The sequence below is a fragment of the Limanda limanda genome, chromosome 23 (assembly GCF_963576545.1).
Source record: "Limanda limanda chromosome 23, fLimLim1.1, whole genome shotgun sequence".
In the NCBI taxonomy this organism is placed as follows: Eukaryota; Metazoa; Chordata; class Actinopteri; order Pleuronectiformes; family Pleuronectidae; genus Limanda; species Limanda limanda.
Window position 1 is genome coordinate 4,514,612 of NC_083658.1, and position 70,454 is coordinate 4,585,065.

At 43.6% G+C, this 70,454-nt stretch overlaps 6 protein-coding genes across 7 annotated transcripts; 3 read left to right on the plus strand and 3 right to left on the minus strand.

The window, feature by feature from the left end:
- Positions 1-1,100: 1,100 nt before the first annotated feature.
- On the minus strand, positions 1,101-3,747 carry LOC132996872 (stomatin-like). Its single transcript, XM_061067235.1, has 7 exons — positions 3,687-3,747; positions 3,310-3,413; positions 3,138-3,210; positions 2,954-3,036; positions 1,614-1,817; positions 1,403-1,537; positions 1,101-1,289 (listed from the first exon to the last, which is right to left on the minus strand). The coding sequence occupies exons 1-7, from the start codon at positions 3,745-3,747 to the stop codon at positions 1,101-1,103; spliced, it is 849 nt and encodes a 282-aa protein (XP_060923218.1).
- Positions 3,748-14,340: 10,593 nt separating this feature from the next.
- On the minus strand, positions 14,341-15,688 carry c1ql2 (complement component 1, q subcomponent-like 2). 2 transcript variants are annotated; one of them, XM_061067195.1, is made up of 3 exons: positions 15,542-15,688; positions 15,092-15,508; positions 14,341-14,520 (listed from the first exon to the last, which is right to left on the minus strand). In XM_061067195.1, the coding sequence occupies exons 1-3, from the start codon at positions 15,686-15,688 to the stop codon at positions 14,341-14,343; spliced, it is 744 nt and encodes a 247-aa protein (XP_060923178.1). The 2 variants fall into 2 exon arrangements, with proteins under 2 accessions (XP_060923178.1, XP_060923177.1); XM_061067194.1 differs by having other exon boundaries at positions 15,092-15,688.
- Positions 15,689-20,848: 5,160 nt separating this feature from the next.
- On the plus strand, positions 20,849-26,134 carry LOC132996499 (metalloreductase STEAP3-like). Its single transcript, XM_061066789.1, has 6 exons — positions 20,849-20,880; positions 21,610-21,852; positions 22,624-22,890; positions 22,986-23,513; positions 23,598-23,762; positions 24,836-26,134. Exons 2-6 carry the CDS (start codon positions 21,625-21,627, stop codon positions 25,118-25,120), a joined length of 1,473 nt encoding a protein of 490 aa, XP_060922772.1. The 5' UTR covers positions 20,849-20,880; positions 21,610-21,624; the 3' UTR covers positions 25,121-26,134.
- A 548-nt stretch (positions 26,135-26,682) lies between these two features.
- LOC132996982 (acyl-CoA-binding protein-like) lies at positions 26,683-27,930 on the plus strand. Its single transcript, XM_061067354.1, has 4 exons — positions 26,683-26,688; positions 26,927-27,044; positions 27,432-27,494; positions 27,594-27,930. Exons 1-4 carry the CDS (start codon positions 26,683-26,685, stop codon positions 27,665-27,667), a joined length of 261 nt encoding a protein of 86 aa, XP_060923337.1. The 3' UTR covers positions 27,668-27,930.
- Positions 27,931-29,218: 1,288 nt separating this feature from the next.
- Positions 29,219-33,337, minus strand: sctr (secretin receptor). The gene is made up of 13 exons (XM_061066790.1): positions 33,296-33,337; positions 33,112-33,217; positions 32,627-32,737; positions 32,264-32,370; positions 32,063-32,172; positions 31,517-31,649; positions 31,290-31,443; positions 31,141-31,201; positions 30,990-31,059; positions 30,581-30,672; positions 30,348-30,486; positions 29,488-29,529; positions 29,219-29,404 (listed from the first exon to the last, which is right to left on the minus strand). The coding sequence occupies exons 1-13, from the start codon at positions 33,335-33,337 to the stop codon at positions 29,219-29,221; spliced, it is 1,353 nt and encodes a 450-aa protein (XP_060922773.1).
- Positions 33,338-34,781: 1,444 nt separating this feature from the next.
- Positions 34,782-49,711, plus strand: cfap221 (cilia and flagella associated protein 221). Its single transcript, XM_061067355.1, is given in 25 exon segments — positions 34,782-34,908; positions 35,024-35,124; positions 35,597-35,683; positions 35,788-35,883; positions 36,021-36,121; positions 36,312-36,415; positions 36,947-37,106; positions 38,356-38,485; positions 38,865-38,982; positions 39,166-39,277; positions 39,513-39,600; positions 40,913-41,002; positions 41,302-41,397; positions 43,403-43,490; positions 43,742-43,830; positions 44,199-44,279; positions 44,795-44,917; positions 44,989-45,096; positions 45,177-45,262; positions 45,340-45,418; positions 45,548-45,639; positions 48,483-48,575; positions 48,707-48,817; positions 49,580-49,599; positions 49,602-49,711. Coding segments are annotated over 25 exon segments (2,490 nt in total).
- The last annotated feature ends 20,743 nt before the right edge of the window (positions 49,712-70,454 follow it).

Sequence of the window (70,454 nt, forward strand, 5' to 3'; positions counted from 1 at the left end):
CAATTTGAACAGCTCAGGATTTTACAAAAACTTTGAAATAACTATGATTTTATCATTTGCATTAGATTTACTACAAGTTCACTGTAATTTAAATCGTTTAATACGTTAAAATACAAACACCATTGTCTTCACTGTAAAAGAAAACATTGAAAAATGAGTGGCTCGGTATGTGGATTTTTCCACACAACAAATTATGCATTTTTAATCAGAATGCATCAGTTTACACAAAAATGAACATTAAGCTCAAATGCTTCTTTCATAACGAATAAAGCGAATTCAGATTTTGGCTGAAACTACTATATTATCTCTGGTTTTTCAGCACTATTTTTTAAACCATGCTTATGTCTTTCTTTGAATTTAATTTAAGATACAAATATTCTTTACATTGCCACACATAATGTTCATGCAGCTACGTGCTGGTGCTTTCCCCTAGTGGAGGAAGGCGGTGGTGTGATTTCAGCCTGAAGGCTTCTGCATTCTTTCATTCATGCTCATTCAGGTTGAAGAGCAAAATGAGCAGAAGTTGAACGCTCACCTCACAAAACTTTAATTAGATCAGGTGCTGTATTTGTATCAGAGGGGGTTTATTGGCATGAAACCCTGCCAGGGCCCTTGTGCTCAAGTCTCCACATCTGGAAAGTGCCAAGTTTAAAGTAACTGTATGGCTCTGGCGACATCTAGTGACTGAAATGTGTAAGTGGCGTCTGCAGCAGGTCCTGGAACATAGACAAATAATTCCCTGCATATGAAATAAATACTTTTCTATTCAACTGGTGAAAACAGCTAAATGCATTTAATCAAACACAACATTCGAGACAGTATTTATTATATAATTTAAGGAAATATAATATTCATTTCATTAAAAAAAAGACATGTAAACTATGCTGAGTACTCTGTTTTTAATCCAGATCACATTGGTAAGCAGGCTCGGCCTCGTCACAGCTTGACTATAAAAACCATAAATGTGTTTTTCATGATCAGTTACAAATGAGATTTTACCATTTGATAACAGCTTTAACTTGGCCGATGCTACTCGTAGCTGCAGAAAGTGACTCAACAATATAGATCGAGGAGCAGCAGATTGAATCATCTCGGAGAAATCACTTCCGCATGAAGGGTGACATCATATCGATGGGCAGAGGGAAGATGATGGTGGAGTTCTTCTCTGCTGCGATGTTGCTGAGCGTCTGCAGGTAGCGAAGCTGCAGCGCTGACGGAGACTCTGCGATCACCAGCGACGCCTCCTTCAGGGCACGAGAGGCATTCATCTCACCCTCTGCTGCTATCACCTGTAGGTAGAGCAAGGAGGAGACATTAGGACGAAAAGTTTCTTCACATAATTCCAATAAAGATGGCCCAGTGTTTTTTTGTGGCCTGCATGTATCATGGCACGTGTCCTGACCTTGGCTCTGGCCTCTCGTGTTGCCTCAGCCTCAGCAGCCATGGCTCTCTGCAGCTGAACTGGCAGCTTTACATCTTTGATCTCCACACGCTCCACCTTGATGCCCCAGGGGTCCGTGGCTTCATCCAGGCTGGACTGCAAAAAGAGACAGAGGTTATACCTGGAGCTGAGCTTGTCCTCCCTGTCTTGAAACAGGTCCGGTTGTCTGTACCTGCATGGCATGAGCGATGATCTCACGGTCAGACAAGACCTCTGACAGGTTCTTTGTCCCCAGAACATTTCTGAGGGTGGTCTGTGCCAGCAGACAGGTGGAAAGGTTAGCGTCCGACACGTTGACCACGGAGGCGATGGGGTCTTTGACCCGGAAGTACAAAACTCCATCCACGCTAACTGTAACTGAGTCCTTGGTCAAGATCTGGATTAGAAAATACAGGAGCGTTTCTGTGTGTGTTCACATCCTGAGGTTATACCTCCACCATGGAGGCTATGTTGCCATCTGCATTTGTTTGTTAGTTAGCTGTGTGAAGGTACATGTCGATTTTCATTTGGAGAAGATGAAGGAGATAAATCCATGATGCTTTTTATGATATCCGTTACAGTGTGATTTCTAGTATCAGAGAGCAAATTATAGTATAGTTCAGAGTTTAATAAGTGTGCTTCTTTTTTTTTAAATTTCCTAGATAAGTAACACATTGTCAATCATTTACCTTTTTGTGATTAATCATATATTACAATTTGTATTCAATCCCTAATGAACCAAGTGTCATTCCTAGTTTAACTTTATGTTTGAGCTTGTCTTTTGTTTTAATAATGACATTTGATGTCATTATTGAAGTGTTCTTATCCCAAGTGTGTGAAGGTTTTCAGCTCACCATCAGTTGGTAGTTTACCCCAACAATATGTGTTTGGATTTTAAAGATCCAACAAGAGGGACGATTTGGTGCTATACAAATCGAATTGAATTGAAATGAGTTGAATTGAACAGTAAAGATTCAATGTGAGTTTGGGTTTGAAGTAACTTAGTATGTTGATTCATATGTTGTGTTTCAGTGTAGTTCCCATCATTCTGGAGCTGAGAAGGAAAAAGAAGAACTCTTGGTGTTTTCATTACCATCGTCCTCTTTGATCAACTTTTTAGTTCATCTATTCAGATGCTTAGACTTGAGAAAATTCAGTTATAGTTCTATTACGTTCAAGAAATATGACCCGTTTGCATTCTTTAGACAACATCTTAAAAATAAGCAGAAGGACTTATTGTTTGCTGCAGAGCTTTCAAATGGGCTGAGAGAAGTTTGCCTGCGACAGCCCCCCTTTTAGAAAAGGACATGTTACTTCAGCGGCTTGTTTGTAGATGAGGGGGTTAAAATTAATTGCTTGATGTGTGAGACCTGTCAAGTTTGATTTACATTGCATTTTATCCGTTGTATTGCACAGCTTTTGTCATCTCTCCTCATAAATACGTCCCACGTTTTTTAAGTGGGACATCACACACACACACACACACACACACGCACACACACAGTTTTGTGTTGTGGTCTGCACCAGCCCTACCTCTTGTGGTGGGATGTCAAATGAAATTGTTCGTAGATCCACCCTCACGAAGGTATCAATGCACGGCAAAACAAGGAAGACACCTATGTAAAACATGAATTCATATTATTGATGTTTGCTGCATATCACTAATCATATCCCCTATTAACAGTTGGTTCTGTAGAAATCACAGCTGATTCTATACCTGGTCCTTTAGCCCTCCTGTCTATGATGCGGCCCAGCCTGAAGATGACGGCACGTTCATAGTCCGTAACGATCTGTGACACACCGACCACAACACAACACCAGCTCAGTTCACATTCAAACAGGGATTTGCGCTCTTCACCCGACTGTGGTCATTTACTGAGTTCACTCACCTCCAGATAAAACAGGAAGGTTAAGGGGAAGAGAAGAAGGGTGATCATGCCAGAGAGGATGACAATGAACCGATCAATGTATCCCAGGGAGCCTGTCCGCTCGTCTGGAGGAAGAGAGAGAAAAGAGAGGGTCAGGGATCAGAAACCAGTTTTGATGGACTGGATGTGTAATGTGATGCAACCGGGAGACACACGCCCGGTGACCTCTTAATGACTCAATGCCCATTTAACATGTTGCTCAGGGTTAAACAAACTGTTGACCTAAGCCTTTAAAAGCCTAATTTTTGATATTAATTCAATTTTTGACACAATTTTCACTGTTCAACAAAAAGTTCAATGTAAAATCACAGCTCAGGAGAAAAAGTGTTTTTTCTTACAGATCAAGTCTTCTTGGCTTCCTGTTCTCTTCTGGCTTTCCATCTGGTCCTCCATTTCCATGTGTTGTTGGGGAGCTGAGTGGAGAAGTGTGTGTGGAGAGGGTTTGTTGGAGTGTAGCTAAGTGTTACTAAGAGTTGTGTTTAAAACACACGTTTCAGGTGTTTAAATCGTATAAATCTATCACCTTTGCATCTAAGACATGCTCGGTGATAGGAATCTAACACCGCTGACATTAAAGCAAACTGACAACACAGACTTCTTTGATGACACTCATCTCAATATGAAGTTGATCTGATGAAAGCCCTGGGTCAAGTTCTTCAAACTAAAATGTGGAAAATGTGGGAAATGACCACTCAATCCAAAATGGGGGGCTTACTGTTGTGTTTTTCACAATGCACCTCCTTTGTGCGTCTGGTCATGATACACAGGTGTCCCGATTGTTGTGAAGATCGGTGAAAGCTAACTGAGGGGCTTCTCCTTAGATGGCGCTGTTGAGACATTTTGCCACGCCCATTTCAAATTACTCCAGAATTGAAAGACTTTTTAGGGTTTTGATTTTCCTGCAAACTTTGGTGAGAATTTGAGGATGTCTAGGCCTATGAAATAAATACTTTTCTATTCAACTGGTGAAAACAGCTAAATGCATTTAATCAAACACAACATTAGAGACAGTATTTATTATATAATTTAAGGAAATATAATACTCATTTCATTAAAAAAAAAAGACACTAAACAAAACTATGCTGAATACTCTGTATATAATGCTATCACCTGTAGGTAGAGCAAGGAGGAGACATTAGGACGAAAAGTTTCTTCATATAATTCCAATTAAGAGGGCCCATTGTTTTTAGTTGAGACATTTTGAAACACCCATTTCGAATTACTCCAGAATTCAAAGACTTTTTAGGGTTTTGAATTTCCTGCAAACTTTGGTGAGAATTTGAGGATGTCTAGGCCCTGAAAAAGCCCCAAAAGGAAAATAAAAATCCTCCGAAATACAATAGGGCCTCACTGTCTGTCAGTCCCTGTCAGTCTGTCTCGGGCCCTAAATAGGATTTGAGGTATTTGTACCATTTTTATGCCTTTGTAATTCAAAGGCAAGTATTGTACTATTTACTGCATTTATTTGACAGCTATAGATAAGCCAGTATATCATATAAATATATATAAGACAGTTAATCGTATTATGTTTTGTACAGTAAAATATATTTATAAATTAATGCAAATATTTTCATACCTGTATACGGTTTCCATGGTATCAGCTGTTTCCAACCAGTCTGCACATGCCTCCTTGCACAACCCTGCATGTCCAGTAGATGTCAGAGTACAACAGCAGTACAAACTTAAAGAGCTGCTCTGATCAGAATAAAACGAGGGTTACAAACAAAACAGACTCGTAATCAAAGATCACAGGCTTGTGAGCAATGGGAGTTGTTTTTAGAAAATGTTTCTTGTTTCTTAAAAGACGTCAAATACAATAAAACTTATTACAAAGACTTTAAATACTTATCTGAAGCCAAAACGTTTCAATCACGACCTGGTGGCTGGTTGCAGTAGTGATCATATATCCTACCTCCTCCATGTTAGCAGATGGGATATTGACCAAACTAAAAGTACATCAAATACATTGTTCTCAAAGGTGGTTTTTGTCATTTCAAGTATAGCTCTTATCACACTTAGTGCTAATTTTTCTGATAAGTTTGGTTTTAATTGATTGAGACGATATAAAAGCACGTTGTAATGACAGCTGAGACTGACTCACGATTGGTGGAACACGTGGATCAGCACGACCTTGACGCCGCCTGCTTCTTATCACCACGACTTCTGAGGTATAACAGTAAAACCAATTTGCGATAAACAGCAGCAAAAAGAACGAAACACAAAGACAGAAGAATACACTCCCGTGTTTTATGTGAATGATCATTTGCTTTTCTTGAGCTCCGTAATGGAATTTACCGTTTTCCACTTTTTCATTGTTTGACGTTTCAATAACTTGTTGCCACAAGTGTCAGATTTAAGTAGCTCTGCGGGGATGCGACACAAATCTTAAAGAGTTGTCACGGATTTACGATTTCAGTGCCATCACTGTCTCCACGCTCTCTCCTTCAAATATTAAAACGCCAGCGATGTACAGAGGACATGTTTGCATACTAAACGATGATTATCATTCACCGAGTTCTCTCTCTCTCTCTCTCTCTCTCTCTCTCTCTCTCCCCCTCTCTCTCCCTCTCTCTCCTTCTCCTTATTGCTCTCTGTCGGTCTCTCTTTCCGAGGTCCAGGTTCTCCCCAGTAATAATACATGAAGGGCTCCTCTCCCTCATCCATTAATCAGGAGGGGAGCTGAGGTAAAGGAGGGCTGATCTTTGGCCTTCACACACATGCACACACACTCACCTATCATCAATAATTGAAGGGATATTAATGCAGATAAATAATTAATCTTTGGAGGATCTCCAAAGAGTCCTAATGAGAAGTGGGGGACAAATTGCTCCTCAGCCTTATTACGTCTTGCTGAGAAGTTTGCGAAAGCTTAAGGTGATGATGAATGGGCCCCATCTTTAGTGACGGGCAAATTAAATCCATGCCGACACTGTTCGGCGCGTTGACAGAATTAGCCATCTCCAAGGGAATGTCTGCAGAGGGCTTTGGCTCAGGGTAGCCATGTTGGTTTAATCAGCAAACGTTCAGGGTTGAAGATTGTCATTGTGAGCAATTTAGCTCCGAGCAACGCAACTCGGCGGCGTCTGTAACACACGATGGCGTTTCACAGCAACGTGTCAGCGCTGCTTACATGGAGCCTGTTGCCAGAAATCTTTAGAACTAAGGAACACTTGCAGAATTTGCCCAATGTTAAATTTTAAAGGTACAGAAACTGTTTAACATGCTTTTATCTCATCACGCCTGGTTTACTGCACCAGTCCTCCACCAGCACACAGTACAGAACTAGTCAGTAGCTTCATTTAAAAGCTTCTTTTAAATCAAAGCTTTTGTCCAAAGGCATTCTCCGATTTGACCTAATTCTAGTTTTTATTATTGTAATTTAGGTGTTTTTATGTATTAGTTTATGTGCAGTCTCCCATAACTACATAATATTAGCAATTTTCCATATACACTTCTTCCTTGGGTCCAGATATCACTTAATCTGGTTTGCTCCTTCTACTTCCTCATCCTCTTCTTTTACTTCTACTTCTCTGATTCTTCGTCTTTTCTTTGTCCTCCTCATCCTCCTCTTCTTCGTGTTTCTTGTGCCCATCCTCTCTTTCTTCTCCTTCTCTGTCTTCTTCATGATTCCCATCGTCTATAACAGGCACCACAAGTGTTTTTGTTTCAGTCTTTAAACGGCAGTGCAAGTGACACATCAACCACATCCTGCTGTGTCTGCAGCACCACACGTGTGTGACTGACGGGGTCTCACATGTGTGTGTGTCTGTGTGTGTGTGTCTGTGTGTTTCCTAATCAGGCATGCTGCCTGGGGCCACTCTAACCTTTCAGTCGACTCTCTGAGGATCGTCTCTCTCATCTGGCATCCTCGGCCCGTCACTGTCATCAGCCGGAGGAGAGATGAAAGATATAGTCCTCATTGGCCTTGTTACAATAAGAGCCACCTGCTCCAATGACTTATTTCTTTAACCTTTACTCCCCCCATATTCACAAATGACAGATTTCATGACACGGGATTCCAAAGAACCTCCGAAGAGACACGGCGATAAATTAATGATACATCGGATAAATCGTTATCAGATTTGAAAGCTGACAGATGACGGGCAGCTTCTTTTTTTTTCACAGTTTGAGAAATCCAAGATAAATGACGGTCAAGCACATGTAGTGGACTGAATTTAAACATGCGACGAAGGCAGTGAGGGCTTCAAATTAGAGAGATGGTAACTGCTGGAAGTATTTCATTGGCTCTGAAACTCGTGTCTGTCATGACAAGCGGAGGGAGGAGGCAGGACATGAATAATGAGAATATGAGTGGGCGAGGGAACGTGGAGGAGGAAGCCGGGCGGGCGAGGTGGCTGATGGTTGACGGGATAAAGGATCAAGTGTGTGTGTGTGTGTGTGAGTGTGTGTGAATGTGTGTGTGGGTGAGATTGATCCCCACACAGCCTCCTTCAGCCTCTCATTATCCCCGGGAACAAGACAGGGATGCGTTTCTGACAGTTGTGCCATTTTCCCGCTCGTCCGCAAATCATCTGTACGGATGATGTGTGAGTTTCTTGTATCCAGGCATATCGAGGTTTTACATAAAGAGGGGCCTCACAAGGATACACACATAATGGCCTTTGATTTGTAAAGCTGGGATTTAGGGTTTGAAATGGAAATTACGGATTAGACCAAAGCTTCTTTTCCAAAGCATATTTGAATGCATAGTGTGATGTTCATATCCACAGTCACACGTTTGAAATAAAAGCTCAAATTTACTCGACATTACAGATTCAATCAAGGTTTAATGATATCACAAACTCCCCTATGTCTTTTTGCTTTTGGAATTTAGTTTATTGACAGATTCTAAGTTGTAGTGATTCATTTTTCTTTACGTCTTTAAGTGTCGGCAGCGTGGTTTGACCAGGAAGTTCAGTCGATGTGGAGGAAAAAAAGGAACTTCTCTTTTCACCCCCGTTCATTTGTGTGTGTGTGTTTCCTCCCTTTTCTGTTTCCTTAGAAATGAAAATAATTAGGATATCTTCCCACTTCAGCCACCTGGGACATCCTGCTATCTTCATAAAATACAAGCATTCAAAAATGTCCTGCCTTTCATCAGGATTAAACAGAATCATTTCCACTTTGTTTAAAGGATGCTCCTCTTTGTGTTATTTTGGCCCAGACGAGCATATTAGGGCTGCTGCTAATTATTGTTTTAATTATAAATTAAGCCGCTGTCGGTTTCCTCGATTAGCTGCTTAATTGTTTGAGCAGTAAAATGTCAAAGAGCAGAGGAAAATTCAATCAGTTTCCCAAAAGCCCAAAAAACTGAAAAGCGTAAAGATTCCCATTTTAAAAGCAGAAACCACTTACATATTTCCCTTTTATATTTATGACTTGAATGATACAATTGATTATTAGAACCATTGCCTTCCTATATTAGCTCTCACAGTGATATTATAATAATTTGACTGGTGCTTTTAAATCAGTGAGAAGCTGCGGCTACTTGCTGCCACTGCAGGATTTTCTGTTTCTCTGGAATCTGCATGAATTCAGTGTGTTTTCGGTTTTAATGACTCTGGGGACATTGATATGATCGCTCACACTCCTCCATGGAAATGAACGGTGCAGGTGAGAGTCACGAGGACAATAGGCCACTGACACTCCGGCACAATAAGCCAGTCTTAAAACTGAATAAACTGCCATTGAATTATTTACAGTCCAAACTTTTCAGCCCCTGACCCCCAAAATAACCTGAGCCAGTGACTTGAGACCCCCATTAGACCAAGTGATATTTGGTATTACGTCCACAAGGTTAAACATTTTTTTATCTTTAGCAACAATTATGGCTAAGTAATTGTATTTAAATTGTATTTGTCATCTCTCCACTCGTTCTCTGTGTTATGTGACCCCCCCCTCAGGGCGTCCTGACCCCTGTAGGAACCACTGATTAGTGTGTGTCGACAGAAGATGTGTTCATGAACCAGGAAACCTCACTTTCTTTGCTGAATGAGCTCAACAAATGGGTTGAAACCCTTTAAAAGCTGCATTTACCTCTTTCCATCCTTTACCTCCGTGGGGATAAACAAGTTCTGTCACCATGTTACTTCCTCTTTCCCCCTCTTTTCTCTGTTTTCCCTCGTTTGTCCGATTCAAACCACAGGGGAGAGAGTAGAGACTGACAGATGAAGTGAGTCAGCATTCACCTGAATCATTACTAAACATATAAATCATAATAATGACGCAAAATCTGTTTGAGTGTCTTGACTCTATCCCTTTTTTCTGTCTTCACCTGTAAAAATGTGGAGGACACGATTTCACATATATTATTTCTTTAAACCAGTGGATGTGGTTCCATCCATTTTGATTATCAGCCATAATGTTTTAACCATCCAAGGTAGACTTGCCACATGCGATGAGATTGTGAAACAGTGTGAGTATCATAAACAAGTTACTATACACTTCATGAAACAGTATATACACAAATACAAGATAGAAACAACAAGTTTATTCTCAAGAAGAAGCACTGGAAGTTGAAGTGAAGGGATCATTCGCAATGATTTATGGGATATGCAGTTCCTTCACTCTTAAAATAGTTATGAACACATTCTGGTACCTTTGCCTTTTTTTCCATTTTCCAATGTTTTATGGTCACGATTCATCTTGTATCTGCTCGGCCTGCTTCTAGACGTGGATCATTGTTACTCTCTATTAATGGGAGACATTGTAGTTGTTTGATTGGTACAAATGTCGCTCTGTTAAAACACAATGTTGCGGTTCCACAGGGATTTATGTGCCGGAGCTGCGTCTCTGCCGGGTGCAGCCACTTCCTGGAGTGTCCCTGACGTCCTCGCCGTGACAGCCTCACTCCATCGTCCTCAGCATGCGGCAGAGTGCATCTTTATGAGCCAAGTAAGTGAGAATCATAACACCCAATTCTTTCCCCTGAAAAGTCAGACTGATGTAAATCCAACAAGAAGAAAAATTACAATACAATAACCCCTCCTCCCTCCATTCTCAGCTCTCTCCTTCTCTGCGGGTCCCGCCACTCCTCCCGCTTTTAAATGTCCCTCATGCCACGGAGACATTTGCATCTCAGGCATGAACGTGGATCAATCATCGTGGGGAGGGAGTCGGCGGAGGGAGAGAATGAGGAGAGGTTTTAAAAATGTCCTGATGATTGGCTGCCTGTGCGCAGGAGCTTTGTCATCAGCAATTTTTCACGGTGATACGGTCATCACCCCGAGCCGCTCGCTGCCGGGGACACGCGTCCGGCAGCGGGACGGTCGGTCCAGCCGTCTCAGACTCTATTATAAGATCAGACTCACAGGATTTAATTAAAAAAAGTCTTAGTTAATGAAGGTGGCAGCTGCAAGTGGCAAAACACACACAGACACACACACACACACACACACAACTTGGCAGAGCTCAGCAGCACACTGCCTGGTGCAAAACTATCATTACTCCAACATGATGCCTGTTGCTCGGCTGCCTGTCAAGTTAAATTCCCCTGAACACAAAGAGTGTGTGTCTGTGTGTTGAGTGTGTGTTTGTGTTTGTGTTTATGTGTGTGTGTGTGTGAGGCCTTGTCCGACTTATCTCATCCATCAGAAAAATGTGCTCCTCCGTCTGTCAGTCAGCGATCCCTCACTGTCACCCCGACCAGGGGGATGGAGCAGCCTGATCATCTATTGTGTTGTTATTTGTATGTGACTGTGTGTGTGTGTGTGTGTCGCTCTGTGTGTGTGTGTGTATCTGTCTGGCAGCCAGTGACACATACCGCTGCTGATGTCTCAGTTGGTGTCAGCGGCTCCACTTTTCATCCTAAATGCGTCTGCAGCTCAGAGCCTTCTACAAGTTCGCCATTGCTCTGATCTTTAAACAGAGGCGCTGGTGACATCATCACTCCGTTCCAACATTTCCCTCCTGAACGATTATCACCTCCAGCGATGGACGTGAATCCAGCTCGGACATCGTGTCATTAAACAATCTGTACGTCCTGTGACCAATTAATCCTCGTTGGTGAAGTCTCAACTCTGCCTCTGGGGAATGTCTTCAAATTGTGACCAGTTGAAATCTCCCACTCCCTCACTAACGCCCTTCTTCCCTGTATCTAGTCCAGTTTCTATATATGTTCACAAGATTAACCTTTTTCCTCATAAAATTCTGGTGACAACTGTCCCCCATTTTTTGAATTTGTCCCCTTGAGCATCTGCAGAATAGCACAGTCCCTCCCGGGGAGGACAGTCGGCTGCAGGAAAAATCATCCAGCCCCCTAATAGAGGTTTATCTAACCAGACATGCTAATATTTGTTTTACATGATTTCCATTTAAATTGACAGCAGGGGTGTGTAAACAGCTGTTTTTGTGTGTTCCTGCGGGGATGGGCAGGAGAGAGGGAGAGAGAGAGAGAGAGAGAGGGAGGAAATCAAACACACACCAAACAGCCATCATCTTAATGAAGGCTTACAGCAATATTTGAGTCTGCTGCAGCCTCCGTGAATCTCAGGACAAGTTAATCAGAAGTGAAACAGGAGAGCCGGCAGCCACCGGCCTGCACCCGCTCGACTCTGAGAAGATCTGAGATGACGTGTCGGCGCCTGGAAGCTTGATGTTTACTGTCACCGCACTTAGTTTACAAGAAGCCATGTGGAGCCTCACCCGGGGCGCTGCAGCTGCTCAGAGACATCGCTGTTCCTCAAAAGAAAAACCCTGATTTCAGACACGTTTGTTGCTGGAGAAGCTGCTTTCAGACATGCACTGAACCCAACTTCCCCTTAAGTATAACAGAGGGGCTGTGTGTGTGTGCTGCTCGGGACAATTTCTTGAACTTTTCCTCCCGGGAAAATGTCTGGAAGTTGTCAGACTGGGCCCATGTGTGAGTACAGCGGGAGAAAGTCCGGAGAATTCACAGCGATTGAGTGGCCGTGTGGATGTCTCTAAAAACCAAGGTGTCGTACACATGTTGAGATTTTAGAGATTTTGACGATAAGTTCTGACACTAGTGATGATGTCCTGTAAACAAAAACACGTGATTTCCACAACAGAATCATGTCCTGCCCTTGTCTGAATATTCAGGACATTTCCCTGTTTAGATCTTTTTCACGTCTGAAACCACCTTAATGTTCCTTTTATACAAATTTGTCTTATTCAGTATTTCCATGTATTCACTATATTACTCTTAGCATCAGCATGTGCTGGATGTGAGGACTGCAGTGTAGATTTAAAAACAGCCACAGTGGTTTTCAGTCCAAAAACACAAGCCCCATCCGACTTAGTGCCGGGGAGCAGAACGGCGTCCACGGCTCACTGACTAAAAATGACTGCGAGCTACAGTCGCACAAAGGACATTCAGGGAGGCACCTGGAACAACTGGCTGTGGAGAGGCAGCTACAACACACTCAGACACACTACATGTGTGTATCTGTAAATCCGCCCTTTTGCCCTGATGAAGATTCAAACGTTAGAGATATCGACACAGTGCAAACTTCTTGTCAAACGATATTTATTGGCATATATGAGAGCAAAATAGAAACCATTCAGTATTATTTTCGTCACATCCATTTGTAAGTTTCCATTGCTGTTATTAGGGTTATTTGGTGAAACACTGACTACCACTGAACGCACCACAGCTCTGTGGATCAAAGGACGAGGTCAGAACCTTCCGTTAACGTGCATTTAAAATGTGACGCCTGTCGGCTCGGGCACAATCTCATCAGAACATCTCAGTTTGAAAACAGATCCTAATCCAGGGGGGGGATAAGAAAGCACTAATACTGAGGATGTGCTTACTTTTATGGGGGAAAAAATCATAAATACTATTGCAGACTGTGTGGGTCAGGAGGTAAAACGGATTCCACACTAATTGGAAGGTCGGTGGTTTGATCTCTGGCTCCTCCAGTCGGAGTGTGAACGTGTCCTTGGCCCAGATGCTGAACCCTAAACTGTGTCTGACCTGTAGTTTAAAGTGCTGTGAGTGGTTGATAAGAGTAGATATACACTATATATATAAGTACAGTCCATTTACCATTCATTTCTACATTGACTAGGCTTCTAAAACAAAGTGGCTGGGGCATATCGGTACTTTAGTTACGACAGTTGAGGCCAGATCTCATCAGAAAGTCGCCCAATGGAAGTAAACCAGTATTTCTGAAGGTTCAGGCTAAAACCACACGTTAACATTTCACTTTTAAAATGCATCCCTGTTTCCACGCAGGCTTGTTTACTTCCGCCAGAACCCCTGTGGAGATTCCACTCGTCTAACACTGAGGAGTTGGGAAAAGTTGAGGCGGAGGAGAAAACTCATCGTCTCCTTTTTCCACTGTTCTATTCCTCTCACACTAAGCCACATGGTTTTGTATGGATGTAGCCTTAGTGATGCAATGGGCTAGTTTTATAAATGGCGAGCTAACCACTATCATGCTAATCAGTCATGAGCATTTTGTTCTCACGTTTGTACATCACTCAGTTTAATACAGAGCTACCAAAAAGTTAGCTTAGCTCCTGATGACACATTAAGTTTATTCAAAAGACATTTTGGGCTCTGTCTATTTCCTGTAAACTCAGCACTGTTTTCAGGTGTCAAATTTGCACAGATTAGCTTCACTACTGTGCGTGAATCCAGTGCTTGTGCAGAATTTGTGCGATCAAAGCTTCTGTGTGTGACTTTGATTCAGTGCCACGATTTCCAAACATCATTGACGAACCTCTGAGCCCGGAAACAGCCGGTAGCTCTTCTCTTTAATTCAAAGGAACCTAAATGACAATTTGACTGATATCCCGTATTAAACTCAAGTTTTAGTTAAAAATAAAAAGATATCTCACTATATCAGTGGTTCTCAAACTGGTGGGTTTTTTTCTGGCATGCAGCTCACTTCAGAAGCCAGTTTGAGAACCACTAGCAGTAAACAGAACATATGTGGCACCTATATTCAAAAGAAGAGAAACATATTCAACCACATACTTCACTGGGAACAATGTTCAGTCCATAGAGCCACGGTGGATCTGCGTTTAGTCTGGGTACAGGATGAAGCCGGAGAAGGTGCTGTACTTGTTGTTGTTGCCCCCGTGGGCTTTGCCTCCGTCCAGCTTGACGTAGATCTCGTCCCCAGAGTCCAGGTGCAGCACGGCACTGTTGCTGGCGTAGTCGTAGTTCTGGTCTGCGTCCTGAGCGATGGCACTGGCCCGGACCTGGAAGAGAGAAAAGAGAGGAGACACGAGACTCCCTGGGATGAGTTTTTACAGAAATAGAAGCTGAGCTGGAAAGTTCACGGATGCCTCAGGGGCAAGGGGAGCAGCAGTGGTGCAAAAATAGGAAAGAGAATATTGGTTCTTAGGGAAATTACACAACAGGACCCTTGGATAGAATAAAACAATATATGAGCTTTGTCATTATCTGCATTTGAATGTAATCCCCTGCTGCGTGTCACCTATAATAACCAGTGGTGCTGACGGATGAGCCTCATGTCTGACTCCTGAAATGGGATTTACGCATGAGCATCACTGTCAAAGGAGCATTCAGGATTTGTTGGATCGAAGCAGAAATATCACTGATGCTATTGTGAATCATTATAGTTCTGAATAATGACAATATGCACTTATATAATTCGTGTTCAGGCGGGAAATAGATAAAACCCTGAAGTGAGGTCGTGCGCCTTTTGTGCGTAAAATGCGCAATTTGACATTTGTGACTGACGTGGTGTGGATGAGACAAGTGACGCTGCTCTGGAGTCGAGTTATGTATATGACTCGGGTTTATTACCTGTCCGTTTTTGCACAGGTCGGCCCACATGCTGGTCCCGTCCCCCCCGCGCATCAGCACATGGTAGGTGAAGAAATAGATCCCGGACACATGGCAGGTGAACTTCCCGGTGCTCGAGTCGTAGTGGTTCCCCAAGTTCGTAATCACGTCGTCAAACTTTAACACCTCATATCCTTCGTGCGGATTCTTCAGTCCCACGTAAAACGCGATCCTGTAGCTGGACGTGATGGTGGAGTTCTCGGATACTCCGGTTTCAGCCCCCGTGGATCCGGTTACCGCAGGGAAGCCGAGTTTACTGTCCCCGCGCTGTCCCGGTGCCCCCCTCGGACCCGGGGGTCCCGGTTCTCCCGGTGGGCCCCTGGGTCCCGGTCTCCCCGCTCGCCCTGGCTCCCCGCGACCCCCCTGCGCCATGGGGGGCTGCGGCGCAACGTCATTCAGGTTCTGGATCACCTCCATGGCCGTGGCGCCCCCGGGTTTGGGGGTGTAGGGGTCGCAGACCATCCGACAGGTGCCCATCATCTCGTAGTAATGGGCGGAGGTGTCGGGGGTCCGGAGGAGCAGCAAGGGGACGGCGACGGCCAGAGCCAGCAGAACCATCGCGACCACCGTCACCAGCAAGATCAGCGACCACTTCCTCCGCGCGGGCCGGGGACAGATGGAGGACAGGAGATCCGTGGAGCCGTTCTGGGGGGGAATGGTGGCGGAGGACAGGGGGTCTTTCAGGAGAGAAAAAACAGAGGATGAGGTTAATTAAGTGCGCATCCCTCCGTCCAGCTGCTCCAAGCCCCTGGGCAGCGGCTGTGACCGGGGAGGGGGGGCGCGTCTGGGCTGGATGGATCCGAGCGCACGGACAGATGCGTCCAGATGCCAAAGCTACAAGTGATGAGACCGGAACACACAGGGTCTGGCCTCCAAACTAAAACAAAGAGCAGAAGAGGAGTGGGCTCACAGAGACTGTGGTGTCACTGCTGCGTAGAGTTCAAGATGTCCTTCCACTGCTGTCCGGCTTTATACGTCTAATCCAGTGTGTTTCAGAGGGACAGGTTGTGTGTGTCTTCCTCCAGCACATTCACATGACTGCATTGAGATGGCTCAGCTCTTTCAGAGTAAGGTCGTACAAAGGAAAACCAGGTGACAGCTAGAAAATATGATGCTTTGTCGTATGACTCAACACAAAACACAAAACTCCTGCAGCTACAACATGAAAGTTGCATTGATGAGAACATCCTAAGGAAACATCTGTGGTATAATTAAATAATCAAAATATACATTTGAACACAGCTTAAGGTTTGGATATAAAAGAGGTGGTTTAGAACCATTAAGAAGATGGTGAATATCCCTCTTCTAAGGTAGGACCCCCACAGGCTGATCAGACCTATGGGGGTCCCTAACTTCTTGGGGTCCAGTTGTTTTCTTTACTCCTGATCCAGACCAGTTGACTCCAGTACTCTACAGCCCATAATGTTTCTTTTAAAGTCTGGTTCAGAGCTTGTCTGTTGATTCCTAGGTCTTTAAGTAACCAGCTGATTAATGTTCACATTAGAAAATAAGACAATGTTGCAAAGACATTTTTATTCATATAACTATTATCTATGTTTATTTAACTGCCTCAGACTATCAACTCAGACTTGCAGCAGCTTTAGGGACCAGGCTTTTATTTTGAAATGCCTAGCAGGAAGTGTGCATGTTGGTTTTCATTACCTTGATAAGAAAAGCTTGCGAAAGCCTGTGCGTAAAGTTGCGAGTCTGCGGATGTCACATGTGCCTGCATGTCCCTGCACAATCATGTTTATTCAACATGGCACCAAATGGTTTAATATGATTCAGCAAATAGCAAAAACCCAACACTTGGTATAAACCTGAACACCTCAGTCCCACAGCTGGAATATAAATCCATGCATATATACATACAAAGATAATCCCACTTGATTGCATATTTATTTCCATGACTCTCAGCGGTATAGAGACGTGTATATGTTCTTAGCGGCTGAATACATTAAGGGTCAGAATCCCCTCACATTATATTCATCCATTCCCCTTTTGGACGTTAACGGTTTCCAACACAGATCCATAAATTCCTCACTTTAGGATTTATGTCCAACTCTCACCCATTCCCCATTTTATAAATCAGTGTTAAAGACGGTTTTTCTTCACTTATCTGTTGGGGGCGTCCCACATGCATGGATTTGCATAAACGCTGGATTTTGATTTAGGAGCTTGTCAAAGACGAATGTCCTGATAAATCTCTGGAACTGCATCCAACGGGCTTCCGATTTTAAATCACCCGAAAAAAGACGTTAAAGACGTCAATTTCCTTTATTTTCCATCACGAGCGAATCCCAGTTAAAGTCAGATTTAGCCCGGTTTGAACTTGTGGGAGCAGCAGCTACAGGAAAGCATCTGACTCCACAGCACCATGCAGGGTCTTTTCAAAGTCAGAGCCCAAACGGCTGAGGGCAGGATCACTTTCCCTGACATCAAATGACCAATTGCTCTGGTCACTGCACACAAACATACACAGAGTAAGGGGAGGGGGTGGGGGGGGGAAAGCAGATAATATATACCGGAAATGGACCAGAGATGTCAGAGGGCTGTCGACACTTCCAGCTCTCTGCTGCAGGGACACATTTGATGTCTTGTTCCACGAGGTGGGGGAGCCGCCGGCCTTGAATTTAGATTCCTGCCAATTAAAATTCTTGCTGCATTCAAGCAATCATTACTCTATTGCATACAGATCTGTCTTAACTGCCTCTTTAGCCTCTGTTTCTCCCCAGTGAGGCCCCTTGTGCACTTGTAGCCGTGCGGCGTCTATCAGCACGTCAGCTGAATACGACTAATATTAATGCCTTCCATTGGTTATTGCCAAAGCTGTTGAGACACTCAATAAACACGGCCTCTGCTCATTGAAAAATAAAAGCAGCAATTGATTTTGTCCTCAAGCTCAAAAAAAAATTCCCCAAAGAGCCGAAAACACTTCAAAACTCTGCTTCTGGAGCTAAGCACCTGGAATTGGAGCCGAGGCAAACACATCTACAACAGCGGCTTTAGGGCTCAAGGCGCCGTGGAGAAATCTTCAGAGGCCGGAGACCAGGCTTAGCCGAAGCCTCGCGGGTACAAGCCCCCCCACCAACACCCCCCACTACCACCACCACCCCCTCCTCTCCAAGCAATTTCAACTTGTGCTCAGCTCAGCTTGAACGCCCCGGAACACGAGTGCGGCCGGGCTGCAGCTCGTGTCTGAAGGTGAGACCAGGAGGCAGGAGAGCCGGGTCAGAAGTGAAACCGAGGACAGGGGGACGTGGAGAGACGGAGAGGACGTCTTTATTTATCCCCGGCTTTTCGCGAAATGAACAATGCAGCGACGATCCTCTGCAAAACAAAACACCCAGAAATAAGTATGCAGAAAGGCAGAGAGAGCACATTCCACTGCCGACTCTCATGACTGCAGCGATGACCTTTACTCCGGATTAGTACAGTGAACTGCACCTCCGGGCTGTGATGAGCCATGCACGACACGCCGTGCACATGAGGCACCGGAGCGGCCCCGAGGCGCTGCTCTGTTTCCAGTAACGCTGTGACACACGGCCGTTTGGTGAGAGAAACAAATGAGTCCGTCATTAGCTGATATCAGACTTTTCTCCGAGTGCAATCAGATGAAACCTGAAGTGGCACTGAGAGATCAGAGCACTGACACTTCATAAAAACACATTGAAATAGATAAAACACAACAGAGGTGTTAAAGCTATAATCCTGAATATAATATATTATTGAAGATCAGCTTTAATCATTCAATTTTTATTTGAAAAAAATCCTAACTCTGTAAGGCGGTCTTTGGTACCTTGAAATAATAATATATGATAATAATAATAATAATAATGATGCATTTTATTTAATGGTGCCTCAAGTTCACCTTACAACAGCAATACGTCATACAATCATCATAAAACATACGATAAACAGCAAAAGTACAAATTAATAATTAACACCAACGCTGCAGAAGAGCAGATAACGACAAGTTTTTATTTTGTTTTATAATTTTCCATTCCCAGTTGCACAGTCTGCTGTTTGTTCACTGGTTTCAGATGAAATTCACTTTCTTTAACTATAAGAAATGATTAATATACATTATTAGACCCCCCCTCTGGGATTGTTTGGCCTTGGTGGGCTAATGTGCTGTATCGAGTGTCATACCACTCAATATCAGTGTTGATGATATTGATGTAAAAATGTCTGAGCAGCATTTTAATGTGGCAGCTGTCGAGAAGATTAACCTGTGACAATGCATCATTGTTGTTAGAGAGTGATCTTGTAGCTCGCTGTAAAAAATACAATATTTCGATTTCAAGTCAGTACAGTGGCGATCTGGGGGGGAGGAGCCACGGTGGCGAGGTCCCACTGAACAAACATCTGCCCAAGGTCACCAGAGAAAGGAGGAGAACAAGTCTGATTGGAACACAGCAGGAATCAAAGCCATATTAAATGATTTAAAATGTCCCGGCACAGTAACAGCTGTGAATCTGCGCCGGGACAACAAGACGTGAAGGAGAACCTGCAACCTCAGCTCCTGTCGCACCATGTGACCCTAATCCCGTGATGAAGGGCAACCGGAGACACCTCTGACCTCGGAAGTCTTCGTCCAATGTCCACATCCACGTCTTCATCGGTGCAGCGGTCTGACAGTGACGCCCTGTCACATGTGAGCACGGCGGTACCTGTCCCTCCCCCGGCTAACTCTTCATGACCTTGCCTTTTCTCGGCCGCCATGATATCTCACATCGGACCCTCTTGCACGCCGTGGATCCTGATTAAGTTCGCGCTGCCCTCATTAACTGGACTTGTTGCATTGTTGGATGAGTGATATGCTCAATTCCTTTGATTGGGGGGGGTAATCTAAAAGCAGCTGTGCACAAAAAAAAACAGTAATAAGCTGAGATCGCTGGTTTGACTCGTAAGATGAATGGGACTCATCAGAAATCCATACGTAGAAATGCAAAAACGCAAAATCAGATATGGATGTCAAGGACAAATGTTGCAGAGAGAGGGTGAAGCAGAGTGCATGTGTTTGTTGTGTGTGTGTGTATGTGTGTTTTTTGTGTGTGTGAGATTGTGTGTATATGTGTTTTGCGTGTGGTGACACTGATGCAGCGCCGCGAGCCGGGGGAGGTTCAACCTTTAGCGAGTGGCAAAGGCAGACATGATGAAGTCATGTTGACAGCGTGGAACCTGCAGTCAGTGATCTTTTGAACGCAGTTTCACTTTTGTGTTTTTATCCGGATCCCGGGGGCCGGTTCATCAGATACATCGCTTCTGCATTTATATGTGAACATAATTAAATCAACGATTAAAACGCCATCTTAGCTTAGCGTGTGTTAGCATGGGAACAAACATGAATTAGGATTAAATACAAATAGGAAATTTAGACCTGAGAGACTTAAAGTTATGTGATCACCTCATTTCTTTTCAGCAAATCCTTCGGTGTAATATAAAATAATTAGTGGTATGCCCCAGGGCTCAGTTCTTGGTCCACTTTTGTCCTAATGGATGTAAACACAGTTAAACCAGTCCCGAGTTGAACCAGTTCACCAAACCAGTTTAAACAAAACACACAAGACATGTTTAGTTAATTCAGAATCTATTTATTTAAATGAAAATGATCTATTAGAGATGATTTAAAGGAGCTGAACCTCCTCCTCTCTTTATCTCTCACCCACACGTGTAGGCGTTTCCGGGGCGGGGCTTTGGCCGTTGCGTCATCTGATCAGGAAGCAGCGCAGAGGGAGAAACCCGCGGTGAGTAAACGAGCGTAAACAACTTTGGCTCGACTCTTTTAGTTCTTACCCGAGCTAAACTATAACTTCCAAGGGTTTTGTTCCGTGATAAAGCTGCTGTGGGTTCGCTGGTGTCGCGCTGCGGGTGACCGGGGAACTTTACCCGGGTTAAGGACAGCTTTACCCGGGTTAAGGACAAGGACAACACGCCACTTGTACCATGCGACGCCAAACTCCTTCTGGATTTTATGCTTTTTAACCTTTGATCACGTGTCACTCGGTTTTAATAAATTGTAAAAAAATTCCTGAAACGGTTTCTGGATCCGGGGGGTGTTGCGGTAAATTCGGCAAGTGAACGATTAGTAAACCAGCATATTCATAAAAATCCCATTAGACTATTTCCAGTGCTGATGTTAGATCCGCTAATGTGGGGATTAAAGGTTATATAGAGGATCATGACTTCAGAATTAAATGTACATGTTAAATATGTTTTATTATTTCATTATTAATGCAGAGTTATGGATCTAGAACATTTGAGACATTATGATAATCCTAGTTGTGGGTTATAATAAGAATCAGACACAAGCCAATTAAAATAAAAAACAAAACTTAACGTAAAATGTTAAGTTTCTGTCAGCAAATGACAAATAAACATCAATAACACCTTTTTTCTTTTTATTCCTCTGTTCTGTGTCTTGCTTGTAAACATGAATGTGAATAACCTGACCCCCCCCCCCCCTCTCTCTGCAGCCCTGTCAGTGCATCATGCCTGATGACATGGCGAGGCCGTTGGTGCGAGGCGGCGGTGAAGGCGGAGCCTCCAGACACCTCGAAGCCCTCATGTCCGAACCCGGCGCCCCGGTGATCGGCATCTTGGGCACGGGCGACTTCTCCCGCTCGCTGGCCAGGAGGCTGGTGGCGTCCGGCTACCACGTGGTGGTGGGGAGCCGGACCCCCAAACGCTCCCTGGCTCGGTTCCCAGAGGACGCCGAGGTGACACACACACACACACACACACACACACACACAGACACACACACACACTGACAAACACACAGTGACATTGACACACTCACCATTTAATTACTGTTTTTGTGTCTCTGCTCAGGCTGATAATTATATCTTTACTCAGACTTTTCCCACTAGAGATAATAGCTGTTGTCTTTATCTTGTATAAACAGATAATAGACAGTTGATGTATGGGAACAGTAGAAAACAGTCAATCCTTCATTTTTAAGGTTTCACTTTCTATATGAGCCATTGTGCAATGTTTCCTGAGGCAGTTTGTGATGACAAATTCATGGTCTTGCAAAATAAAATTTGTAGGTGATCATTGTGGGAACCTAATAAGATCTGGCTTTTGTCTACAATAGAAAACGATCACGTGTAAAAGAGGTTTAAGAAATTATATAGGATTTGTTTATTTTTAGGGAAGAATATCAGAATCAGAATTCTTTTTATTGCCACGCATATTTGCATATATTGGAAATTGCCATGGTGTGGTTGGTGCACTGTACATAAAAACAAAACAACAATATATACAGTAAGAAAGATACAATAGATAGGAAGAAGATAAGAAACATTTAAGAATAACAGACGCCTCAAAAGCCAAAAATACAAATTTAATCATTTTTGGGATGATAATTATTTACTGATGTTTCACTGATATTTGTTTTAATGTCTAACAATAACTCTGTGATTATTACAACGTGCCTCTCACATGCATGTCCTCCTCTCCTGACCATGTCCCTCTGTGTCCTCCAGCTGACGTCTCAGATGGAGGCGGCCACTCAGGCCGACCTGGTCTTTGTGGCCGTGTTTCCCGAGCACCACTCCACGCTGCTGCAGTTGAAGCCGGCGCTGGCGGGGAAGACGCTGGTGGACGTCAGCAACGGTTTGCAGATCAACCGGGACGGACCCTCGAACGCCCACCAGCTGGCCGATCTGTTTCCCGAAAGCTTCGTGGTGAAAGGGTTCAACACCATATCGGCCTGGAATCTGCAGGTGGGCCCTCGGGACGGAAGCAGACAGGTAGGAGACAGCAGCAGCAGCTCCTTGTGGCTCAGATTCAATGAGGAAGAATTCTATTGAGGACCTCTGAGCTTCTGGTCACCTCTCCTCCTCAGGTTTTCCTCTGCAGTGACAACCCCATCGCCAAGAACTCGGTGACGCAGCTGTGTCGCAGGATGGGCTTCGTCCCCGTGGACATGGGCCGCCTCTCCTCCTCCCTGGAGATCGAGAACCTCCCCTTCTACCTCTTTCCCTCCTGGCACCTTCCCGTCCTCTGCACCCTGTCGCTGTTCATCTTTTTCTACTTGTACAACTTCCTCCGGGACGTCCTGCATCCCTTCGTCAAGGGAGGGAAGAGCGCTTTCTACAAAATGCCCATCGAGACCGTCAACGTCACCCTTCCCTCCGTGGCCCTGGTGATGCTGGCGCTGGTCTACCTGCCGGGTCTGTGCGCCGCCTTCCTCCAGCTGCGGTGGTGCACCAAGTACAACCGCTTCCCCAGCTGGCTGGACCGCTGGCTGACCAGGAGGAAGCAGTTTGGACTGTGTAGCTTCCTGTGCGCCGCTCTGCACGCCGTCTACAGCCTGTGTCTCCCCATGAGGAAGTCGGCCCGCTACAAACTGCTCAACGCCGCTTTCAAACAGGTGAGAGGAAGAAACTGCATCCCTTGTGTTGCATGTGAAGTCACGTGAAGCGACCTCTCTTGACCTTGTTGTTTCCTCGTGCAGGTGAAGGCGGGGGTGGAGGACTCGTGGGTGGACGAGGACGTGTGGAGGATGGAGCTGTACCTCTCGGTGGGCATCATGGCTCTCGGGCTGCTCTCTTTGCTCGCTGTCACCTCGCTGCCCTCGGTGGCCAACGCTGTCAACTGGAGGGAGTTCACCTTCATACAGGTGCACACACACACACACAAGGACACACACACACACACGGACACACACGCACACACACACACACACGGACATGTCAGGTTAATGCATGCTGCCAAATGGATTGCCGGGTAAGACACACTCATGCAGCTTGACATGTAGACAGGCAGGTGTCAGGCTGATGTGAAGACAGTTGTTTTCCCACACGCTCCCACAGTCACACACACACTCGGACATCATGACTCCTCGTCTTCCTGCAGCTGCCCCAGAATTGGCATTAAACTTTGGGCTGTGACTGAACCATCAGGAGTGCTGTGACTCATTCACTTCCTCCTCTCTCTCTTCCCCCCTCCTCCTTGACCTCCTTCATCTCGCCCTCCAAATTTCCCGGTCTCGAGGTCCATCTGAGCAGTTTTTTTTTCTTCTTTCATCTCCCTGTAATCCGCTGACAGTCAGATTAGTCATGTGCCGAGACCATACGTGATGAAAGGCAGCTTTCTGCCCAGCCGTGCGTGCTCCTGCGTGTGCTTGTGTGTTTGGGCATCACCCTCATTCAGTGTTTACCAACTACACATGGAAGTCAACCTAAGTCCATGAAGGTTAGTTGTGTTTGAACATTTATTTGAACCAGGGGGGGGGAGTTCAGATTTGAAATATAGTGGATTTCATAATAAACAGTCTCCTCAGACCCTCTGAAGTAGTTGGCCTCAGGATCCAGCAGAGGGCGCTCACTGTCAACTGGACCTGAGAAGTGGCTGCAGGTGTATTTTGAATATATTCTGATGAATAACTTGTCGTGTCAAACTACTTCAAACATGATACAGTTTTACTTATACGTTTACATTTTTTATAAAAACTTAACTTTGTGGTCAATTCAGAATAAAACAAGTTGATACAATCATCATTTTATCTGCTTTTGAAAATGCTCCAATTAATAATTGAATGGATGTATTGTCACCCTGTCAATATATATAATATTGACTATAATAAATATAGATAAAGATAAAGAGTGCCTTTTAAACAACACAACTAATCTGAGGAGGTTTGTCTTGTTATATTTCTGCATCAAATACAAGCCCTTCTGTCCCCCCCTGCAGTCCAGTCTGGGTTACTGCGCCTTGTTCATGGCCACCCTCCACGTGCTACTCTTCGGCTGGAACCGAGCCTTCTCTCCGGACCAGTACCGCTTCCTCCTGCCTCCCACCTTCGTGCTGGTGCTGATCCTCCCACTAGTGGCGCTGCTGGGCCGCCTGGCGCTCTTCCTGCCCTGCGTGGCCCTTCGGCTGCGGCAGATCCGCCGCGGCTGGGAGAGACGCCAGCACGTCCACTTCACGCCGAGGGACGGCGACTGCAACGGGCTGGAGGACGTCAGCGATGTGTGAGGAGCTCCAGACGAGAAGGTGGAGGAGTGGAGCTCCCCGTTCACACTCATGAATATCAACTCCACTCTGAGACGGACGATAAATGATTCATCATCACAGGCTCGCTTCTAGTTTAATCTCTAACTGTAGATCTGTAGAGACATTGGACCAGAGTGGTCGGCTTCATTGCACTATACTTTCAAATAATCCGTTTCTTGTTTTCTTCCACTTCCCTGGAGTTTCAGCCCAGGACTGAAGAAGAGTTTTAGTTTCTGTCCTAATTTATTCAAATCACTCTCTGTTCCACTTGAAGTGAACCTGCTGGAGAATGTATCGCTGAAGCAGAACAGCAGAGTTTTAGTTCTGTTCATGTTTCGTTTCTGATTCTAAGGTTTTGATGCAGTTTTTGTTCGGCTCGTACTTCAATCTGATGTTCAGATTATTTATCGAACAACCTTTTGTGCCTTTTGGTCCAAATCCAAAGTGAAACCGGTCGTATTGCGTGATGTCACTGTTGAGTTTTACGCACTACAAATTCAAAAGCATGTTACAATCATTCAAACTATTGTATTTTACTTGGTTTTAAAAAGCACAAACATCACTGACAATATTTATATTATCTGTTTACTTCAGCCCCGTCCTTTTCAAAATAAAATAACGATATTGAAGTGGTACAAGAAAGATTTCAAATAGTCATCTGGAATATCTCCGTTTAAACTCCATTAATATTCACATATCTGTTTTATTATGTAATGACATCGTTGGACGTTTTCCGACCACAAATGACCAAAAATAACTTTGCACAGTCCCTCACTGATACGAGAAAACTCCATCAACTCCTTTATTTAACATGTCTAAGATTATTTTCCTGTGTTGTACTGATCAGTCCAGTGTTCCTGCCAAAGACGACAGTGTTACTCTAAATTCAAATGTTGCAGGGGCTGAAAGAGAAGTCGCTGTATTAACATAAAGAGATGAATGTAAAAATACTAATATACATTTCTAGAATGCAGAATAAAGATATTTTTTCCCACATTTCTTTCACCATCATGTTTTCATTTCATTCTTAGGCTTTGTCAGTTTTGTGTGAGGATTAAACATATCTACGTTTTATCATTTCCAGATCTGACTCATCTGATCTTATGTGTTTGAACAAGTGAAGCTGTTTTTTTTAAATATGTGGATGCTGCCATCTTGTGGCTAAGGAATAATATTTCCCTCGTCACCCCAACGTTTTCCTTAACATGGAAATTGCACATGAGTAAATATTAGCTTTTTAACAGTTCTGGTTTGTTCTAAGGTTTGGAAGTAAACAACTAAGTTTATCTGTTTTGCATTTTGTGTAACTGTAACTTATAACCTGCAGCGTTAACTTCAGGTAACACGTGATTATCAGGTATTTCGACTTCCCAGGTGAGGCAGAGCAGGAGAAGAGGCGGAGTCCTGAGATCCATTATCTGAGTCACCACTTTCTCTGTTGACTGGAGAATCCTCCTCTCCGGTTTTGTGCTTCCCTGCGACTCCCAACAGAAGAACCCAGCTCTCTGCAGGACTAGTAGGACGAGTGGTAACAGACACCTGGGATGACTGTAAGTGCCTGTGCTCTCTTTTCAGTTTGATACTGTGAAACTGCTGCTGTGGTGTTATTAAGTGACCTCTAAAGTGAGGTCAACTCCCAGGGACGTGGTTGAGCAGGAATGTGTCTGATTCGCTTCACGTGTTGAGTCTACACTTGTTCTCTTGACTGTGGAACAATCGCTCTACTTTAGGAATGTGTTTCGAAATCTCCTCAGGATCTTTTCAGGATCTGTTTTCTCTTCGCACCAGGAATCATTTCTCAAAGCAGTGGAGGAGTCGAAGGTGCTGAAGAAGAAGCCTGGAAAAGATGAGCTCTCTGAACTCTACGGTTTATACAAGCAGTCCACTGTCGGTGACGTCGACTACGGTGAGTTACTGTGGTTTTACTGGTTTTAACAAAGGCTTCTGATGTCGGAGGATTCACAGAGAAACTTTAGGAACAGTTCCAGTACCGGTAGAGAGAGAGAGAGAGAGAGGTGCAGCAGAGCCGGGGTGGGGTGAGACAAAAATCAGGTCGGACGAGTTTGGTGTCCTTTTCTGAGTGATACCAATCTGTCTTCTGTCTGTGCATAAGTTATCCACAGACATACATTGAGCTAATAATACATATTACTTTTAGTCCAGTATCATTTTTTATGCATTACTTGTATGTATGTATGTTATTGCTATATGCTAATAGCTCATCTGTGGGACTTGTGTGTGTGTTATTAAAAAATGAAAAATAAATAATAGATGATTGATTCTACGTTCACAGAGCGTCCCGGGATTCTCGACTTCGTAGGAAAATTAAAGTGGGATGCATGGATCATTTTCAAAGGTCAGATTCAAAACAAAATGTTTTCTAAAATCCACTATTGAATAAGAGTATTTACATGTAAAACAGTCCAACCAACAGTTTGTGTTTCTGAACCAACAGGGATGACCAAAGAAGAAGCCATGGCCGCCTATGTTGCTGCGGTGGAGAAGCTAAAGGAGAAATATGGAATTTAGCCCTTTTCTCTCCTCTCGTCGTGTTTTATGTTCACTGTGATATCTCCTGTGTTTTCTCAGTAAACTGGAGGGCGCCCTTAAAGACTGATTTTACAAACTGCAGCAGTTTATTCATGTGTGAGACTTAATTTGTTTAAAAACCAAGAGAACAACAACTGAAGATGCATGTTTTTTGAGGAATAGTTGAACATTTAGTTTGCTAGTTATACAGCAAACAGGCAGCAGTGATGTTTAAATAAGTAGTGAAGTGTCAACAGGTCAAATAATCCGGTCGGGTTAGTTGTTTTCCATCAGCCTCCACTTTCTGTTGTGTTTCTTTAAATGTAAATCGAGTCCTTGAAATGCTAATGTGGTGTTTCTATAGATTTTCATGTATAAACAGTTCACAAGCAGCTGTTTACAGAGATGCTGCCTTTGAAAAATAAAGACTTGATCTCTGGGCCTCACTCCAATTTACCTGAGACTTGATGGATGTCTAGATAGTCTGGTTGTTTTGTTTGTTTACATTTTCCCTGGAAATAATTCATAAAAACAAAGAATCCTATTCCGAGGACTGATTGTATTTATGGGCAATTCGATCACAAAAGACAATCTGGATCTTTCAGGTTTAAATGTTTCACATTGTTGTTTAACTCCTATTTTAGAATCTAACAGTAAAAGGATGGTGAATCATAGATTTACTGCTGCATTGGTAAAATATTAGGGCTGGGCAACGATTCAAAGTTTTAATCGCGATTAATCGCATGATTTCCCTGATTAATCACGATTAATCGCATTTGTATACGCAAAATCCAATAATGAATTAAAAAGTAGTGTATAGCGCAATTTTGTGATAAGAAAATTCACCTTGGCAGTGGCTACAAATAACTTTGGTTCTGTCGACTCCGCCGTCTGGAAGGACTTTAAAATGAAAATGGCCATGTAAAAGCTCCGTACCCTTATCCATGGTTGTTTATCCGCCAATTATTTTCTTTTTTCCGGTTCCGCAGCAGTCAGCAACAGACTTTCACAAAATAAAACCCTGACTTTCACAATAAAACAATAAATAATCAAACCTGAGTTAATGCGAGATAAAATAATTAGTTGAGTTAAATAAGTGATGAGTTAACTCGTAATTAACTAGTTAACTTGCCCAGCCCTATAAAATATCTTATGTCAAAAACTGCTGGAATTGCCCTATAAAATATCTGTAATACCAAATATCAAACGAATTCCATTCCTGCCACTAGTTAAACCCGTTAGAAACACATTGTCCCACAAGGCTGCAGAAATCCCAGTCTTAATAAAAACAAACAACAGGATATATTATTTTCTATTGCAGTAACTTTGACCAGTTCTTTTTTTAATGCGAGCAGCTGCTTACATCAGATTATACCGACTTGAAAACCCCAATAACTCTCAAACTTCATCCGCCGTTGTTTCAAACATCTCATCGTGAATGAAAATATATATTCTCGTACAAGTCACTGATAAATAACGACGTCTAAACAGTTCAGACTCCACAGTCTTCCTCGTGTGGTCAGATCGAATCACTGGACTGTCCGTCTCCAGTCACATCTCCATCGTGTCCACCGGGAGGCCGGCGGTGCCCGGGCTGCCTGGAGAGCAGGGCAGCAGGGTGACCTGGGTGTGGGGGGAGGCGCTGTGGCTGATGGAGCCGTGATGCTGCCTGGGCCGAGCGTGCAGGAGCCGGGTGAGCCTCCACCTCCTCCACCGCCTCTGGATCTCGTGCTGCACCTGGAATTTCAAACAACATCCCCAAGTCGCTGCACGTTATTCAAACCCCACATTTCACTCAGGAGCTGTTCACGGTTTCCTACCTCTCCGTTCATGAAGCAGTAAAGCACAGCGACCGCAAACCCCTGAGAGACGTGGAGACACAGACAGGCGTCGTCAGTGTATTTGTATCAGTGGTGTCAAAAGTATTCACATTCATTACTCAAGTAGAAGTATAGATACTAGGGTTTAAAAATACTTTTGTAGAAGTTGAAGTATCAACTTAAGCTTTTTACTTAAGTACAAGTGTGAAAGTATTGGTTTCAAAACTACTTAAAGTATAAAAGTAAAAGTAATGTAAGGGGAAAAAAAAATTCCATTAAGGAAAAACTCTTAAGCCGCGTCTCAGGGGCCTATAGTGCACTACCCCCCCTCCTCCAAAAAACAAATTTTTCTAAAGGCCATTATGACTATAATGTTATATTAAAATGTTATGTTGAAAAATGTTGGATGAACTAGGCTACCCGTTTGAACTGCAAATATGCCCATTGAAAATTATACAATTTTATTACAATGCAAATACATATATTGTTGGAAGAGACCTTTGGACTCAACACTACCAATAATCAAACTTGACTATCTAGAGGAAGTAAAAGTCGTAACAAGGTCGTGTTGCCTTTTTTTGTGTGTGTTTTTGAACGATGACAAACCGGAATGAAAACCAGCCAAAATTAAATAGGAGTAACGAGGCTATTTTTAAAATGTAAGAAGTAGAAAGTACAGATATTTGCGTGAAAATGTAAGAAGTAGAAGTAAAAAGTTGTCTGAAAAATAAATACTCCAGTAAAGTATAGATACCCAACATTTCTACTTAAGTAAGTTAACGAAGTATTTGTACTTCGTTACTTGACACCTCTGATTTGTATCTATCATTATTCTCAGTGAACTGCTTCAGATGGTGTACCTGCGTGGAGGACAGAGCGAGCTCTGCAAACGTCCAGATCTTAAACACCAGGCTGCTGACCTCCACGGGCAGGAAGACAAACAGGATGTAGTGCAGACCGAACAGAGCCACCAGGAAGAAGGTGGACTTGATCAGCCTCCTGGGGGAAGACAAGGACAACACTTCCTCATTAGTGATGACGACTTCTGCTCCTGTGCCTTTGACCCCCACAAGTGAGTGAGCACCACACTCACTTGTACTGACTGAACTCGTTCCTCTGAGCGTCGGGCATCCTCAGCTTGCTCACCAGGATCCTCAGGATCCCCAGGAAGAAAACCAGATTCATCTGAAAGGATGAAAACCTGTGAGAACATGATGGTTGTTGCAGGTTTTTTTCCTCCACACAATACTTCAGTTGTTAAATTCACTTATTCACTTTCTTGCTAAGAGTCAGATGAGGAGTTGAAATGGTTAGCTTAGCTTAGCATAAAGACTGGAAACGGAGGGAAACGGCTAGCCTTGCTCTGGTGTCATGTGTTGCACTATTTTTTGAATTCACTCCCTGGTGTCCTGTCATCACTGTGATGAAAAGGTGAATAAGTGTGTTTTATAAAATGTGAGGTTTTAAATGAGATATTGAAGGAAAAGAGAGAATCTATTTACAGATATCGTCAGAAACACAGGCACTCGAAGTATCCACCAGATCCACTCATGGTTCCTGGTTTCCCAACAGCTGTAAAGAAATAAAACCATTGTAAAAACATCATATATTATTCATACAATAAAGTAAATGAATGACAGATTTTCCCTTTACCCTTCGTCTTCATAGAAATACTTGGCACAGCCCCAGGAGACGATGACAATCACTGGTAAACCTGTGTATCACAAACATCTGGGTTGAATCCAACACCTACAAAGTCTGTATTTGCTATATTGACAAAGTGTTTTCTCTCGTGTCCATACCCCAGCTCAGGACGATGTACCAGACCAGGTGTTTCTTCAGCGAGAAGAAGGAGCGGCTCACCAGCGTGAACAGGAAGTGGCCCTCCACCAGCAGCCAGCTGTAGTTGGCCAGGATGGAGTAGTTGGAGAACATCAGGACGAGCTTGCACGCCACCTGTTGGGGACAGAAGGTGAGCGAGCGTCCTGGACATTCATCAGCACCATGTACACTGGTCATCTCCTCATACCGGGTAGTGGTCACAGTGGTAGAGCTCTTCATTAGTAAACAGCAGAGAGTCTCTGATGAAGATGAAGATGGCCCTCAGGATGAAGGAGAGAAAGAGCTGGATGTGGATGTAGTTCCTGGTGCAGTGGAGCTTCCTGAACAGTGAACAAGATTATTATAAACACACAATATGGACCTGTTTATATTAAAACACAAGCAAAATATCCTTTTGTATAGTTGAAATTAACGTTTAACTGAATTAAGATCATCTTAAGATATTTAATTTGTATTAACAAATCCACACAAAGTTCCACCTAGAGTAGATTCTATTTAAAGATGGACGCATGACAGCTTCCTAAAAGTGAAGCCAAATCATCCTGACTTTTTTCTTTTAATGAACATCTCTGTATTATTTGTTGAGAAACAATCTAGAAGTTAAAAGTTTCTTCCTCAGCCCGTGTCCCACCCTCCCATCCAGTTTAAAGACAATCGGTTCAGTAGTTTTTGCGTAGTCCTGCTGATATACACACAAACAGCCCTGAAGACACACTATGTTAAAGTCTGGTACCTGAACAGACAGAATATGGTGATGGCGATGGTGAGGGAGATGAGGGACAGTGTGTATCCAGCTGTGTACATGGTCTTCACGTAGGAGAAGTACAGGTGAGAATCTGAGGGCTGAACAAACAGAAACAGAAGGATGCTCTTAGAGGTTCAGCCCGAGGTCAGAGGGTCACATTGGGTAGAAACACAAACGAGTAAACCCGACCTCTCCCAGGAAGGGAAGCGTCTCGTTGAAGGAGTAGCCACATGCGTCCTCGTGGGGGACCAGCAGGTCCGTCCAGCCGCCGGCGGAGCAGTTGCGATGCACCGTGCCTGAGAAGCGGTAATAAAACAAAAAAGCATTAATCAATCACTGTGCTCGTCCCAATGTCAACACAGCACTTCACCGTGTAAGTCAGCGTCGCTGTGTACACCAGCACTTTATGGCTGCGTGTTTGGATAAAGACCCAGAGTGTGAGAAGGTGTCTCGAAAAACAAATGAGCTCCCTGGGAAATAATTAACCAGTGTGATGTTGTATACATAAAAGGTGTGTGTGTGTCTGTGTGTGAGTGTGTGTGTGTGTGTCACCTTCTGAATTGAAAAACTCTGGACATGGTTGAGAGACGGTTTCCCCGAGAGAAGCAGGAGGCCAGCAGTTCAGATGATCCCACATTCCTTCACAGTGCACGCTGGTGTTTTCTCCACAGACGGAACAGAAATTACACGTGTTAGTCTTATTTATGATTAGATTATGATTTGTTTTAATCTTATTTTGTAGATTAAAACAAATTATAAATCAACATAAAACACAATTTTGGATTTAATTTCATGTTTTTAATTTGCAGGGGAAACCAAAACCTGATGCTTTAATATGAAATAACTTCTAAATAACTATTTCCACTAAGTGTTTTTCTAGGTGCATTACATCACACGGCCACTAGGCGCCAGTGAAACACTGCATCACATTTCTGCAGCTCATTCATAGATTTTCCAATTTTCTCAATGTAACTTTCCACTCAGCAGGAAATCCATTTATTTTTATACGATAAAACATAAGCTCCACATTTTGAAACCCTCACCTGCTGCTCGGTGTGAGTCGTAGAGAAGAGCATCTCTCAGGCACTTCTCCTCCTCTTTCACCAGGTTGATGTGAGGATGACAACCTGACGAGGACTTTACCTTTGAAAAAACAAAAAAGTTCAGTCCAACTTCTATTATTATATTATATTTCATTTACATGTGTGTGTGTTTTCTCACTTGTGGCAGCAGCAACACTCCAATAAGTCCAACTCTGTTCATCATGTGGAGCAGATTCCTGTCTTGTCCATGAAGATCCTCATCCAGAGGTCCGGCTGCAGAGCTGGAGAACAAGCATCCTCCCGAGGAGCAGACACATGGAGACCAGACAGGTGACACCTGCACTGGTTTCTGCTTCACCAGCTGATGGAGTGCTTTTATCAGGATAGATCAAAAAGGAGCATCCTGTCATCCCCTTCAAAATAATACATGTGCTCAGGGGGTGGCAGGGGAATGTGAATTGTTGTGAGAACAAAAAACACATTCATTGAAATAACTGCAGTGAATTAAATGTTAATTTATATATTTCTGTTAAAAATATATAGTAACACGCAATAAATACCACAATCTACGCGTCATACAGGTTTTACTTTGAAGGTCAAACAGGAAACGTGAAGTATTATTTTGGTGAGGCTGATTGAGTTTGATGGAGCTTGCCGGCGACCAATCGCATTCATTTACAGGACTATCGGTCACGCCCCCCACACAGGCATCACCATGGCAACGACAGTGTTTGGAGTGAAAGTGGCTGAAGGAAGAAGCTGCTAATGCGGAAATAAAAAGATTAAAACAACAAACTAAAACCAGCCGGAAACATTAGTAAGTTGTTGAGATGCTCAAAATGTTCTTGTGTTAGCTGCTTGTTTCCATTGTGCTGTCAGGGTTGTGTGTGTGTCTGTGTGTGTGTGTGTGTGTTTGTGTCTGTCTGTCTGTATAACAAACTATAGCTTTATCCATCCTTATGTCATCAGTATATATAATATGATATAGAAAACATTTATATTATGTATATATATTACATTTATCATTCAAAACAATTAACTGAACTTAATCGTTTTTTAATTTTATTTCATGTGAATGTATCACTGATAAGAAAAGTGCCATTCAAATAATACTTATTTCATTATTACTATTAATTAAGATACCCATAGTGAACAGATTGAGGAAATAAGAATAGATAAAACTTTATTGACACTGGGGGCATGCAGGTGTTACAGCAGCAGGCAGATCAGAATGAGGAAGACGAGAGAATACACCTGCTGCTCCTTCATCTCCTGTGACATTATGGTCTTTTCCTAGATTTACTGCACTGTTGAGTTTAGTTGTTCATGTGATTAATCTGAAAGAATAACACTTAGTAAGTACTTAACTCCACCCAGGGTTTATAAAGGAACACTTCAAAGGATTCATTAAGGAGAAGACTTCCTCGTTTACAGTTCACTTTGATGTCCCAGTGTCAGAGGTCATAGACTCCTGTGATGTCATAAGTGAACGATTTATACGATCTGAAGAGAAACAAGCGTTTGTGACCTGAACAGATGTATAAGTCTGTCTGTGGTGATAGTGACATCACCACCTACTGCCAAAAGAAGTGAGCCTGGTTGTGTATCTCCTTCTCCCAGGTCGTCTCTCTCCTGAGGAGCTGAGCTCTTCTTCTTCTGCCCAGATGGACGTGGCCCTCCCCGGCCCTCAGGTGGTCTCGGACCCCCTGAGGAGGAGGACGCCGCTGCCCTTGAGCCAGCTGGTGGAGCTGAACCGGAGCAAAGCCCACGTCCCCAATCCTCTGGAATCAAGTACGTACTAACAGAGGAGCATCCATACCGGTGTCTTTACCTCCAGCAGTGAATATTCTATTACGACAAAAAGTCATTTAACGTCAGTAATTCCTCTTTGTTGTTTCCCGAATAGAAGTCTATGCCAAACTGAAAAGCAACATCCTGGTCCAAGCTGAGCCTCCGGAGATTCACTTCAGTGGCTTCGAGCTCGGGCAAGATTACGTGAAGATTCTGGTGAGAGGGGGGGAAACACTGCTGAGGTTTTCATTTCCTCTGTTGTTAAACCAATTAGTCTTTTTAATTTCCCTTTCACAGAGTAAAGTAGAACGCTGATTTACTGCCTGTGGGCTTTATTTGTCATCACTTTATTAAGGGTGCGTCTTTAGTGTGGAATACAAATAAACACAAACAATTAATACCAGACAGTAGGTATAAAAACACAGCGTATTACAGTAGGATAGATTTAATGTGTAGAGTATCTGGTGAGAGGGTAAGTTTTCCTTGTACCGAGCCTGTGATGGGCCTCAGTGCTGTAGCTTCATCAGCATCATGGTTGGTGTCCAGGACGAGTTTATCATTGTGTCACTGTGTCATTAAGAGTCCTGTACAAGATGCAAAGATGTAAACATCAGGAATATGGACATTTCTTCTCAAACACACATGATTGGATGAAAATCAAACCTTCTCGTCTCCTCCTCTTCCTCAGAAACTAATCAACGTCTCCGCTGAGGTTCTGAACATTCAAATCATCCCGACTCAAACCAAGCACTTCCAGAGTATTTACACCAAGAAGGTATTTCTTTCTCCACTCATTCCAAGTCACTGACCTGAATATAAGACTAAGTTATGAGATGTTTGTTTGTAACTCATCCATGTCCCTGGTGTCCTCCTCTGAAGTGTCGCCTGGTCCCGGGTCTCCCCTACACGGTGAAGCTCGGGTTCCGTCCCGACGAGTGGCGCTACTTCTACGACTGCGTTCGGGTTCACTGCGAGGTGAGGAGCCGGCTGTTTTATATACGACTTCAAAACCAACTGAAGCTATATATCATTCACTTATTAACTCTGTGCTCCTTCCATCTCTTCTTGTCATCTCCATCTGGTTCATCCAACCCGCCTGCACGCTCACCAAGGGGGAAGAGAACCTCTTAATTCCAGTTCATGCTTATCCCGTCATCACCGACCTGCACATCCCTCCGCATATCAACCTGCCAGCCGTACCACTTGGTCAAAGGTGTGTGTGTGTTCGGTGTGTGTGTGTCTGTTCGGTGTGTGTGTACTGATACCGACCTCCCATCTCCCTGAGGGATTTCCTGTCTCTTTGTATTCTTCCCAACAACCAACCATGCATCCATTTTGCCCGTTGGTGTCAAACCATAAAAAAAATAATCTCTACTTCCTTCTCCATCTCCCATCATGCCCAGTGTAACCCGTGTGATTCCCCTGAGGAGCGGCTGTCCCATTGACTTTGAGTTCCAGGCGTTTGTTCTCCAGCCCCATGAGGCCTTCTCCATCCATCCCCTTGCAGGTAAGGGACGAGTGAAACCCTTCATTTTTAACATGATATATTTGTATTTCCCCTTAAAGATTAACACTCCGATACTCTGCTTCAGGGTTTGAAATGGATAAACAAAGTTATTTTCCCAGTCTTAGTTCTATTTTAAGCCGGCAGATTAAGAGCACGTCCCAATTGGGGAGGTGGGGGAGCTGTGTTTTCTCAAAACCTCGCACAGCGATGCGTTGTGTATGAAATAAGTCGACGCGGAGCTTGAAGGATGCGTCCAGCTTCCACTCGCTGACATCAAGGTCTGGGAAGCATCATAACACACAGCGGAACAGGCTCTCAGGACCTGACTTACTGCTGCAGCACAAACCTGCAGTGACCAGAAGAGATACAAATGAGTTTCTGTTTTTAGATTATTATTAGTTTTTTTGTCCTTTTTTTATATACACACAAAAAAACAGGCAGTTCTGCAGCTCACAACACTGAAGCACAAAGTTCGGATCCACCGGACAAATCCTCACATCCGCTCATCCTTGTTGTTCTGTGTTCCTGCAGGCGTGATACCAGCCAGCGGCGAGGTGAAGATCACCGTGACCTTCAGTCCGCTCCATTATGAGACCGCCCAGGTCACCGTCCAGCTGGTGGTCTCCCAGTTCAACAGCAAGCCGTTCCTCTGCACCATCACTGGGAGTGCGGTCCCTCTCTCAGGCCTCAGGTAATCACAGCACTTCACTGGTCAGATGGGAAAATAACTCTGTTCCATTCCCTCACTGTGGTGGGTTGAAGGTGCACAAATAGCAGAAACCATTATCATGTCTATAGTAATGAGAGCTGAGCAGAATCATGACTGTACCGTCTAAAATCATATCTACCATTTAATTGGCTTCTCTATAAGGTCTGACTAAAAAACAAACATAATAAAGATAAGAACATCTCAGCTTTGTATCACCAAGCTCTTTAGTTACTCATTCTGATTCAGGGTCAGCTTTATTTGTAGCTTCCATAATAATTCAAAAATATACACCGAACAGAAACATATCTATTATTTCTAATTGACCTTATCCATATTTTCTATTATATGCTTTTACATACGTTTTCCAGTATTTGACTCGACTAAATCATAAAATTCTAGGTTATATAACCAACCAGATCCTATACATATATATAAACGCGTGTGTGTGTTTGTGTATAAAATAAATCTCTTTTCAGTGTTGCTCCTCTGAATTTTCTTGAGAGTAAAGTGGAATAATGAAGTTAAAACCATAATTCCTCCTCTCAGGTTGTGTGAGCAAACAACCGAACGTATTTGAGCTAAAAAAAAAACAACAACTGGAGCCACAGAAAATTTCCCCGTGTGCCCATTTGTTTTTGTTTTTTTACCAGCTGGTATAAAACCCGATGCTTAATCCTGTTCCCATGAGAAACAGGAGGCTATCCATCACGCGGCAGCAGCTCCAGCCACTCCACTGTCTTGGCGTTATCTCGACCAGAAGTTAATAATTCATGAAAATAGCTGGGTAGCTGCTGCAGCGATATCAAGATGGATATGCCACCCGATGGATGTTTAGCATATAAAACATTCTCCCTCTGTTTGTTGTTCCCCGCAGTGAAACCAAATAAAAGATGAGCTTGGTGGAAGAGAGAGATTATGAAATATTAGCTCCAGCTCGTGTTTCTCCAATTTGAACCAGTGGCCACTTGTTGCTGAGTCCCCCCTGACTTAGAGAAGCTGTTTTATATAATATTCCAACCACAGTTTATAGATAATTACTTCCACTGTATTTCCAGTACCTTTAGCTAACCAGTTAAACCACTGGCTGTCATATGTACACATCATTTTAATCTGATCTCCAGTGAATTTGGTTTTAATTGATGATTGGGTGAAAGAAGGGTTTTCATATCGTGTCACATCTTGTGTTGCTCCATCTTCTTTACTGTTAATTATGAATTCCTCTGCATGGCAGTCGGCTGGAGAGGAAGTTGGCTCATGGAGACGCAGAGACTCCAGAACTCAAAGCCCCCTCCCCTCCTGCCCAGCTTCCTCCCTGGAGTAAACCCAAGATCAGGTCGACCAAGGAGGCCGACAAGTCAAAGGTTAGTGTGTCGGTCAGAGTGGAGGCGGGTGTGTTTCAAGGTTTTATTAAGTGCAACGTAAAATGTGCTTCATATTAGTCTGATAACAAGTGTTCTTTTAAGGAGACTGTTCTAGTTTACTCTTTTAATGGCAATAAAATAAACCTTATTTCTGATATTAAAAGCCCTTAGGTTAGATTTGACCGAAGAACAACACAAAGGTGAATTTGATTGATTTACACTTTCTTTTCACAAAGGAAACAAGAATAATACACTTCATTTTGCTTTGTAAACCGAATAAAACACGTTTTCCCAGAGAACCACAATCACTGTACTTCCAATACCTGACATTTCTTATTATCTTTCATTTCTTACTGGTGCGTCCTCTCCTGCCCTCCAGTCCCTGAGAGATCTGTCTGCTCTGAAACCAGCGGTGGTGGACGCCTTGACTCCGGCAGGCGTCGCAAAGATGTTGATCAAAAACACCAATAAACTCAGCGCCAAAGCCCTGAGGGAAGGTTAGAGGCAGCCACGGCTCTGTTATCTGTGTGTCTCACACCTGTCACCTCCTCCAACCTGCTGCTGAATGTTACACATGAACTACATCACAGTGGGGCCCTGCTATATTCTCTTGTTTTTCATAAGCTGCAATGAAGTTAACTGCATTTCCGATCGCCTCACACATCAATTCCTCTTTGCAGCCTTGTCGTGTGGCAGCCTGGACGCTCTGCAGAACCGGCAGATGAAGGAGGCGCTGTTCGTGAAAAGGTTTCAGCAAAACGTGAAGGAGGAGCAGGCCAAACAATTCAGCTGGTAGAAACAACCTTTCACTTTTATTGATTGTGAATGTTGGGATAAGACAAAGATCCATGTTGTACACACTGCTGAAAACAAAGAGGGGAACCGATGTGTGATTGTGATTGGGAATCAATGTCAGCTGCTTTGCTGCAGAGGAGCCAGAGGGAGCAGTTCGACATGTGGAGGCCACAGACAGCTGTTGTGTGTTCTGCGGGTGATGTTTTTATATACGTCCTCCTCATGTCCTCAGGCAGGTTTACCTGGGCCGGGACGCCATGTCAGGACACAGCAGGAGACAGAGGCTGGAGGAGAGAGAGGCGGCGCTGCAGGAACACACGGTGAGACTTCTCCCTTCAGCCGGGGAGTTCTGCAAAATGTCAGGAGCACTGGGTCTTAAAGGGACTCTTACCTTTGTTGCATTTGAGAATTACAGCACATTCAAATCATCCCGCCTTCCTCCAATGCCCCACCCCCTCGTTCCCATCCGCGGTGTTTTTTTGAAGAAACTTTATTTACAAGCAGACTTACAAGCTACTGCCTCCGCGCACGCACGTGAGTTTTTGTTTACCAAAGCAATGGATTCGGTAAGTTATATACATTTACATTCACATGCCTTGATGACGCGGGCCCGAATGCGCCACAAGAAGCAGACGGAAAACCTGCATGTCCATGCAGCAAACAGACAGGTCTGTCGGCCAATAAGGTCCTTCGGTCCGAAGAATTTTATTGGTTGAAGTTTTCACTAAATATTATGAGAGTGAAATAATTGTTTGTTTTTACTCCTGGTGGGTCTGTCTTGCATTTTAGAGTGTCATTACCTTATTAATACCAATTTAACCTTATCCAAAAAAAGTGTAAAAATGCAACAAAGGTAAGAGTCCCTTTAACACAGAGGTTCACGCAGCAGGAGGCAGGATATGCTCCTCTTGTTGTGTCTCCACCTTTGTCTGCGTCTTCTATACGTACACGCGTGTCTAAAAGCAGCTTTAAGGTGGATATGGAGAAACTTCATGGTTCTTAGGGGTCGAGGTTACGAAGCTGTGGCCCCTTATTCGAACCTCGTTTTGTGTACAATGTGCATTCCAGTGTCATCACCTGCTCCTCTGGCGCCGCGCTGAGCTCCACCATGTGAAATAACTCACTGAGCATCTGTGACTGAGATGCAGACGCAGCCAAAGTAACATCAGCCTTGACATATGAGCCCGAGTGTCCTCAGAAAAGTTATTTGACTAGTCGGCAGAACTCTCACAGACACTCCACAGCACTTCCTCCTCCACCTCCTCTCCCCCGGCCTTGTTTATAAGTTGTGTACACAGACACGCACACAGTTTACAACCTCATATCACCACACTTGTGGTGTTTTATGGGAGCTCTGTTGTTTTTATGACGGCAAGAGCTACTGTCCTCTTCTATACGAGTCTTGAGTGCAGAGCAGAAGTTAAACAAGCCGCCTGATAAACCTCCTTCCTCGGCTTTTGCATTGAAATTGAAAATATTTATAATTCTAGTGGCTGCTCGATTCTGAGAGTTGAGACGTGTCCCATCACATTTCCTCCCGTGACAAAGAGAATGTTGAATGTTGAATTTAGCTGGTGTGTAACAGCTGGAAATATCCTGCAGTACAGTGTGTAATGTGTGTGTATGTTGTAGATGAAATGGAAAGATGGACGGCGAGAGGAGAAGTTCCGAGCTCGACAAACTCAACTTTCCACGGCTCATATTCTGCAAGAAGCTGGACAGGTAAATCTCTACGTTTGTGTGTTTACTTTAACACGCAAAATTCACTGAGGTTCCCTTCATCGCCACAGTAATTATACATTTTGTGATTTACACTTTGTGTGTGTTTTTTCTTTTCTCCACATCACAATCTTAGTCTAAAACTTCTTTGCTGCTGCATAGACTGTGAGCACAGTGTTCAATTCCTCCTGAAGACACCTGTATTTAAATATGACATTTCACTCTATGGCTCTTTTCTCATGCGCTTCGTGTCACGCTGTCGAGTGAAACTCTGGAGTAACTGTCTCTGTCACGTCCTCCAGGCCCCAGAGGGAGCCCCATGCTTCCAGGTGTCCTCCGGGTTCCAGTGGGAGCTGAGACAAAGAGTCCTCCGACCGTTCCAGGAGGCTGCACGCAAGGTACACACAGCCCAGTCCTGTGAGGCCTCCGAGGTGGATGGACTGTTGCACACATGCATTAGCGTTTGCTTTGCTTGTGAGATGCCTGACACACTTCCTGTCTTGCCTCCGGAGAGGGACCAGTGTCCCCCCGGCCCTGTCCCTTTAGTCCAGCCATGTGTAAACGCCTCACACTCGATGTATCATAGTCTTTTACTGTACAGTCGATTTTTTTCCGGGGGTGCTTTGCCTTCCAGTAAAAGCAGAGTTTTCTCACGAGGCCTCTTAAAGCCACAGGAAGAGCAAACTGAAAGTGTTAGTGAGGAACAGTGAGATGACCTGATGGGATGTGAATCATATGTGGGAGCAGGAAGGACAGCACTCGTTTTACACTTCTAATATACACATACTATGTAAATGTACTTCTCAATTATGTTATGTTTAGTTTTTACCTTATAGAAAATCTTCTGAAGTTTGAAGCATATAACCCTCTGGAATTTGAGCATATACATGATAGATAGATAGATAGATAGATAGATAGATAGATAGATAGATAGATAGATAGATAGATAGATAGATAGATAGATAGATTGATAGATAGATAGATAGATAGATAGATAGATAGATAGATAGATAGATAGATAGATAGATAGATAGATAGATAGATAGATAGATAGATAGATAGATAGATAGATAGATAGATAGATAGATAGATAGATAGATAGATAGATAGAGTACTTTATTCATCCCCGAAGGGAAATTAAGTTGTCATAGCAGCCGGTATATTTGAATACAATAAAATACAATACAATAGAATAAAATTAAAAATATTGAGGTAGAAAGAATAAAAAAACAGAAGCACAAGATAAAATACAATAAAATAGGTAGATAAGGTGCAGTGGCAAGATGATGGTAATAGTACTGATGATATGATGGTAATGGTATTGTTAGACAGTATATAAGAATGGTACAGTATATATAGTATATAATATAACATAATATATATTTATATATGATAGTAATTATACCAATATAAAAGCAGTATATGGTAATGACAGTATATATAATAATGGTGATATAATAATAGTAATTATAACATGTACACATGTATAAATATGTGTATATAGACTTATGTAAACAAGAATATACAGAGAGTATGATATGATATATAGTAGAGGTATGAATATGAATATAAGTATTTGACTATACAATAGGTAATATAATATACTATGAGTCTAAGAATATGTAGACAGAGTGTGCAAAAGACAATATTATTGTATAAAATGATATATAATATTAATATGGTGTATATGAACACATATCACATATGATGTGAAGTAAGTGTAAGTAGGTAAGTGTATATGAAGCGGAGTGTTGTACAGGCTTATTTTCATGTGCAAAGTTAGAAAACACTACAATTTTATTCTAACTGGAGCTCATCTCTTGACTGTAAATATTTGGGCCTTCAACCTGATTCTAATGCCTTGATTTGATAAACCAATTATTACACACGTCATTCCGGAGAGCTGTGTTTGCAGTAATAACCACGGGAGCTGTGGGAGTTGTTTGACCAGCGGATGATATTAATCCTGCTCCATGGAAATGAAGCTGATCTTGACCTCATCAGAATTATTAATTTGATAAAATGTGGAAGAGTTTGCTTCAAGTAAACACAGACACAATAAACCGCCCGGCAGACACAGAGTCGGAGAGATTTTGTATTTATTCTACATTTATTATAGAATTGGAATAGATAGATTAGTTCAGAATGACGAAAGAGACGCAACAATCCCATATTTAGTTTTTATGGCTTTATAATAATCTCAGTCACATGCAGGGAAAACTAGTATTACTCTCCACACTTCTACTGCCTTCCAAAACTATTATCATTAGTTTTTAATAACTTCTGCTGTCCACTTCCTTTCAGTTTCTTCTTTTTTGTCCATATATCTACTTGTGGGCTCATGTTTCTCTCCCATAATGAAAAGAGGTGGACATGAATGACTAGAAACTCTCTTTCTCACAGGTTGGATTCCGCTGCCGCATAAACAGGAGACTGGCGTGTTTCAGGAAGCTGGCGAGCGGCTCCAGGCTCCCGCCCGCGGCACAGAAAGGTTTTGATTATCCAATGATCTGCACATTCAGAAATAATCTCATTATGCCACATGAGCAAAGCGCGCTTCATTGAATTTATTCCCAGAGGTTAAAAAATTGAAATGAAATCCCCTCGGGTTGTTATGAGGCTCTGGGAACATATATGCATATAACCTCAGGAGCTGGGCTATTTACGGTGGCTTTTAATTTCACTTTAAACAAACTTCCACTGACCTCAACGGATAAATTATGTTTCTCATGTTTGCTTCAGCCGAGGAGAAGACGAGCGACGTGAGGATCTCACCGGACCGAGTCTTCCCCTTTGTCTTCCCCACTTTCTGTGATGAAGATGACCCTCTGGTGAGGATGTTGCATATTTAATGTTCTCTAATAGGAAACTGTGAAAGGCCTAGGCAGACGTTGTTAGTCATGTTTCAAGTAAATCTGCCCAATAATGTAAAAGTAGAAATCAGTTTGATAAATCCTGATGCAGAGAAGATGAGCAACAACCACAAAGTGAGTGTCGTGTGTTGTCCCGCTCGCACAAACAATCTTTATTCATTATTTCCCCTGAAAGACGTTGTTGTGATCTAACTGTGGAATCAAAGAGGAAGCTCCGGTTCCTGCACTTAGATTAAATCTCTCCATCCCCCCCCGATGCCCTGAGGAGAGGCCGCCTCTGCGTTCAACTCGACAAATAACACCATTTGTCTCCTTGATATCCGCAGGCTCACGGTAATTTGGTCCCGTTGCCGGCGGCTGCTGTTGATGTGGCGGTGACAACACGTATTCCTTTCTTCAAGCTTCAGGTTGGTATCCGCTGCAGCACCTGCTCGTCTCGGCGTCACGTACCAATCAACATGTATCTTCCCTGCAGCAGCGTGGGGGGGGGGGGGGGGGGGCATAAAGACATATTGCTGCGCCACTTTCTACTTCTACTCACGTACATTTCAAATGGAATTATGAGATTGTTTTCAACTTGTTTGGGCTTGAAGGCCTAGAAAATACTGCTTTAATAAACATTTGTGTAGCAGACATTATTTTTTTATTCTTCTCAATCATCCTACCATCCTCCAGATTTATTTTACGACAAATCTGTTGGTATTTGTGTAGAAAATCCCATTATTATTAAATGAATTCAAACAGTAAACAGTAAAACTAACACTTTAATTGTCTTTAAAATGTTAAAAGCAAGTCATATATTTGCTAAGAGGTGGAAAGCAATATTGTGCTAATGGAGTTTCACCTTCGTCTCTCGACCTGAGATCACATTCGTCTCATTTTTTCTTATGTTCATATTAAATCCTTTTTATTTATTTGCCAGGTTCCTCAGCACTATAAGCTCATGGGCTACCGGCCTGTCTCATCCTGGGAGGCTTTCAACTCGTATACACCCCCGACTTTGGCCAGACCACTTCGCAGCGCACCTCCGGTAACTGTGCCTTGTGTTATAGAAAAATATAAATTCATTTAATTTAACCACACACCATAAATGTGTCTCTTGTTGTGTCGTCCCAGGCGGAGAAGGAAGTTGAGGTAATTGAAATGAGCGAAGCCGGCTTCCTCAGCTTCACTGCTCCGGACCATCTCCTCCGGCCCTTTCCTGCAAACCCTCTCAGGATCTTCGTAAGGTTTCTCATTAAATCCTGTGTTTTCCCCCCACATGACTCAAACCACTTCTCACCGTGATTATTATGTTGTTCTAGAACCCAGCTCCGGGCCTGCAGGCTTACAAACCCACCCCGAAATACCTGGAGAGCGATCTGGAGTTCCACCTCTGCCCTCTGCCCAGGTAAGACCAGTCCTCCCCCGGCCATCGTCCATCTTTCTGCTGAGCTTCAGAACATAAGAGTGTTTTTTCCCACGCAGGCTCACCGTCCCTGAAAGCAACACGTGTGGAACAAGAGCTCAATCTCTGGACACTCAGAAGGACTTACTGAACCGCAAGGTAAATCTACAGACTGTGAATGTCTTTAGAAAGCTTTTACTGACTTGAACCTGGTTTGAACCTTTTTATATTTATCGTAAACATTTCTTCGAAGATCTCACATTATTTCGTTTCCTTCACCAACAACAGGAAGTGATAAAGGGGATAATGACGTGGAAGAATTTTGATCCAATGGCCTTGAAGTTTCTGGCCGACCACCCCGCCCCCCCCAGCAGCCGCAGGTAGGTCAGAGCGGAAATGGGTTTGTGCTTCGCCTGAATCATAAAGTGACAGATTATAAAAGGTTTTATTAGAACGTGAATCACCTTTCACCGGCCTGCCTCTTCAGTGGTGAAACCGACTTTACTACCACCTGTGACACCTTTCGTTTTGCTCAACAAGACTGACTCAATACAAAGGGTGTTTTCACCCAGAGTTCCCCCCCCCTTCGTGTGCATTAAGACCCTGGGAAACTCCAACTGCAGCATTGTGGGAGCAAACAGTCCTCAGACATGTTTACAGACGGGAAAGTGTCTGTTGTTCACTTCTGTTTTGCTTCTCATAGTTTCCAGCTCTCTGAGGAATTTGAACTTACGACCTTCTAGATGCAAAAATACATATTTTTGACCATTTTTGATTTTAACCATGAATCTAATTCATGGTTAAAATCCTCCTCCACTGGCTCTTCAGCAACATAGAGTTATTATTTCTGTCCCCAAACTTCAGTCCTTCACAATAGGAATTTAACGTCACGGCCTCTGGCTTTGGCCCTAAAGCCCGTGCTCAGTTTGTGAAGTGGGACTGGAACAGAGGAAATGAGTCGACCTGCTGGGAGTCGACCCGCTCAGCTGTGGGGGTGCATGAGTATTTAATAGCTTGGGACTCCACTCATCATCTCACGTACAGTTTTACAGAAAACATGACTTCTCGCATTAAACAAACTACGTACGAGTCTCACACGCCTGCTCAGCTTCTTGCACCTGCCATGTTGCGTGATGTCAAAGTGTCTCCATGTAACGCATCAAGCCGAACTCATTTTACATTCATGGAGTTGTCTTCCTTTTAGATTTCTCTAAATGGTTCTGATTCAACTTACTTTAAAATAAACTGCTTTTATCCTGAGTACCACAGTAACGATAGAATACTGAACAAACAGTGCTTCATGTATTCAGCAGTTTTCCTCTTATAGTTTCTCTCTTGATTGGAATACTCATGACATTTCTTCAGTTGTGCATGGGAGTGATGAGCTCATGTTTCTGCAGTAATCTGACTTGGTTCTACTTTGTTTTACTAAGTTCAGGGAAACCAGGATCTTATCTTGAACACACAATGATTTCAACGTTTGAGAACACTGTGGATCTTAATAGTTCTTTCTTGGCCTGTGTCCCACTCTTTCAAGTTTCGTGGAAAATGAGTTTTCGTGCAATACAACCAACAAGCCAATTAACCACTTAACTAACCAATTAAACAATTAACCAAACTGTACAGTAATAAAACAGGATCAGTAGTTGTCTATATTATTTGGTTAAAAAGCTATTCTTCATTCTCTCCTGTACTCACACCTCTGAGAGTCTCGGCCACACGGAGGCAAAGAGCCTCACATCATCTTCACCTCCTCTGTGAACTAATGACTTATTCAGTCTTCACCCTAAATGGAGAGTGAATAAGTTATGATATTTGGATGTAGTGTATTAGTGAGCGCAGCATGGAGCTGACGTGGGGCACTTTGTGCTCCCCTCTGCACCCTGTCACAATAAATCAAAGTCAGGTGGTCGTGACCCTTTCCAGAACATGATCTCATGTATATTGTATTTTTATTTTGTACGGTAGAATTTCTGCTTTAAAGATAGAGAAAGATGAGTTCTTTTGACAAGAGGCCCAAGTTAATTGACCGCGATTTTTCCACAACCTTCTCCCCCCCTCCTCCTGTCTACTCCCCATCTCCCCTCACCTTCCCTATCTTACATAATCAGGTGCCTGGCGTGGCAACATATTCTCTTTAAGCCTGTCAGCACTGATCTGCAGCGTAACTGTTGTTTGCTCATGCGAGAGATGACTCTCCTGCAGCCTCCCTGCTCGCTCTCATTAATTTTCGATCATTTCCTCACCGGTTACATCCACAGTGTCTCTGCTTATCCGAGCTACATGATTTATGTCTGGTGACCACGATAGCGGATGAGAGCAAACCGGACAGCAGGATTAACAGAGATGATTTCCTTGGACAGCGTGTGAATGATTAAAAGCACGGCTGTGTCTCAATCGGCAACAAACAGCAACTCTGCAGGTGCAGAGTCTGCTTCTTCTTTTACGGCTGCACCGCTGTGAACCAAACAAACTCGTAAAAGTGCAAATGAAAAACCAGAGTTTGGGTTGAAACGCTCAGTCGCTCGCTGCACTGTTTTACAGCCGAGACGTCTCCAACCCCCCGGGAGCTGGTTCCCATAAACTCAAACTCTGCAGAGTCAAGCTCTCAATATCAGATCTGTATGTGACCACCATGTTGTGACAGGACACACACACACACGCACACACACACGCACACACACACACACACACACACACACACACACATTCACACAGGTAGCAACTGGATAGAAGCAAAATGAGGCATTTATGAGCCAAACGTTTCTTTCAGGAGTCGGTGGAGACCAAAAAAGTAGCAAAAAGGGATTGAACGTTGGCTTTTTATTTGCCAAGAGATCAGAAACATGACTCTGAATGATTGTTAATGTTGCTCTTAGATAACTAGATGTGTCAATAAGCATCTGTCGGCAAACAGGTCTGCGTTGCCATGCTGCTGCTGTTATTCAAGCGTCCTCCGATGACGCCACAGCTCAGAGCGGCGCTGCCTCCAGAAGCAAACCTGTGGCCCGTCAAGTGTTTTTAAGACTATTTTGCCTGTAAGTGGTATCGGCTTATGTTCGGGAGTATTTTTATCATTCCTCTTCAAACCGAGATTTCAAACAACCCTAAGCCGAGCTTTCATCTAAGTAAGACGGAGCACGTATCTGACCATTATCTCCGTTTGGTGATGTGTGGTCTGGGTCTTCAGGGGGATAAAGCAGTGTGTGTGTGTCTCTTATAGGCTCGTGGATTACAGCACAGACATGCTTCCACTCCCAGCGCCTCCTCTGCTCATGGCGCTTCCTGACGATCTGACACCGCTAATGGACAATCGGTAAGCACACGCCACACGCCACACGCCACACCGCTGACACTTGATGTTCACATGGCGAGCTCCTTCTCTCAGGTTTCGATTAAGAGCCCTGATGCTCACATGGCCTGTGTTTTTGTTTTGTTTGCGTTTAGGAGTGAAGACTCCGGAGTCCAGCTGACACCGGAGATGATCAGAGCGCAGTTCTTACCCGGCGAGGCCCCGGTCTCCCATGGCAACCTCACAGCGGGAGGAGCAGCAGCCAGGTACAGTCAGTCCGCTGGCATGACGTCTACGTGACTAAGACAAAGATGATTCATACGCTCGCAGGGAAGAGACCGAAGATAACGTCGAGCTTTTAGCCAGAACGTTTGTTTACCTGAGAGAAGCTCTTACTGTGCAATAAAAAGGATGAATACTGTTCCACACACAGACACACACACACACACAGACACACACTGCTGTTAGTGGAAGTTGGAGTGGGCAATAAACATTTTGTACTTTTAGTTTTCGGAGGGGAAGTACTCAGGATAAACCAAACATGAAAATAATAAATGTTCTTAGTGAGTTCTTTGTAACAAGAGCAGGAACTCGTGCTGTGTGATGCCACTTCTCATCTGCTGTCAAATAGATAGATTAAATATGATAAATAACAAAATGTGAAAGTATTTTCATTGTCATTAAACATAAATGAAGATTGATTCCAGCGCTGCATAGTTCCCAGATATTGTATTGTTATTGAGAGGTTGTTTTATTGTGCAGTTGTAAATTGCAGCAATTATTTTTACTTTGTTGCACTAAATGTCAGTTTGTGGGTTTCAACCTTTTATAATAACATTTTATCATATTTTAATAAATGATGAGGTTAACCTGACTCGTTTTAATCATATTTCTTGTGGGACTTTATAACATTTTAAGGTTTTTTGTAGAACTAGCGTCCAATCCTTAGTAGAACTAGGTCTTTGTATCCACTGCTGAGTGTGTGTGCACCTCTGCCCCCCCGGTGATGTTGAGCTGCTCTGTCGAAGGCACCGGAGGGAGCTGGAGACCGGGCGACCCGCAGGTGTGAGTTCCACCGGACGGGAGAGAGAGTGATGGGCGGGCCACAGCGACCCCGGGGTCACCGGAGGAGCAGCTCCATCGCCGGGAGACGACTGTAAATAGACACAACACCAGCACACAACACGAGAGACACACACGCAAACCTCCACTTCTGTCAAATGGAACCTGGTTACGCTCTCGCCCACTCACTCTAAATTACCAGTAACCCACCCCCCCCTCCTGTTCTCTTTCAAAGCCTGGATGTTTATTGTCCCTCCACCCACTCACATCCACACACAAAGCACAGCTACAGTGTTTTCTAACGGGCGACATCACATTACTGGCAAGTGCATCAATTAAATATGATAAATCTGCATTTCCATACAGTCGTCGTAGAAGCAAAGTGTCGTTACACTCAGAACTATTAAACCTTGTGTTGCAAGTACGTGTCGTACTTAACCTCTGGTGGAATACATTGGCCTTGGTACATGTTCCTATTGCTGACTAGTGTTGTTGAGTATTTATTGGGGTTGTGTTGCTGGGAGGGAAAAAACAAAAACCTGCTCATCTTTGACTTGACAGGCTGGAGTCTGCTCCCTGCCCCTAGAGGGCGCTCCGACTCTATGGGTCTCTCCAATTAGAGCAGCTTTTCCACATGTATGTGTCCTTTACTGTGTGTGTATGTGTGTGTGTGTTGGCCCAGTGGCAGTGCACTCTAGAAAAATACAGTACATTACTATACAGTCACAGAAAAAGGGGTCGTACCCCCCCCCCACCCCTCCTCCACTGTCACAATCCACCGAGGTGACAGCAGAGGGAGGATTTTAAAGGACAGTGCACTTGTTTTCTCCATCACATCCTGAATTATTAACTGTAATTATATATTTTTTTTTTACTCCTTCGTACAGCTTGAGACTCGATCTACACATACTGTGCATACTGTGTATTTCACTGGAAGTAATACTATAGCCACATGTTTAATTGAAGCCCCAGCAGTGATACACATTTAATAAGTAATAGACAATGTAATAATAGAAACAGAAGCATGTGTTGGAGAGAGACAGTGTCACTCACTGTGTATTATTCATTCACCTATAGCAGTCGGCATTGGTTTTATACAGTTCCAGTAGAAAATACAGCCTTGGATATAATTTCTTGTACAGTTATATATCTATAATTCTTTTCTCCAGCCTGATTGAGCAAAGGGATTATTAAGTGGCTGCAGGAGCAATTTGCATCAGGACGGAGGTCGTGTGTAAGACAGACTCTGACAAACCGACAGTCACCAGCAGCAGCCGATACGCTCTCAGCTCTAAAAGCTTCTCCTTCCTGTCCATCTCTCTCTCTCCCCCTCTCTCCATCCTCACAGTTACCGCTGCCTCCTCGCTTTTAACTTCACACATTTGGCTGAATTACTGCCTCCAACGCTTCCCGGGTGAGAAACTGTGTCGCGGGGGGGGGGGGGTTTGGGTGTAGGTTTCTCTTCTCGGAGTAAATGGCCCTTCAGAGATGCTACGGTGCACTCGCTCCTGCAACTCCTCCGACCGCCAGCGCAGGCAACTTGTGTCGAGAGCTGGAAGTCTTTCATTGAAATGATCGAAATCTGTGTTTTAAAACCAAAGACAGATTGGAAACCTTCAACTGTTAAACCATTAAAAACAACTCTGCTGAGAGTAACATCTCCATAACCAATGAAAGGTGGTATCTAAATTAACCGATGATGACACGCCTCTGCCTCTAACAAAATGGAGGGAACAGCAGCGCAGCCAACAACACGGACCTGACTGTGACTCGCCCTCTCAAGATGGCCGATCGTTCAAGCATCTTTAGACAAGCAGCAACAAGTGAACACACTTTTATGAAACAATAACTTGAATCTGGGATTATGGTCCGATTGAATTGGACATACTTTGGAGTGGGCAATAAACATTTTAGTTTTCGGAGGGGAAGTACTCAAGATAAACCAAACATGAAAATAATAAATGTTCTAAGTGAGTTCCTTGTAACAAGAGCAGGAACTCGTGCTGATAAATATGATAAATAACAAAATGTGAAAGTATTTTCATTGTCTTTAAACATAAATGAAGATTGATTCCAGCGCTGCATAGTTCCCAGATATTGTATTGTTATTGAGATGTTGTTTTATTGTGCAGTTGTAAATTGCAGCAATTATTTTTACTTTGTTGCACTAAATGTCAGTTTGTGGGTTTCAACCTTTTTATAATAACATTTTATCATATTTTAATAAATGATGAGGTTAACCTGACTCGTTTTAATCATATTTCTTGTGGGACTTTATAACATTTTAAGGTTTTTAGTAGAACTAGCGTCTAATCCTTAGAAGAACTAGGTCTTTGTATCCACTGCTGAGTGTGTGTGGACCTCTGCCCCCCCCGGTGATGTTGAGCTGACGGACCTGACTGTGACTCGCCCTCTCAAGATGGCCGATCGTTCAAACAACTTTAGACAAGCAGCAACAAGTGAACACACTTTTATGAAACAATAACTTAAATCTGGGATTATGGTCCGATTGAATTGGACATACTTTGATACGTTGTTGTGTCTTCCAGTTGTAAAATCCAGGATAAATAAGCTAAACTTAATTTAATTTCGAGCCCTCAGCCTCGGTCCGCCTCTTACTGTGTTCAAACATCTTTTTTATATTTTAATTTATACATATATATATAATTTTTACCTTGCACGCTTATTGTGGTGTGAAAATGTCAGAGTTGTCATCTCCTTCGCCTGCAGCTTCTCCTTTTTTTTCTCCTTCTCATTATCATGTGAAAATTGAGTCAGAGCTCCATGAGGGCGCTGCCGCTTTCTTGTGTGTGGCATTTAAGCTCAAGTAATTGTGTGTGGAGTGGAGGAATAGGACAATGTGAGTAAGTGGGCATATTTACCTTTTAAAGGTTTTCTTCTTAATCATACCCGAGCCTTCAGTGAACTTCTGCTTGGGAGTGAACGCCTCCTTTCTTCTTCTGTGGCTCTTGATCGTGCAGACGCTGCTTTTAATAACCTTCATTACTGACACTCAGTGTGTTAATCCATTGTGTTCTGAGATGTCAGTGTTGTGCGACCCCTGACACAGCCTCGAGCGATGCTAAATTGCTATCTGTGAGTAGTGCAGTCACTTGAAATGCCATCAGTCTCTGTTAGCTTTATATAATAATTCCCTCTTCCTGTTCGGCCTGACTGTCAGACACTTAAAAAGCTACAAATCACCGGGAGTAGATTGAAAATGGATGTTTGAAGACTTATGATGACTTCTAAGTATGAATAGATGATTGGACTGATCTTTAACCACTTCCTGTATTCAAAGTGGCTCGGGCACATTCACAAATCTACATCTCGTATTGAAGGAAATATGTCTCCTCCTCTTGCCAGTGCATTAGAGTTGTTGTCTTGGTTTCCTGGCCTTCGAGGCAGAGAGATGACGGAACAGATTCTTTGCTCAGGCAGGCTCCCAGATAAATCTCTTCAGGGGAAACTGACGAAAAGACAACATCAGAAGTTTAAATTTAACTCAGATTAGCCTAAAAATAAGTGGTGAAGGACGGAGCAGGGCCACGGGGGGATGGAGTCACTGGGAGGTGAACGGCAGCCTGTTGTCACACGTCTGGGTTCACTGTGAGTTTACCTGCAGCAGTGGAATTCAAAGGGTTTCTGCTAAATCCCACCTTCATCAACTCCTGTCGACTAGAACAGGGGAGGATTTAATCACAGACCCCGAAACTCAGATCCGGGAGATTACATCACGTCCAGAACCAACAGGCAGATGTCACAGAAACCAAACCGGACCTGGCAACTCTTGAAAAGATGACGACAAGTGTTTGTTTGTGTGTTTGTCTCTAAGGAAATAGTCTTGTTTCAGCTAGAGTGCTCTAAAGTGCAATTTACTGCAGAAGCTCTTTTTAAATGCTGTCATAGCTTCTTTCAAATCTGACCATGATGTCTCAAAAAGGCTTTGAGGAAATGTTGTAAATTTGGTGGCAATACTCAGTTGGACCTGAGGATGAACTGATACAGTTTTGGCGATTGATTGTGAACACGTTCTCTTTAGAACTCCTTGAGAGAATCCTTTCGAATTTGGTGCAAATGTTCACTGGGACTCACTGATGAACTGATTATATTTGGAATGTCAAATGGTCAAAGGCATGGTAGCCTTATGAAACATGTTCTTGTCTTCTTGAACATGATATCTTAATTTGTCCAGATTTCCGCTGTCAAAGGTCACGGTGGAGGTGATATTTCTAGTTTCCATGCTTCTTCTTTCCAGACTCTAATACAGGATACGACAGACTGGAAAAAAGATTCCTATCAATACCTGGAAATGCATTTTTGAATAGGAACTGTGCAAGAATCTGAGTTTGGTGGACTTGTCAGTTTGACTGGCAATGAATAAGGCTGGCAACACATCAAAAAGAAACCCTGTTTTCATTTCGCATTGTGACGGGTGTGCACTGTAGCGTTAAATAGGCCACCGAGACAAAACAGGGACCACATAAATCCCCTTGACATTTCTGTGGACGGAAATACAAATGTTTATTTTTGATCGGGGGGGGGAAAAACAAAGCAGAAAAAGGAGATTGGGCCGGTCGTGCTTCAGATTGGATATTTCTAATCTTGGCTTTCTGGCTGTGGCGGTGGATTTCATTGTTAAAAAATATTCCTCAGGAGCTTATTCAGCTCATTCCACCCGTCTGAGCTTCCACTGCTCTTTCCCTTGTGGTCAGACGAGAAGACCTTCCTGCTCCTCTTGATCTCTGCCGTGCATCTCTGTCGGAAAAAGACATTTCCCCGAGAAGGAAATCGCAGCTATTTTAAGCAGCTTTTCTGTGAATGTATTTTTCTATTTGAGGTGGAGCTTTACAAGATGTCAGGGTCAAGACTCAATTCACTGCTGCTGGAGGGGGCGTGAGTGGCTGTTACACTTTCCTTGTTATACCTGCTCCCCCCACATCTCGTCCAAACGTCCACACCTAGCCGCCAATTTGAGATATTGATGTTTACCGTCGTGGCAAATGAAGAGATTGTCATTCAGAGGCTTGTGTCATCCTTTCGGTTTCCTTTTTTTATTATCGAGCCTGTGAAGAGGGCAACAGGGACGGAAGGAGAGATATACAGGAGGGAAAAAAAACACAATTCAACCATAAAATACTGTCAAAACTTTACTTTTCCTGCAACTTTACAGCAAAGATTACAAATAACATTTACAGACAATGAAGTTGACTTTAAAATGTGTAACTGTACCAAGTGTAGTTTCTGTACCTGCAGCACAGGAAGCCACTCGTTTGAATGATTGGTTATTTGATGCTATAAATAATAACTTGTGATTGGTGGAGGAGGATAACCTGTAGGGTATTCATGTTTTTAAATATGTGAAATAAAAGCAGTTGCAAGAAAGAGAATCGGAGCAGTTGAGATTCAAGCGGTTTGAAATGTCCGGCACCGTTATAATAACAACAATAAGAGTTTAACAGTTCACTTTGCAGAGAGCGAAGACACTTGTTGGAGTCCCGGTGTTTCTCTCTCTGTATTATAATCTCGTTCCTTTGATATACTTTTTAATGAGGGTCATTAGAGCCTTGAACCTGCTCGCCTGTGCACAGAGCCGCAGCACAGCCGGTGTTAATCCCTTCTGAAGGCCGAGAGGATCGGAGAGAGGAACGCCGCTCCTCCATCACGCTCGGTGGGAAAGCACCACTCTCAGCGCCATTATAATGTAAGATCATTAGGAAAGGCCTAATTGCTCCTTACACTGGTGGAGTTCTTTCAATTAGAGCCACTGAGGTCGTCTCCACGTACGACTGGAACGCTCCCGATAACACCCGAGCGGCTCCTGTGAATGCTTGAGCAGGGTGGAAAAACGCAAAGAAAAAGGCTTTTATTTTGAAATTTAAGATGCAAAACGGCAGCAGAGCATCAGAAAGGTGATTTACTAGCTGCTCGTTGTTTACTACTAATTAGCTTAGTGGCCACAGCACAAACACTGAAGTGAGGCTCTGAGCTATCCGTCCAATTACTGAGCCAGAAAAGCCCTTTGTAGCCGAGTGCATTCCCTGTGAGTGTTTGCAGTACTACAACGCTGTAACACATCTTTATTTAGAGAATAATCCCTCTTTATTCTCGTTTGATTCCGTTATGTGCATGTTAGGTCCTCGGAGAAGGGGCTTGCTTTCTCAGGTCAGGATTTCTCTGGATTTAACATCAAAACATAAACAGTTTCCCAGTTTCTTACTTATTTATAGTCGGTTGTTTTGGATGAGCAGCAGCAGCAGAAGGAAACTCAAAGGAGTGAGCTCATCACTCTGCTCAACTTGTGATGTCCGTCCAATTAGAGAATATCCATCATCTGTGTCAGTCTCTTTATGCTGCGTGGACGTCTTAGTGAACAAACACAGTGTACAGACTTATTACTGCCGAGCAGAGAGAACCGGATCTAAGGAAACTGCGTCAGAGTTTATAATGGAGCAGCATTTTCTCACCTGATTCTTCACTAATGCTGCAGACGGAGGAATTCAGTTTTTCTGTGAGATCCTGCTGCTGTTGCTCTCTTCTTTTCTTCTTAACCAGCTTTGTGTTTCTAGTGCTGCTGCACGAACCAGGCAGGGAGTTGGAAGTCAGATCATCAGATGGGGAATGTGGATTTTCTAGAGAGGAAGAGAATCTGCCAGATGTTTCTGACAAAGTCCATGTTGACAAGATTGATTGAGCTGTTCGCTGCACAAGCAGATGAATCTCCATCACTTATTGATTGGAGAAAATACAGCAAGGCATTCTGTTGATTTAAAAGTAGAGGAGTTCATATCGTAGCCATCCCTTCAAATGTGCTCAGACATGAATCCTCTCACATAAGAGCAGCAGCAGGAGAGTATCTGGGTCAGACTTGTTCACACCTACTGGAAAATGTCCCGAACATTCGGGCAAGACCGGTGAGAAAGACATGACGCTTGAATTCAGCTCCAGAAATCCTGTGTTTCCAATGGGCTAAGCCAGATATTTTACTCTGAGGTTGGAAGGAAAAGTTCTGGGAAATGTCTAAAAACCGGTTTGATGACCATGTCCAGAAAAGTTGGAAGTGAACTCGAAAAAAGGTGAAACATAATCAAGCGCTTTAGTGCCACATGTTGGAAAAAGACTATTAAATACAGTGTTAATAGGTGTTTGTATGGGACTAGATCACAGTTGCAAAATTAATTTATGCCAATAACGAGTCCACGGCTACCAGGTTTCAATAAGCAATAAAAGAAAAATTGGGAGAATAGAAAAATCATTAAGGGAAGAGAAGATACTTAGAAATTAATCATCCATTAAAAAAAAAAAAAAAAGGAAACAACTCATTAGTCCTTGGTAACATGTTTGAATTTGTCTGGGCAGCTGACCAGGGGCCAGGTTGGTTTCTTCTTTAGTGTTGAAGCTGTTTTTGAACGTTCAGTCCATTAGAGCCTCCTGCAGTCTGCTGGCAGCTATCACACTAATTAAGAATTTAATTAGCACCCTGCTACGACTTCATGGCTTCTCTCCCTTTTGTTTCTCTCTGCGTAGAAAAGAAAAAGCTTCGGTTAAAAACTCTCTCTGTATGTTTTGCTCATATCACTTAATCACTTAAGGCATCAGCTGCTCTCGCTGCTAATTTGAGATATGTGTGCGCTCCGCGACGCACGTACACGGGGAAACGTACGGAATATTAATGAAAATCACACATATTTTTTTATTAAAGTAATATAATGCTAATTTATTCCCTCGGCTCGGGCACAACAGACAGTTTTAGCCCCAAAATTAATTTATTGCAGCAGCCACTGATCGTCATCGATGCACAAGGTCGAAGCGCCGACTGAGCGACGTCGCAAATTAAGTGAAAAATAAACTCCTGTCAGTGTGAGTGTCTTTGGCTTAGTGCTGAAATGACTTTTGAGGTTTTTTCTTAATTGAGAGAGATTTTTTTAGCCACCACCCGCTCTGGGTTTCACTCTTTCGGCCTCGATCAGAGATCAGAGGTGAAAACCTTCTGAAGGAAGCGCTTCTCTTTCAGGTAGAAAACATCATTAGAGATTCACGCTTTTCAGTTATATCCAACACGACCTCCAGAATGATTTTCCCTTTATGTTTGGACTCATATTTCCTTCATAATCAATTGAACAGGATAGCAAAGCAATTAATAGAGTTTTCGACAGTGACAATGCAAAACTGTCGCGGCCTTCAAAGCTGCCAAAAATCTGAAATAATGAGAACTCAAATAGTTGGAAATTCGCTCCTGTGTAAATAATGGGGTGTGTGTGTTCCCACAGAATGAAAGGAGTTTGTCTTCCAGGGAGATATACTTTAATTTAAGTTTTAACAGTGCAGTGCCTTCAGTAAACACACCACTATTCCTTTGCCCTCCCTGGCTTTTAGACTTGTCTCTTATTTCCCAGGATGATGCCACACGCAGGATCAATTCTCCCGTTTTTAATTTACACAACAGATCCTCCGACGTTGAGGATCTGCTCACACACCACGTACGTTCAGAGTGTTGCACGGACTCAGTAAAGAAAATGTGTCGTTACTTGTGTGTTTAGAGCTTTTAAACAACACCTGGCGCGTCTAATAATGCAAATAATGGTCAAACGATCAAATGAGACACACGTGTAGATGCAGCTTATGAGCCTTCGTTTTCACGGACTTTTCGACTATTTTTGTTTCCAGTCTGGAACAATCTTTCTGATTATCGGCCCAGACGTCGCTGTCACTTCGGCATGTGCATCAAAGGAGATGGGTATCGAACTACCGGCCTTCTGGGGAGTGGACAACCTGATAAAGCTATCGTCTCTTAATTAATGTCGTTTTAAAAATTTTGTAAAGCTGGACATTACTATAAATGATTTAATTCTCCGTCCAAATGAGATTCAGGATATTTAATAGTGACATTTTGTGATGATTACATCTTTCCTGCTCCTGCCCCGGAGCTGCTGTGGTTTTAGGACAGAATGACAGGAAGCTTCAGGGCTGATTCTATCACGAAGGGCAATTACTCCCGTGCATTATCACAGTGAGATATCAACCGTCCAGCGTCCGGTCCGGACTCATCTCATTTGAAACCCGCTCTTCCTCCTGTGCTGCGTTTCACCTGCAGTCTGATGTCACATCGGGCACACAGCTGGACGGCCGTGGAGCCGCTCTCCCTGTCTCCCACGATGAGAAGCACCATAAAACATCTGTAATGGCCGCCATGTTGAAATCTTTATTGGGTCATTAGAGGAGATTTAAAAGGCCGTATTGTCTCCGCCAGCCCTCGAGCCAGATCCGGCAAATTCTTCAGATCATCACTGAAACAAAAACACTGAACGTTTTATCATCTCAAGCATTTCTGCACTCATAACAAACACTGGGACGGTTGTGTTGTTGAAAGCGATACACACTGGGTGTGTGTTCTCCTGAAGGCCACTCCAGTTACTCTTGTCTTTGTTGCCATTTTGATTGTCACACCTCGTTATGCTGCTAATTGGTGTCCAGTGTGATTCCACACACACCTGCTGCCTCCACCTCCATGTTCCAGGTCGACTCTCTGTGAACCTTCACTCTGCTCTCAGCGCTTTACTGATTTATTTAAAGATACTAACAGGTGGGGGGGGGGGTGTTGTTGCTCACGAGCTCCATCTCCGCGGCCTCAGGCTCACGTCGGCCCAAACAAGTCCACAACTTCATTTAACCCCGGCACTCCGCTATCGTCTAATCTGTGGAGTCAGGTCAAATTGAAAGATTGCTGGAGGAGGGCGTGTGATGGAGGTGTCATGGCGTCCGTCTCCCTCCCGACTCCGGATGAGATCGCCAACTTTCTGCGTCATCGCGTCGCCACGACGACGGAGGCAGCAGCAGCGTGACATCCACATTTTAAATATGTGGAATGCTTTCAATTAAAGCTGCTTTAGAGCTGCCTGAGTGGGATTTATACGACCGGGCTTCATCAGTGTGTGTGTGTGTGTGTTTGTGTGTGTGTGTGTGTGTGTGTGTGTGTGTGTGTGTGTGTGCGTATTCCAGGAGGGATTAAGGCCCATCGCACAGTTTTAATCTCAGATCCAGATTAGGACTCTGGTTTCTACGAAAGGCTTCTCTGCTGTGAGCGGCTCGATCAGCGGCAGCAGGAGCCCGGCGGGATGTGACATGTTCACCTTTAATTTTGTCGTCTGCGTTTTCAATGCAGATTCCCTCCCTCCCCCCCTCCCTCCCTCCCCCCTCTGCCTCTATTTCCTCCACCAAACGGGAGGAAATAGATTCTCCACCCCCCCCCCCGAGAGCAGATGTGACGATGACGAGAGCGAAACGTGATGAGACCTCATCATTGAACCCTAATTAACAGGTTCCTGCTGCAGTGTGAGCCTCGGGGGGGTGGAGGGAGGGGGGGAGGAGGGGACTTCACACTGTGACGCCCAGTTATGATCAACAGTTTTTTTTACATTTACACTTTTTATAATACATCGCGTCTTTTTCGCGTCTTTTAGCTAATGGTGTGTGTGGGTGTGTGGGTGTTGAGCCGAAGCTCGGGGAGATTGTCACTGCCTCTCTCACCCGCTGTGTGTGTGTTCATATATTCAGTGAGATTATTGTGTTTTATTGTGTAGAATTTCTGTCTTGCAACAGGTTTTGTTGGAAGTCTCCTCCGTGTTAGTGGATGGGACCAAACGGAAAAGTGACTGTAAACATTAAAAGAGCTTAAATACAGTTTCTGTTATTTTAGGAAGTTCTTATTACACTGTATCCTCAACTGTTAATTCCAGCAGTAAGTTTGGTTTGAATTATTATCTGATGCTATTAAAACAGGATGTAAAGTCATGATTGACAGTCTGACTCGTGATTGGTCGAGCCTCAGATTCTCAACGTGTAGATCGTCCTCGAAAACACCTAAAAATACTGAAACTAGAAACATAATCAAATAAGTATATTCTATTGTTTTGTTCCATCCACATCCCTACACACACACACACACACACACACACACACACACACACACACACACACACACACACACACACACACACAGACACACACACACACTCTCCCAGGTGATCTGGATGCACAGTGGGTCACCTCGCCCTGCCTTCCTGTGCTCGAGTGCTCGAAGCTCTTAATAATCTGTCGGCTCTCATCACCGTGGGCGACGCTGCTGTCGAATCCCCCCCCCCACCAACCCCCCCCCCACCCGGGATCCCACTCACACACATGTGGAGGCTCGAGGGATGAGTGACACAGCTGCTTGGGAGCCATGGAGGAGGCTGGGGATTACTCAGGGTTACTCACTGCTGTTACAGTACGTGTGTGTGTGTGTGTGGGGGTCAGTGTGTGTGTGTGTGTGTCTGATTGTGTCAGTGTGTGTGTATGTCTTCTCCAGAATGGAGAGTGTTAATTATTTTTCTCTGCTTTCTCACGCTCCCTGTGTGTGTGTGTGTGTGTGTGTGTGTGTGTGTGTGTGTGTGTGTGTGTGTGTGTGTGTGTGTGTGTGTATTATCTAGTGTAATGTGCTTTCTCCCATCTCACCTCTAATAATCCATCATGATATTTACTGCATGGCCCTTCAGATAAACACCTGATGAGATGGAATATTGATTTCTCTCTCTCTCTCTCTCTCTCTCTCTCTCTCTCTCTCTCTCTCTCTCTCACACACACACACACACACACACTTTGCCCTCCCACCTAATAAACCTCTCTGCCTATTTTCCGAGTCTCTGGGCAGTCGAGAGGATTCTGGTTCTGTTTCTATCCAAACTTGCCGTGTTCTCTTGTATGTGTTGGAACTGAGTCCAGTCTGAGCGAGTTTGTGCTTCTCTGTCACACAGCGGTTGTTGCCATGGTCACAGCATGCCCATTTATCTTGGTTACATATCAGGGGGGGGGGGTAGCCTTAGCTATGTAAAAGACAAACACATTGTTTTACACTATATAGATAGATAAGAGAAAGGATGGGATCAACATACATGAGTCCAATGTTGGAACCCGACCTGACCCAGTCCATCAGGTCCCTTCAGGAACCAGTTCACTGCACTGGTTCTGAGACGTGCTCTTTACTGTAAAGGTTCACAGATGTTCTTCTTTTATTTGAGATGGTTTTGAGGCATTTTGCTTTTATATACCTGACAGTACAAGCATGGAATTTGGAGAGAGAATAGAGAAAGAGGTTTCTTGCTGAATCCTGTGGCTGAGATTCAGCTGCAGGGATGCTCTCTGCTGCGGTGGAGACGGGTGGGGTTATCTCAGTGTTTGGGAAGGAGGCTCCCCCCCCCCCCCCCCCCGTGCACCGCCTCCCTCTGTGGTTGTTGTTCACAAGCTGATGCAGGGACACACTGGTGGAGCTCCCAGCTGGCCTCGGGGCACCTGGGCACCTGGGATTCCCCCCGGGTGGAGTTAGAGGAAGTTGCGGTGGAACGGACACATGCCTGCTCGGCTAACCTCGTAATCACCGGGACCGGGTTCGACAAGCAGGCAGGGATTTCACTGAGAGCGAGCACGATATTGAATCATATTATGTTGCTGTACGACAACACAACCATGTCAGGCTACAGCTTGTTATTTAGGTGGTGCACTCACCAGCATGTCCACACATTACTGCTGCTTTTTAAAAAGTAAATACTTCTAGTTCTGTTTTCAAGAAAGACCGGTTTCTTGGATCTATTTTTTGTTTATTTAGAAGGATCCCCATTAGCTCTATCCTAAGACAGAGCTACTTTAAGTGGGGTCCACATATACATACATACATACAGATAACAAACATTTAAAACATACGTTAAATTACAAATATCAAAAGTTGAAATACATTAAAATAATGATCATACAATTTTACATTACAGATATCAAAAATTAACTTAGTGGTTATGTAATTTTACCTTTGTCATGATATAAAACACTGATATATCCAGTTCCATAGAAGCGAAAACTGCAAACCATGTAATAGAATACTACACTTTTATGTACAGTACAACACCATCCAGTGTCACAAGTATGCTGTACCCAAGTGTTTCATTATTTGCTTTTTGAACATACATTTAAGTGTCACGTTTATAATTTATAATACTTTACCTGAGAAGATTTATTTTCCTGTGCTTTTGACTATTACACCACTTAATATATTCTTCACACTGTGAAGAAAACAAATACACAATATCGCTAAAATCAGAATTTAGATTACACAGCAAGACTAATAATTAGTTTATATGCAGAAATCCTTCGTGTGCCTTCAGATTTCATGATAAATGTTCCACGTGGTTCCTAATGGTTCCACGTGTCTCTGGAAAGTGCGTCTTGTATCGGCTCCAGTATCGAGTCGTGTATAAATCCAGCGAGTCTGTATGATTCTTGAAGGGAGCAGATATTGATTAACCACTGAACTAACAGAGTATTGAGCTGCTGAAACCTATATCTGAAATGGAGCCAGTATTGAGGGTCAAAATGGAAACGGGCGCACGTTGCTAACCATGTGCAGCTCACATGACAACCCCCCACCCCTTCGTTCTGATGTATTCTTACTACTCCGATTCACACCTCCTCTCAGATTTTAGCACCCAACCTGTTGACTGTCTCTTTTTGTTTTTAGCTCGCCCGGTGTTAGTCAGAGAACGAGCGGCACCTCGGTGACTCCACCGGGACCTCGCTGCCGGGATCTCTCTCCTTCCTTTCATGGCGTGTGGGAATGTCACACGCCGGCTGTGACTTTAATTGCTGTCGACCCCGGCTCCCAGGTTGTGTGGGATTATAGAAACGTAAAGAAAAGTACTCCTGTGGATTCGTGGGCAGAAGTATCGCATTGATAAGCAGCCGGGGGTCCGACTGATCCAGGAGCTCTTTAGCTGACCCTCATATCCCACCCCCTATATTCTGCTAGGAACCATTAACTATGAAAAAACAAGTATTTGACCATCGGAGTAACGGGATTTTTGGATTTGTGGGACTTTCTCGCTGTCCTATTGATCACCAGAAAACCTGCTGGTGCACTTTTATCACTTTTCTGGTACAAAACGACTGAATATAGAGTCTTAAACGTTCAGTAACTGATGTTTAATCCACTTGTCTGGCAGCGGAAACATGTAAACATAAGAGTGTCATATATTTCCATTAGCAAACTATTTAGCGGCTTTAGAAGCAAAATTGGAATAAGGAAATCCAATATATCCTTTAACCTTTTAGCTTCATTTTGATCTCCACCAACTCCGGAGGGAAATACTTGTATAATATTGGATTTCCTCCATCAGGCTAATTGTGTCGATCTTCAAAACCGAAGGGAAATTGCTAAATAATCCTCCTGGAGTTCCTCACACTGAACAACCCCATTTAATCCATTGTTAATTTGCCATCATCGTTTTTTGTGTGCAAGCGTTTGCGTTAATATAGAAGTGCACCTGACAGGGATGTTTGCTTGTTGCCAGGATTTTACAAATACTACAGAATTTTGTAGAGGGTTGTTGAAAAAAATCCAATACTCTGGACCCGCGGCTTTTAAAAACAATGTCCCTGAGAACAATCAACAGGGCGGTAATTCCAGTAAAAGACAGTTTCCTGTGCAGGAGCCGTCAGTCACCAGCTGCTGAAGACTTCTGTGAAAATATGGAATCACACAAGTCCTGACAAAGCCTTTTCCTGGTGAAACATCAGGTTCAGATGAGTGAATTCTCCCAGAGAGAGAGAGAGAGGGAGAAGGCTGATGTTTGCAGTGCGAGTTCTCCGAGGTGTTTTGTGACACCACCGCAGACTGTTGCTCTGTAACCAGCTGAGAAGCCTGTAACACGGCTCCAGCTATTTTTTCGACGAGAGCTGACAATGCAAGAGAGAGAGAAAGAGAGAGAGAGAGAGAGAGAGGGCGAGCGGCCACACTGTGTGCTCTGGCACCCGGTCGCCCGACAAGCCCGTCGCTCGGCTCCGTGTTTTCTCAGGCCACATTCCCCAGAACATTTTATTTATTTTCCCGCAGATGTCCCCGGCACGATAACTACCGTCCTCTGCTATTTATTGTGCTGCATTTCCAATGGAGCCCTGTTGTTTGGAGCTCTGCAGCACGGAGCTTGACATTGAGCCTTTGTGTGAAGGGTATCGACGGTAGCTACTTTGTTTAACTTTCCATTAATGCGGAATTTATTCAGGTAGAGCGTCCATATTTACAGCTGCTTCACATCCAGTGAAAACTGTTTTTATTTTATAAACTGGTCACGTCCTTTTGGGAAACCTGGCACCTGCATGAAAATAATGGTTTCTTCCCGTGAATCGACCCCACTCTTTCCCCTTTTTTTTTATTTTGGACATGCTGCCACTTTCAGGGTTTGCACGAGTCGGAGCAGAGCAGGTATTTCAGATCCGTCCACACGACACTGAGTTCTGAGAGCGCCTCCGCCTGCAAGTGACGAGTGCAATCTGCCTCCTCGCCGTTTGTCTGCGGGCTGCAGATCAGCAGCTCGTGGCGCTCGGTGGAATCGGGTGGGCGAGTGAGAACGCAACAGCTGATGTTTCCATGATGCAATCCCGGCACCGAGTGGGAAAGCACATCATCGGCAGCCCCCGACATTTGCTTTCATTGAGTTGTTATTTACTCTGCAGTTCGGCCCGTGGGCGCATGTGCACGATCCTACAAGGAGAAGGGGGGGGGGGGAAGCTGTGCGAATGTGATCTGCACAGACGCTGCACAAAGTTAAAAAGCTGTCGTGTGGAGTTGTGTTTCCAAACAGCTGAGGAAAAGAAGTGAAATCCACTTTTGAATTAATTGCTGATGTGAAGGGAAAAACCTGGAACAGATGGCTGCGCTGCTTTGTCTGTTGACTTGTAGTCAGGAGCGGCTGCTGCTGTTCATTTTCGTCTATGTTTTATTTATTCCGAACAAACTGGTAAATGTAAAATGCATCGCTTCCTGGAAGCCGGAGGATTCTTCCCAGGAAAAGGCCGACCAGTCCAGACAGAGGCTGAGTTCCTCACTCGCTGTGAAAGCTTTCACGACCTGGACTCAGACGGTTTCATTATTGTTTTATATCCGAAGGTAGAAGAAGACGCAGAAGAACAAAATGGAGAAGCTGTAAATGGGGTTCTAGATATTGATATGGATCAAATCAGCGTAAACAATGTGATCATGGAAGGTTCCAGTGACCAGGACACAGTGGTTTGAGATTAGCTGGTTACTAGTGGAGCATTCAGCTGAAACCAGTGAGACGTCAGAGACCTGATTTAATTGGTTGAAAGTCAAAGGTCACGGTGAACTCATATATGTCTGGGAAGTTAATGGAAACCAAAGATCGATTAATGCACATACAGCAAATCCGAGATTGTATTGTTCTTTATTAAATATTCTGCTTTGATGCAAAAGCACAAACATGAGCTCCAGCCGACTTCACGCAGGAAGTGGAAATTAATTGGCTTTTTTACGTTTTCACGAAGCATCAAACCAGCGTACGACAGAAACATGGAGTGCACCCAGTCACCGCAGCGTGTTCCAAAGGTTTCCAAATGGCATTTGTGATTTGCATGTTTCCTCCTGCCAACAAGAATGAGCAATTAAGGCGTGTTGCACTCAAGGAAGACGTCAGCGCTCGGCGAAAAAGCACACACTGTGGCTCAACCCGCAATTAACACCTTCGCTCGCCGCCCCTGGCTCCCCGCTAATTATTTGCAAAGCCCTCACTACCACATTAAATCCAAAAAAAATACACCAAGTGTGTGTGTGCACGTCTCTCTGAGTCACTGGCTTTTCAGCAAATAAATCCACAATAAGCAAAAGCAAACACTTCTATTCGTGTTCTGACACAGTGAAACGGGCCAAAACACGGAATGTGTTAAAGCTGTATGTTCTGTTCTGTATTTTATTTATACTTTGAAAAGTCAACAAAGGTCCTGCACACACACACACACACACACACACACAAACACACACACAAACAGCATGTGAAGGCCTCTCAGCTATTCCTGCTCCTTCCATTACAGAGCAGCAACCCAGTGCTCTTGCTGATGCACTACACTTAATGGCTGCGAGCCGGCTCTGTTTGGAGAAGAACTTCGGTGATGATGTAGTGTCTGAGTTTGCAGAAAGGACTTTGTGTGCGATGGAAAGTCAGAAAGTGCAGGCGAATAATAAATTACACAGAAACAAACACAACCAGACAACCAGTCCGATCTCTAATGTCCTGATATAATGTTCTCCTCTTTCACTAATGATGTCTCAGTGTTCCAACTAGTGTCCCTCAGCTCAGGGACATGGCTTTTTCTAATTTATAAAGATTTAATATATAACAGGGTCGTGTTAATAGCCCTGTACAAAGAAAATAGAGCGTTACTGTAACTGACAGTGAGATATTTGTCTTTATTAGGACAGAAACAGTCCAGCAACAGAGAGGTGAGCTGTGGACGAGACAGGTGAAGACGTGAAGTCCCCTGGCTCACCTACCTTCCAGCCCTAGGTCACTATTTATTAAAATTTAAAATTTCATTCCCCTGCTGTTACCTTTCAGAGAACCTCCACTTTAAACATATTTTTAGCAGATTCCCACAAATCCGACAAAGTCCTTTCAGGTCCTGCAAGATGCTGCGTCACAGTCGGTTTAACAACATCGTTTAACTCCTCAGACTTCAGAGTCCAGGATGAAACTTTCAAAGGGAGCGACTTGCAATCTGTCCTCCAGCCGGCCCCGGGTACTAAGTTCCCTTTGACTTCAGTGGGCTGCCCTCTCTGTTTGTTTTGTTTCTGTAATGGTTTGCCGAGACTCCAGTGAAGGATTTCCTCTCTTTTCTCCTCCTCTGGGAGAATAAACAGAGACGGGCAAAAAAACGAGAGGAGCCAGACGGAAAGATGAGGAGTTCCACTTTCGTCTGCACTTGTTCAGCATTGGACAGTTATGATTTGATGTAAATACAGTTGATAGAGTCAGTGTATGGAAAGACAGAGAGAGGGGGGGGAAGAGGATAAGAGAGCAGCCTGTCCTTTCTCGGCCGGGCTGCAGGTATAAGAGCTCTGAGCCTTTCAGAGGAGACATGATTTATTTAAAGCAGTTTACATGAGGGAGCAACATCACGCAGATTTCCTCTCGTCTAATTCCTATTCCTTTCTTTAAAAGTCGGGATACCTCCCCTAAAAACCCTGCTAAAAATAAAAACGTGTCAGTCCTACATTTTATTTCTGTCCTGTGCTGAGGCTGCGCCGGCACCACTCGGCTCCCCAGAAGATTAGTTCTGTTTCACTTGTCATGCATGATTGAATCAACCTGGCCCAAAACAGGGAGGGAGGAGACAATGAATGACAACAAAACAAAGAGAAATACATAAAACATGCCCGATGATGAATAGAAACACCTCAAACCCGTCCTGCCAGGTGAAGAGGGAGAGAAACAAGAGATGAAACAAACATGCATCGAGTGGTTGTCGGGGAAATTTAGCACACATTTGACTTAGGAAGTAAAAAACGCTCAAATGGTGCAACGTGGATTTTTCTTTCTCTTCTCTGTTCAGTCGCAGATGTCAAACCCAGACTTGGCAAACGGGCTTCGTCCATCTGCTCGTAAGCTTTACTCCGGTGTCAGCTTTCACACATAAAGGTCAATCCTGTGAAAACCAGACGGAGGAACTGCATCACAAGCAGAGGACGTCAGGGCGGAGAGGGGAATCTTTAACAGGCAATCGAATGGGTCATAAAAGTTGTTATAGAGCTGCATTATGGCAACTGTAGGATCCATGGACTGTTTATAAAGATGGCCGACATGACAGGCCGTCAAACGTGAAGGGGAACCTGTCTCCTCCATGTTAGCGTATGGGACTCGGTCCAAACTAAAAGGTTAAAGTACACGTTGAATACTTTTTTCTCAAAGATGGTTTCTGTCATGTTGGGTAGTTCCTAGGACACTGATGTTTGTTCAAGATGTTTATGCTAATTCAATTAGTTATTTGATGATATAAAACAGGGTCAAAGGTCAGGATTGACAGCTGAATTGCAATCGGTTGAGCACGTTGTTCCCGGAGACTCTGCCTCCAAATAATAAGCAATAATGTGTCTGCCCAAGATGGCCGCGTTCCTCATGTATACCCTGGCTTCCTTTCTGGATAGTGGGAAGAAGACATGTCATCCATCTTTATCAACAGTCCACAGGGACAGGAAGTCAGGGTATGGCTGCTTCAGCTGTTTCCAATTCTCTTCTTTGAAAGACGTCTCTCTTTTCGTCCCCTGAGACTAAACTGAGTCGCATGTTGTTCGCCCGGCCCCTTTGTGTCCTTGTGTCCTCGTGTCCTCGTATCCTCGTATCCTTGTATCCTCGTGTCCTCGTATCCTCGTGTCCTTGTGTCCTCGTGCCGTGCAAATCATTTCCAGAGCAGCAGAAAACACCTGCAGAGAACGTGTGGGCGTCGGTGTTCAGAGCCGGCAGAGGAACCAATTTCTCCACTGTCAGCCTCAATTGTCCAGAACACAGAGCACAGGACTGCAGCTACATAAAGAGTGTGTGTGTGTGTGTGTGGGTGGGGGGGGGACTAGTCTATCCTCTCTCATTGTTCCTCTTAACATCTCATGTGCTCTTACGATCCCGTCTGTATGCACACGAGCAGGTAGATGACAGGAATCATAAAGATCCAGAGATTTTCATTTCTCAAACAAAACCGATATGACAGAGCTCTGAGGTCTGCTCAGCTGAGACGTGTCCACAAACACAAACACACACACACACGTCAACACAACGTGTCTCACTGCTAGTTGTCTCCTTTTCTGTATCGATACCACACAAGCTGGGCCTGAACGGACTTTTGCATTTACCCTGTTGCTTGTTGATGAAGTAATTTATCTTCAGACTGTAAAGAATGTCCTCAGAGGGAGGTCAGTATATTAATAATAATAATAATAAACTTTATTTCTATAGCACCTTTCAAAGAGGGAATGCAGCTTAAAGTGCTTTACGTAGAATAAAGATAAAAACAAAAACATTTTAAAACAAAGAACCGATTAATTAAAAATCTAGAAATTAGAAATCTAGAAATTAGTACATAAAGCATTAAGTACTCAAAAGGCACTTCTGGCAAGAATGAGTGTTATAATACGGGAAATATAATTAAGTGTGTATTTACAGACGTCAGTATCTATGATTGAAAATCAACAATTACTATATATTATATCACCTCAATGTTAACAGCTATGTACCACTTCAGATTGTCCAAAACATTTCCTTGTTCTTTCATTCTCATATTCATACAGACGACATTGGTCTTCAAATATATAACAGGCTATCTACATTTAATTGTAAAATACAATATTATAAAGTTAGAGGGGAAAGCAGCATTGAAGAACAACCGATTTTAGTGACATGCGAACGTGTTAAAATGAAATTTAAAGATAATATAAAAAAGAGTGAAATTAAATAAAGAAATGCATGAAAACAGAAAAGATCTAGTTTAAGAGACGTTTTTAAAGTTTTCTATCGAAGATGTTTACTGAACTAGCTGCTCTGATACCTAGCGGCAGTTTGTTCCACAACTTATAGACTTGCTATAGATGTTCTCAGTGTTCTTCTGGTAACTTCTGGTTTTTCCGGTAACTTCCACTTACCTCCAACATTTCAGTTTTAGTGTCATGACCACAGCAGCAGCAGCAGTCCTCTCAGAAAAACTCAGTGTAATCACAGTTTATTTCTGCTTCCCGGCTCCATTATATCAGATTTAAAATCCCTTGCTAGCAGAAGAAACATAATGACTTGACTCCGTTCCAGTACGTGTTCATGTTTCCAGAATATTAATGGAGTCAGTTTTTTAGTTTGCTTGTAACGTCTACTTTTTAAAAAAAGTACCACACAGCAGAAGTCGACCAATCAGCTGAAAGTCTCAATTTGCAGTAGTAGTCTACTTCTGTGTGTCCCACTGGCAACGAATCCAAGTGAATTTAAAAAGCAA

Coding starts and splice junctions, on each gene's coding strand:
- LOC132996982 (XM_061067354.1), top strand. Junction 27,045..27,431: donor TGTCGGTGACGTCGACTACG/GTGAGTTACTGT, acceptor CTACGTTCACAG/AGCGTCCCGGGATTCTCGAC. Junction 27,495..27,593: donor TGCATGGATCATTTTCAAAG/GTCAGATTCAAA, acceptor CTGAACCAACAG/GGATGACCAAAGAAGAAGCC.
- LOC132996499 (XM_061066789.1), top strand. CDS start 21,625: ATGCCTGATGACATGGCGAGGCCGTTGGTGCGAGGCGGCGGTGAAGGC. Junction 21,853..22,623: donor GGTTCCCAGAGGACGCCGAG/GTGACACACACA, acceptor TGTGTCCTCCAG/CTGACGTCTCAGATGGAGGC. Junction 23,514..23,597: donor TCAACGCCGCTTTCAAACAG/GTGAGAGGAAGA, acceptor TTCCTCGTGCAG/GTGAAGGCGGGGGTGGAGGA.
- LOC132996872 (XM_061067235.1), bottom strand. CDS start 3,747: ATGGAAATGGAGGACCAGATGGAAAGCCAGAAGAGAACAGGAAGCCAA. Junction 3,037..3,137: donor CAGGAGGGCTAAAGGACCAG/GTATAGAATCAG, acceptor TGTTTTACATAG/GTGTCTTCCTTGTTTTGCCG. Junction 1,818..2,953: donor TTGACATCCCACCACAAGAG/GTAGGGCTGGTG, acceptor TTTCTAATCCAG/ATCTTGACCAAGGACTCAGT.
- c1ql2 (XM_061067194.1), bottom strand. CDS start 15,688: ATGGTTCTGCTGGCTCTGGCCGTCGCCGTCCCCTTGCTGCTCCTCCGG. Junction 14,521..15,091: donor ACCTGTGCAAAAACGGACAG/GTAATAAACCCG, acceptor TCTCTCTTCCAG/GTCCGGGCCAGTGCCATCGC.
- sctr (XM_061066790.1), bottom strand. CDS start 33,337: ATGAACAGAGTTGGACTTATTGGAGTGTTGCTGCTGCCACAA. Junction 33,218..33,295: donor GAGTGTTGCTGCTGCCACAA/GTGAGAAAACAC, acceptor GTTTTTTCAAAG/GTAAAGTCCTCGTCAGGTTG. Junction 32,738..33,111: donor ACACCGAGCAGCAGGTGAGG/GTTTCAAAATGT, acceptor CCGTCTGTGGAG/AAAACACCAGCGTGCACTGT.